Source organism: Anastrepha obliqua, chromosome 3 (assembly GCF_027943255.1).
Source record: "Anastrepha obliqua isolate idAnaObli1 chromosome 3, idAnaObli1_1.0, whole genome shotgun sequence".
NCBI classification, from domain to species: domain Eukaryota; kingdom Metazoa; phylum Arthropoda; class Insecta; order Diptera; family Tephritidae; genus Anastrepha; species Anastrepha obliqua.
In genome coordinates, this window is record NC_072894.1 from 99296266 (window position 1) to 99368354 (window position 72089).

The 72089-nt window shown below is 37.2% G+C and overlaps 4 protein-coding genes across 8 annotated transcripts; 3 read left to right on the forward strand and 1 right to left on the reverse strand.

Moving 5' to 3' along the window:
- The first annotated feature begins 6885 nt into the window (after window positions 1–6885).
- On the forward strand, window positions 6886–13080 carry LOC129242430 (uncharacterized). The gene is made up of 2 exons (XM_054879056.1): window positions 6886–7947; window positions 9661–13080. Exons 1-2 carry the CDS (start codon window positions 7021–7023, stop codon window positions 10270–10272), a joined length of 1539 nt encoding a protein of 512 aa, XP_054735031.1. The 5' UTR covers window positions 6886–7020; the 3' UTR covers window positions 10273–13080.
- A 2928-nt stretch (window positions 13081–16008) lies between these two features.
- On the reverse strand, window positions 16009–32244 carry LOC129242431 (putative uncharacterized protein DDB_G0271606). 4 transcript variants are annotated; one of them, XM_054879060.1, is made up of 11 exons: window positions 32108–32244; window positions 30702–31380; window positions 28382–29353; window positions 24362–26099; window positions 22185–22378; window positions 21838–22116; window positions 20090–20227; window positions 19763–20012; window positions 19345–19628; window positions 19084–19266; window positions 16009–16880 (listed from the first exon to the last, which is right to left on the reverse strand). In XM_054879060.1, exons 2-11 carry the CDS (start codon window positions 31338–31340, stop codon window positions 16800–16802), a joined length of 4758 nt encoding a protein of 1585 aa, XP_054735035.1. In that variant the 5' UTR covers window positions 31341–31380; window positions 32108–32244; the 3' UTR covers window positions 16009–16799. The 4 variants fall into 4 exon arrangements, with proteins under 4 accessions (XP_054735035.1, XP_054735033.1, XP_054735034.1 ...); XM_054879058.1 differs by having other exon boundaries at window positions 31707–32244; XM_054879059.1 differs by having other exon boundaries at window positions 30702–32244.
- Window positions 32245–34020: 1776 nt separating this feature from the next.
- LOC129241170 (deoxycytidylate deaminase) lies at window positions 34021–41939 on the forward strand. Of its 2 annotated transcripts, none has more exons than XM_054877362.1 (2): window positions 34021–34135; window positions 40584–41939. In XM_054877362.1, the coding sequence occupies exon 2, from the start codon at window positions 40599–40601 to the stop codon at window positions 41379–41381; it is 783 nt and encodes a 260-aa protein (XP_054733337.1). In that variant the 5' UTR covers window positions 34021–34135; window positions 40584–40598; the 3' UTR covers window positions 41382–41939. The 2 variants fall into 2 exon arrangements, with proteins under 2 accessions (XP_054733337.1, XP_054733338.1); XM_054877363.1 differs by lacking the exon at window positions 34021–34135 and adding an exon at window positions 37039–37216.
- Window positions 34315–35604, forward strand: LOC129241171 (clathrin light chain). The gene is made up of 2 exons (XM_054877364.1): window positions 34315–34482; window positions 34616–35604. The coding sequence occupies exon 2, from the start codon at window positions 34642–34644 to the stop codon at window positions 35290–35292; it is 651 nt and encodes a 216-aa protein (XP_054733339.1). The 5' UTR covers window positions 34315–34482; window positions 34616–34641; the 3' UTR covers window positions 35293–35604.
- Window positions 41940–72089: the final 30150 nt, after the last annotated feature.

The window sequence follows — 72089 nt, forward strand, 5'->3', positions numbered from 1 at the left end:
TACTTAAAGGTTTGACATTTACGAAATGGGACGCTATACGCTTGAACAAAATTGGGAAATATTGGAAACCTATTTCCAAAGTGGTGAGTCTTCTTCTTCTTCCGCGGGTACAGTAAATGGCGAGCGTTACCGTGACATGCTCAACGAGTTTTTGTTTCCAAAAAATGAAGAGCCTCGGAGCTGTGATTTAAGTCCGTTGGACTATTTTTTATGGGGAGCCGTTAAGGGCAAATGCTATGCGAACCATCCAGAGACGATTAATGCTTTAAAACACGAAATCGAGGTTGCCATTCATGAAATTGGAGCCCAAACAATCGAAATGTGCTTAAAAATTGGGTTGATTGAATGGCCTACTGTAACGGGAGTCGTGGCAGTCATTTGAACGATATTATTTTTCATTCATAAATGACAATGTTCAATCTTCAAAATAAAAAACAAAGTTTGAAAAAATATTAATTAGTTTTTTTTATAGCCGATTCAAAAAGCAAATTTTACATGGCCCACCCTATAAAACTCAAAAGCATAAATTTAATTTTTTTAACATTTTAATTTTATATTTATCAGTTTTTCTAGCCAAACCTCTTGTTGCCCAAATTTTTTTTCTTATTATTATTATTTTATGTTACAAGAGAAGCACGATTTCCAAAAACAAATTTTATTAAACATTAATTAATATTAATAAATAAATAAATTTTTAAACTACTTAGAATTATCTACAGCAACTGTTCTATTTATTTATTGCTAAGGTGGGGATAGCAGAATATTAATATCTTTAACAGAATAACTGAATACCATATTTACTTTAGAATTCACACAAATGTGATTACTCGGCAACCTCTACACTAATATGCAATTTTTATATAAATATGTATGTATGTCTGTGCATACTCATTGCATATCAGCTGTGTTAAATGCATTCATATCCGCATGCATTTGGTTAGCACAACCGCAATTGCATTTGGCGTCGCAGTGAAGTCGGCAAAAACGAAATGCACTGCGAAACACCTCCCCTTCACTCCTTCACTTTGTGATTTACCTTAACATTTATTCAAGTGCAAGCAATTGAATTGATAAAAAGAGCTTTTGCATGGCGTGCATTCACATTTCACAACTACTATTGACTATCTAATAAACTATGAATGTAAGTGTGTACATATGTATATATGTAAATGGCTTAGTTTACCGCGTTTTGCCGCTGTAGCCGCTTGATTTGGCGTTGGCGTTGGCGTTAGACGCGTCCTTCAGCAAGTGCATTGACCGCGAATTCACTATGAATGCCTTGTGTTAAAAACAGACGTAAGAACATACATACATACATGCACACATACATACCAGTCATATGAAATACATGCATACATATGTCGTGTGTATCTAATGGGGATTCTTTTCAGCTCACCACCAATAAGGCGGTCTTCGAAACGTTCTAGTCTGTCTACATGTCATCCCAAAAATGCATGTGCTTTTGTTGTACAAATATTTCCACATGCATATACATATGTACATACACACGAGCGTATAAGCAAATCTATAATGTTTGTTTATAAAAAATGCAATTTTATTTTTCCTTTTGTTGCAGGCACCTTTCCATTTAGTTTTTATTGCATTGGCAAATTGTTTAACTCCGCAATAAATTGCTAACAAATTTAGCAATAAAATTTTTAATATGCAAGCACATGATTCATTTTTTAAATCTCTATATTTTTGGCGGACAAATTTTGTGCGCTGAGGGAAATAGTCGTTTAAAAAAAATTGGGGGGAACTAAGCAAGAGAACTACTTGGCGCAACAGAATCTATACTACATACATATACGGCCTGAAGCTCAAACCTCGAGAGATATTCTAAATTTTCTTATTGTAGAGCTCCTAGGCATTTCATTCGGGTTCTAGGTAATACAGGGCAAGAACATAGAAGGTGTTCTAAAATTTCCCTCTCTTCCAGTTCATTGCAAAATCTACAGTTATCGTTATTTGCGACTTCTATCTTATATGCATTTTTTTCGGGATGACCCCCGTGAAGAGTGAACTCTCATGAGTAGTGCTATACCGACATAGCAGTATACACGACTTGTAGCCTCACAGCTACACCTACGTACTAAACACCTCTCCACTATCTAACACTCTCCCCGCGAAACTGTCCAAAAAGGAATTACCTCACGGAGCTGATTAACTCATAGGCTGGTAGTTATTTCGTCTATGAACCTCCGCGTGTTAGATCATTGTGGATATATTTTGCATGCGCGCAGATTAGCATAAAATCTATAATCTATTTTCTACGTTTAATATACCACAGGTTTCGGGAGCATAGCGTGGGCATTGGAACAAGACGTGATCAGCGATTGAGCAATTTAGGGAACTGTCATGGCTGAATCTATGGAGGTATTTTCGAAATACTCAGTGTCCTGATAGAAATTGGGTTAGGTGCTAGTTTGTTTCCCCATGGTTCCTTTTCAACCACGTCCTAAGAATTAGTATTAGCCCATGCGTCCATCTAACTTTCAGTTATCTGTTCCATCGGTCTTGCCAGTGGGCGATCGAACGACGCCTTTCTTCTTCTTCAATAGTTTCACGACTTGCTCTACCGCCGTGTTCAGTTAGCCTTATATACACTCTCTGCACTTCTTCCGCCAGAATGTCTACGGGGACTAGTCCCACTATAACGAAGGAAGCATCGTCCCAAATTGTACGGAAGCTGCAGATAGTCTGCAAAGCGCTTAGCCGATAGACGGCTGTCTGTTTTTTTGTGAAGCTATTTAAGTTCAGTGCATCAGCCCAGATCGGTGCGGCATACAAAAGAACCGAGCTGACTACCCTGCTCTATAGTATTCTTCTGCTGTGGCTAGGTCCACCATTGTTTGGCATGATTCGCAACAAACAGGACTGTACACTCGATGCCTTCTTCACAGCGTATCCCAGGTGCGTTTTGAAGTTTAAACGGCTGTCAACCATCACTCCTAGGTATTTAGTAGCGGGTTTTGAACTAATGGTTACTGACCCAACATTTACAATTATAGTTTCTACTATCTTCCTGTTGTTTATTAGAACTACACGGTCAGATACTCAGCTAATTCCAGCTTCATAGACCTTAGCCAAATCTTGATCCTGCTTACTAATTCGCTAGCGATCCTCTCGATTTCGTGGATATGTTTTGCTACCATAACCACCGCGATGTCATCCGCGAATCCAATAACTTTAGTAAGAACCCCATCATGCATTAGGTTCCATAGCAGTGGGCCCAGAACTGATACTTGAGGAATCCCTATCTTATATGCACGTGTCGCTAGGAAATTGTGGCCTGTCAGTATGCCTACGATAGTTCTGCTTTCCTTTCTAGGTAGGGCTAGTACGAATCAGGCATATTTATCTGTTTTCTGTGCACACATGATTTCCGCAAAAAATATTCCACAAAAATATTTGCTAAATAAGGACGAAGTGGTATTACTTGAACGGATATAAGTCCAGGTAATTCCGATAATGAAGAACCGACTGTTCGAGTGAACCGGGAGCGATAAGTCCAGCCACGTACCTATATATATCGGCTAGTGCGCATATACATATGTATGTATGGACACCCAGAGCATCAACTAGTTTCTAAAATCTGGATAGAGATGATTTGCGAATTCTCACTGAGAACTACACGAAATATTGTAATCTTCGATACCATCTCAGAAATCTAGATTTAGTAGAAGCGAGTGTCTGCCGCTTTTGCGAACTAGATGATGAAACTCCAGAGTCCATAACTTGCAAATGTGCAGCTCTTGCGAAACGATGATTCGTACACCTAACTGATATTGTTGTAAATCCTTTAGCGATATGGTAAAAATCCAGAAGAGGTAAACAAATTTATCAAAAACCTTCAATTTGATGCTTGCGCTCAGGCATGATAAACCACATCAGAGATGCATCGCAGTGCATTTTGGGCCAATAACAAGGATGATAGGTTTGCTATTTAACTATGGTGAAAACGAAAATTGAGAGGGGAACTTTGACTGCCACTCCATTTCAAATGTATTCCCCACTCGTCCAATCAGTCGTTGTTCAGTCGGCAACGAAATGGCATTGGTTGATTTTTTGTTTTTTTTTTGTATATCACTAACACAACATAAATTTTGTTAAACACATCTCAAGTGGCGTCAGCCCATCAGTTGATTTTGTCAAATTCACTCAGAGCCGAATCACGGTCTCCTAAATAACACACCTCTAAACATCTTTTCATCATGGGTCCAATAATAACTGTATAATGCATCAATTTTGCTGTAATAAAACTAAACTAAACACAACTCAGACCTTATTTCTGGAAATACAAAAATCCAAAATGGGATTGCACTACTCCTTCATTCTCTTTAGATTACAAATAATTTTCCATAAGAATTCCTGTAGAGGAACGCATTCGAAACACATCATGGATCAGGATACAGAGTCCACAACTATTTTACGAACCAATTCACGGAAACATTCCTGGATGAACTGCCGACACTAGCGAACTAGCATTGTGGACGAACTGTCGAAGGAGATAAGCTAGAGCTTCATATCAAAAGATTCCAGGAATTATGGCTTTAAAATTTTTCAACTGACTAAAGTGCTGAAAGCCATAACGGTATGGAATTCTAGCTTTACAAGAGTCAACAATTAGTCTACCCAGATTATAGGCATCGCACTATTTTTTTCCAAGTATCACTTAATTTGTTACATATCAAGGAGGCAAAAAGCAAATGGCCTACGGCGCCTACCTATTAGACAACAGAGCACTGAATCTGAACTAAAATCAAGGAAAAAAGGTATAAATCGCTAATATTATATATCTTGCTTGCCTCCCCATCAGTTTGGCAATTGGTATATTAGGAGGGCACTGCCCATACACGATATGAGGATGGATTTAATTTCCAACGATAGCTGTCGATGCTGAAGAGACGAGGCTTAGGTGGAATATCCAATAGGCGACACCTTGATTCAGTAAGTACATAGTCACAGCTATTTTCGCTTCAAGACGATGGAATTGAAGCGAATACTACGACCAAACTTAATTCAGGATGAAAGATTACACAAATGACCTCTAAAAGTAATAACAAAATATTTAACTCGCAAACCGACAGCATTTGTGAAAAAAATATTGGAACGAGGGAAAAATTTGCTCCGAAGCTGGCACCTCTGTATTCACTGAGGTCCACTGACGGTTACAAAATGAACGCGGGAATCGGAACAGGGCTTTTCTCTAAATCAGCCAATTTACAATATCTATTTCCTTAAAATTGACGAATACTGTTAGTGTTTTTCAGGCAGAAGTCTTTGAGATACATGGAAAATGCTTAGAGAACGTGGTTGCGAGGAAGATATTAAGATTTTTTCCGATAGTGAAGCTGCGATTAACTGGGTGCTCCTTTCTTCAACAGCCTGTGGCAGTGCGCTAACGTAAATTCCGTCAATCTTCTCCATTACAGCAACAGGTCTGGATGGCTCTGTAGATATCAGCCTGTTGAAAGTCTCATAATGGAAGTCCCATCAAAACGGCGCTTTCAAGCTACTTGGGGTGTGCCGGAGAGCTACTTCAATCACTTCATCAAGGTAGATCTATCTATCTACCTACTTGACAATGTCAGAGATGATATAAAAAGGTACCGTCAGATAAAGATAACAAATTATTCACCCCTGACACCTAGACACCACCTTCTAAGACCCTTTATATATATATTTAGCCGTTACACACTTTCTTGAGTATGTTTCCCAGCTCCTCTTCCAATTTGTGGTGTGCGTCTTGATGTTGCTACACAAATTTAGGGACCTCAAATTTTATGGCGCCTCCGAACGACAGATGTTTTTTATGAGGGGCTTTTTTCATGTCAGAAATGCACTCGCAAGTGGCAACCAGTACTACAAAAATTTGATTCTATCATTTGATATCTCATACCCACAGTGAGTTTCGAATCGGTCCCCGCCGAATAGTGGTTATGCGCAAATGCTTTCGGCTACGGCGCTAAGTTTCATTATTTCGAAAAAAAAATTAGTTTAAAAATATTCATGCGTCTTTTATTTATAACTGAATTAAATAAAATTATAGAGGGGCCAATGTGTACATGGCAAGCAATAAATTTCTTCTATGTATTTTTGGCATGTTCTTTTCTATCGAGTTAACGTTTCAAACTGCATTACTGGATTATATTTTTAAATTATCAAATTGTATGTGTCTTATAAGTAAACGTTTAAGAATGCACTATCTTAGTTCCCTATTATTACAAATAGTTACTTACCTCAACCCCCACTAGCAGGTTCTCTACAGCATGCACTTCAGTTCGATGAACTATTCAAACTTACCAATCAACCATTTTACTTATCACCACTTGAACGGCCTTGAACCTATAAAATAGCTAACGAATAATAAACATCACCGCTATAACTATGAGTATCTAAGCAAAAGCTCATTGTTTTTGTTTTATACTTTATTAAGGGTTCAATGACTTGCACACTGATCGTTGGCTTGCATAATTGTTTTGCTGCTGTTTAACGGTTTGCAAATCCCCATCAAATACCTGCTATATTCCCATTAATAATAACACGAACAGCCTGCAAAAAAACGAACTGGCTCGAATGCACTTAAACGAACGCAACAGCTACCCCCAACCACATGGGAGACAACAACAACAATCTAGCAACAATATCAGCAGCAGAATAACCAACGAAAGCATTTCCGCCGCTAACATCGTAGTGTGCGCGCGTCACCGTTATAATGCGCGAGAGCAGCTGAGTGCAGCAGAGAGCGTCGGATACAGCCGGCATCCGAAACGAAAACATCACTGCAGGCGTAGCGTAGAACGTTGAGCGCTCACTCGAGCTGATTGACTATAAAAGCTTGGTAGCGGCTATTTGATGGAATCAGTCAGCCAGTTGGACACATACAAAGCAGAAGAGTAGTAAACGTAAATACGCGGCTAACAAATTTTTCGAGTTTTTTTTAATAAACGAAGCGCAGTAGTGATATAGAAATTCATTTTTGTTTTCTTTAATTTCGGTTGTAAATAAAGTGCAAATATGCTAAAAAGTGAAGCCGCGATCAGTACAAAAAATGCCATCACCGTAAATAGTGCATCCTCTGGTGATTCACTGACACCACAACAACATCAAAACGAACCGCTATCACCACAAATTTTAGACGCTTACCGGGAAATTGCCAAACGCAATGCAATCGATGATTTTGAATTGTCTTTGCAGCCAATCGGTGGCCCAGGTGAAAATTCATACGGTTCTGTGCATAAAGTTCTGCTCACACCCAAGCGCGCACTTCCTACATTAACGACTTTACGTCCGCTTCATACAATACTCAAAATAGCGCCTAAAAGCCCGGCGCGCCGCGCGCACATGCGCGTCAAGGATGTTTACGCGCGCGAAGTGTTTATGTATGCGACTGTATTTAGTGAATTTGCGGCGCTTGACGCGACGCACGATGCTGCTCATTGCGCTCACTTCAGCGTCGCACCGCAAATGTTGTTTGCCTCATTGGAGGATAGTGCCGAGTTTATTATATTCGAAGATTTGTCCAATGCAGGTTTTACGATTAATTCGCGCACTAATTTGCCCACCTACGATTTGGTGGTGTGCGCATTTCGTGCCATTGCGCAGTTACATGCGATGTCGTTCGTGCTGCAAGCGCGCCAGCCGCAACGGTTTGCCGCTTTGGTGGCACAAATGGATGATAATTTGTTTACGTTGGATATGGAAGTGGTGTCATTGGAGTTTGGCAAGAAATATGTGCGACGCACACGACACATGCTCGAGGCAGATTTGAAGGAGAGCGGTGAGCATACGCCGCAGATGGAGGAAGTGTTGCAGGCATTGCAGAAAATCGAGACTAATTTTCATGAGATTTGTTTGGACGCGGTCAATGGTGTAGCGTATGCGCCCTATTCGGTGATTTGTCATGGCGACTTCTGGAACAATAATATTCTCTATGAGTTTGATGTAAGTTTACAGATATGATATGATCCCATCGAGGTTGGTATGGGAGGAGTGAGACAGTTGGACTGGTGTAGAAGTTTTAAGAAGTAGCTTCAAACCATTTCACCGGCTCTTAGCGAATTTGAAGGAAACAGCTGATTTGCTGACGTAACGGGGTATGTGACAACGGTTTGTGTATGGCAAAACTGAGACTGTGTTGGTGATATACGAAAAACTCAATACTTGTTTCATCCTTTGCCATCTGATTGGATGAGCGTAAATAATACACGTGAAATGTGCGTACAAAATTCTGCAGCCGAATCCCCTACGATATGGCAGCCGAAATTACTCTCACGATTTTGTTTCGGATAATCTCACATCATTATTTTTCTTTGGAGCAACTGTCAAGCCCACAATGACAAACAGACATAAATTGGATACTAGTAAGCCATATTCTAAAGCGTACGGCAGTAGAGCAGTTGATTTGATTTTTCTTCTATTTACTTGGTCTCTAAATTGTCAAGCTTTGTTTATAGATTTTGACATTCTAGGAACCAAAGCAAAAACAAAATACATTGCCGTTGTTGTTTTCGCTCTACTGTTACTACCTGTTCAATGTGCCTTGGATCCTGATTTTTTCCAATTTGTTCGATAGAATTCCCACAACTAAAAGAGAAATCATCTCGGGCATCAAGTCCAGTTCTTGCTGAAACCAAGACGAATTCGAATAAGGTCGCATTACTAGAGCTAATTTGTTTTTTTTTTTTCGTTTTGGTGGTTTGAATGTCAAAATCATACCGATACCGATACCGTCTCCACCTTGCCTTAAAGCTTTTGAAAAATTTTCCACTTAAAATCTGAAGTTTTTTTTCCCAGTCTTGGTTGAGCTCTCTATCTTTCCAAACCAAGTATTCTGATGAGCAATATTGCATTCATTACTTTAAAAATCAGTAAGTACCCAGTGGAACATCAAGACGCATATCTGAAATAGGAGGAAGAGTTCGGCCAAACGCCTAACAGAAGTGTACGTGTCAATTATTTATTTATTTTTAAGTTCGTTTGTCAAAGGTACCTCAACACTCTGAACAGCTTCTGGTTAGTTTAACAGTGAGGCTGGAATCTTTTCTTCGATTTATAAAAATAGAAAACCCAAAACATCTTAAACTTTGGGACTCCATCAATCAAACCCTCGAGCAAGCGTTTATTTCCTCATTTCCCGTAATCTCTCCATGTCCTAGAGCTCACTCCAGCTCGCCCTTAAACGACTTTCTTTTACAAAATTTTAAGATGCTCGCACCCGAAACTTTTCATATCGAGATTAGGTGTTTAAATGCTGGAAATACTTAGAAAGTCGAAAGAGTCAGAGAAAATATTTGTGTGAAGATTGGATTTTATACTTGTTGTTGTAACATTATAGAACATTACTCATGGGGTTTTGAGAAATGCTGCTGAAGTGGCAGTCCGTGGCCGAATATACTTATAAATCTGAGTCGATTTGCTAACCTATAACCACCTGTCGTCAGAATCGATCACAATCAAATTTTAGTTCCACTTTATGCCTGCAGCGAGCATTGAATTCGCCGATAGTCTAGTACCAACCTGCATTAAGTAAACAATAATTTTCCAAAATAAATAATAATCCACAGTCTATAGCAAATTATGTCATACCAAAACACAAAATATTGCATAAATTTCGAAACTTAATTAATTCAAATTTTATTCGAACACGATTTACAGTCCACCAACCAACACGTCGCGACTAAGGCCAAACTGATTGACTTTCAAATTTCGCGCTATTCACCGCCAATCTTAGATTTGGTACACTACCTTTACGCCTGCACCGAGAAGCCGCTACGAGATGCGCATTTTCATGAATTCATGCAAATCTACTACGACACAGTGACACAGTTTATACGCGACTACCAATTGGACCCCACAATATTGTATCCTGAAACGATATTCAGACAACAATTGCGTCAATTTGGTGCTTATGGTTTTTGCATGTCGGCTTTCTCAGTGCCATTTTTCGTATCGAACGCCAGTGAATTACCCGATTTGGATAAAGTTTCGGAAGCGGTGCAAGAACTCTCCTCATCATCGGACAGTTCGGATACGGATGAAAGAAACAATGAAGTTGGAGTTGAGCAACAGAGTGGCAGGTCACAACAAAAAAGTAACAAGAATGACAACAACAATGCGATATCACCAAAAAGCCAAAGCGCAGCAGAATTGGTAGATGAATACGACATACTGACGGAACGTACTGTGCCGATATTCAAAAAACGTATGATTGGCAGTGTGTTAGATTTGCAAAAATACGAAATGATTGAAGCCTTATTGAAATATTAGCAGGTGGATGTGGTAGGTGGAAGGTGGGAGATAAATGTGTATATATATGTGTGTGTGTGGAAAAGGATTGGTTGTACTGTTGAAGGTAGTTATTATCATGTGTTATAAATGGGAGAGGGCATGCTTTAAAGCCTCTGCTGTTGTTGCTATTGTTGTTGTAGCCTCGCGTCAGAAATAGTTACAGTGGGTGCAAGTTAGGTTAGGTATTTGTGGCAGTCGGCTTAGAGTAGCCAACTCCCTTAGACTACGTAGGGACGCTGTGGTACCACTGTACAGGAACCTTACTCTTTAGTTTTCATTTAACCAGTTAGACTATTTTATGAAGCGTAGAATAGGTTTTAACCCAACACCGGCTACGGCTGGACAATTACAGAGGAAGTGTTCTACTATATTTTCCTCTTTCTCATCTCTACAATTTCTGCCGTATTCAAGTGAAAATACTTCTAGCCTAGAAGAGTGCTTATCTAACAGTTAACTACCGGTAACACAAGCCGCGATTTTCGAGATGATCTCTCTTGAGAGGTGGAGCAATTCTCTTGATCTTTTCTTATCTATTTGCGGCCAAATTAGCCTGGTTGTAACATAAGTATTTTCCTTTCTCCATGACCTATTAGCCTCCAGGAGAATATTATTTTTTATCCTTAATTTGCAAGTTTTCACAGGAATGCTAATATTGCCTCTGTTTTCAAGCAGTAGAGCATTAGTACTCTTTCTGAGTAGTTCGTCGGCCTTACAATTTCCTTCAATATCTCTATGTCCCGGAGCCCATATAAGGCTGACCTTGAAGACTACACAGTTATTGTAATGGCACAAAAATTATTTGTAATATAAATTCTTGTTGTTACAGTCGGTTCAGAGTTATGGTGGAATCAAACGGATTTGTATCCGTTCTAAGAAAAATTACAGCAACAGCATTCCTCAAAACTGTAGGCTTCTTCTATTCGCCACTTCTTTACGCACCATATCTCAGCTCGGCTCACTTGATGAAAAATTTGCATGCGAAAGCAACAACAAAGTTATCTAGTATAGTTAAACCTCACAAAGGTGGCTTAACTCAGTATTTCACAAATGTAATTTTAGGCAGGTCTACAAGGTGAAGTCCAAAATAAACAAGACTGAGCTAAAATAGAAACGACAGGAGCTTTGTTTTGATAACTTCGAGTTTTTTTTATTCAAAATAGTCCCCTCTGGCCTCGATACACTGTTTTGAGCTTTTCGAAAGAGTGTTTCAGGTCATTGGCCGGAATGTTACTCAGGATGTCGGTGAAAGCCTTTTGGATGGCCTCTACGGACGCAAAACATTTTCCTTTCATGGCCAATGCAATTTTCCGAATAGGTAGAAGTCACAGGGAGCTATATCAGGCGAATACGGTGAGTGATTGATGGTTAAAATGCGATTCCTAGTCAAAAAATCCTTGTGGACAACTCCCTTGGCCAAATAAATGAGCATCGACTTGTTTTTTGACTTCTCCAAACGAGATTTTTTGGGTGGCCTTTCATTCGAAACTTTGACGCTTAGTTTTAGGTTCATATTGGAAACACCACGTTTCATCACCAGTTACAATGTTGTAAAGGAAGTTCTTGTCTTTTCTCGACTCTTTAATGGGGTCTTTCGAATGTTGAATTCTGAGCAGTTTTTGATCCTCGGTTAACTTGTGCAGAATTAAGTTCAAATAATTAGTTAAAATGTGATAAATCGATGTTATGGAGATATTCAACTCCGATTCCATGAATTTCAACGATGATTTAATTTTTCATAAATTTATGGATCATTTCGCTGGAGTTTTCAGTGATTACTGATTTTGGGCGGCCCGTATGTTTATCGACATTTATGTCCTCACAACCATCTCTGAAACGTGTTAACCACTCATGAACTCTGGCACGGACTACACCTTCATTACCATTTAGAATGTTTCGGTACACATTTTACCGCTTTTAAAACAAAATTTGATATTAGCTCCTGGTTCGAAACTCGTTTTTGTACCGATGGCACAAACATACTGACACTTTAGACGCGATAACTTCGCTTCCACTGAACCGAATGTCATCGAACTTCCACTGGAAGTCAGCTAGGGATGTAACTTCCAACGCACTAACTCATTAAAAGGAATGGCGCCATCAAAAACATTTTTATGACGCCAGTCTTGTTTATTTTGGACTTCACCTTGTATTCCAGCGTCGCCAAGATATGCCAGTTGCTTCATCTATTCGCCACTTGCTAAAGCTTCGCGTAAAGCAGAGGCCTTGTATATGCTGTTACAACAACAAAACCAACAACATGCATTTGGCGAACATTTTGTTAGTGGTGATAATTACTGTAATTATTATTAGTCTAATAATTTTTTTTAATAAAACATCATTCACAAATCACAAAGTGATAAGCAGGAGCTTAGGATGACCGACCGATTGGTTAAATATACAAAAAAATTGTAGAAAATATTTACATTAAAAAATAATTAGTTATCAATTTTTGTTGTTACAGATTCATATTTTTTATATTGTCATATAGTTGAATTGTTATATTAAACTTGATAGTTACGATACAGGAATTGCATAGAAGCTAACAAATGTACCTTTCGAAAGAAGAAATAGAATTAAACTATACAAATGTGATTAAAAGGAATTGTACAAAATATAATATTATTCTTCATTATAACAGTATTGAATGTAAAAAACAAAAACAAAAAATTATTGTAACTCAACAAAAGTGTGTTTGTTAAGGTTAGTACATACTAAGTACAATGTGTGGAGGCTAAAAGTTCCATTAAAGTGCTGCTTGTGATTAATATGAGAAAAGTTAGTGCAAGAGGCCGAAAAATGTATAATTATTTTAAAAATACATACATGTATTACTTTATCTATATATAATATATATGATTTTTTTTTAATTTTTGTGTTATATTTATTCATGTAAGCACTTAAAAATATACAAATTATAAACATTAATTCAAATAAAGTAAATTTATTTAATTAAAAACTTGGAAAAATTTGGACCAAAGAGATTTTAAATTTAATTTAAAACAGTCGAGGAATAGCGCCAGCTGGGCCTCGATTTAATGTTACTTCTTCTTTTGATTTCAAATAGCGTCACAAAAACAATTACGTTTTCATACATTAATATATATCTGTATACGTATATTACATGTGTGTGTGTGTGATATTCCTACACTAATGGGGCACAACTTAATGCTAAAGTGATTTCGATTGCAGGTGTGTCCGGATGTGTGTTTCCAGTGCTCCAGTGTAAATATAATTGTGTGTGTATGTATGTATATCAAGGTGTCAAGTGCTTGAGCAGCGAATATAGAATTTGGTTCGTTAGCGGTAAATCGTACTCATTACTATTATTTGTAATTAATTCATAAATATAATTTTTTTAAAATACAATTTCAAAATATGGATTATTTACAATTACGTTTAATGACAATTTTTGTTGTCATACAAATTCTATTGCCCCAAATATTTAAGCCGAAAATCATGTTGCGAAAAATAAATTGCAATTAAATTTTTATTAATATATATGTAGATATATATGCATGTTTTTGGTTTCTTTCACATTTGCCAACAAATCATACATCGAATCGTTGGCTTTCTTACTTACAAGAAGGTTTAAAACTGTCACAACACGCGCAATGCGTTTTTGGTGTCTTACGAAGTTTGTCTTAGAGCAAATGAAAAACATGAACATAAAATATTAGAAAGTAGTTAATACAAAAATATGCATTTTTTGTTGCTATTAAATCATTAATTCATACGGTGCTATACGGTCATATAAAAAAAACGAACCTAACTTAAGTGCATATTTTAATTTTGCCTGTAAGTGAAAACGAAAATAATTGTATTTCAATTATTTATTGAGCTCAAGGTAGGAATTCAATTTTAAACATTTTCTAATTTTTTATGGGTAAAATTTGGCATTCAAAGAGAGAGGAGGGGGCGGCGAAGTACCAAATCGGCATAGTTGCGGCAAAGATACTCAATATGTACTTAACCAAGCCATCAAGCACCAGCAAAAAAGCACCAGGTGAAAAGAATTCAGCAGGTGGGACCAGTATCAGACCGCTAACCGGATCTCAGCGAATTTGGGAGCATCAGCTGATTGGCTGATGTTAATGGGGTGGTTCCCACGACAGTCCGTTCTACGTAACCGGCACTACCCGGACTTATATCCGACCAACGAGTATCGCTTCAGCAGCGCTCTCCATATAACTGGACTGATGACTGATTGAACACGTGTGTGGTGAATACATGTGGAATAATCGTGCAGAATGCGCGTGTCGAATCCTACGGGATGTGGCAGCCGAAGTTGTTCGCATAATTTGGTTTTTCACCATTGTTAATGGCCAAATCTGGTAAGTCTATCATTCTTGCATCCGCCCTTCCGTTATTGTTATAATATTTTGAAATTATGCTGTTGATGTGACAGCCTTTGGCCGGATATAAATCCGTGTTTGCTCCGGTGTCATAGGCCCAACATAGGCTGACAATTTTAATTTTAATTTAATTTAATTAAGCCCGATTTTAGTTATGCTGCTACAACAACTAACTAGTCAGATTTAAACTATTGAAACAACCCAATTGGTAATCGTGCCCGCGACAGTCGGTCCTTCGTAACAGAAATAACTCGAATTTATATCCGGCCAATGAGTGTAACTTCAGCAGCACTCCTAGTATATATATGGAGAATGTGTACGCTGCTACAAGAACCCGGTTTGTGTTGCCAGCGAATTGTTGAAAAAGGAAGTGTTCAAAATAGCTGAAGTTTGCCGAGATAGCTGAAGTTTGCCACGAGAGCTGAAGTTTGCCTAGATAGCTGAAGTGAAAGCGAAATTAACGAAGTTAACGAATTTCGCGGAAAGTGAGAGCAGAAGAAATTCATTGAGCATGGGGCGTAATTCGATCGGTTAGCAACAAGAAAAATAATTCCTAATACCGCAAAAAGGAATTTCTGATAAGCTACTTTCACTCATCAGTGTAGACTTAAACTGCAATTAGTGGAGCCGTAACCATAACCATAGCCGCAACATTACAGCCGTTACAGCATTTGTCCATTAGTCATGCCGCAACCATAAACAGCTGATATTGAAGTAGAATTAATGACCACATTTGCATTTTGTCATAAAAACATGAATAATTTTCCACTAAGTCAATTCATTTTTCGTCGTTCAATGCTAATATTCGTATCAAAACAAATGTAATATTCGATATCAAAACAAATGTAAAGTATTTCGCAGCTGGGTAAGGTTACGGGGAAAAAACCAAAATCCAATAGCTACATACGGATACGGTTATGGTTATGGCCTTATGGTGCAGCAACTATAAACGTTTACAGTGATGTCACTGATTTATGCTGCTACAACATCAGAACAGCCGATTGTTATGGTTATGGTTATGGCTAAGGTACGGCACCACTAATTGCAGCTTAAGACTTTTAGCTGGTTACTTTAGAGGCCACTGTAGCTTGAGATAGCACATATTCCCATGGCAGCCGGTTCTACGTTGCCGGAATTACTCGGATTTTCCCCGACCAAAGGCTACCGCCTCAGTTAACTAGCCCTGTCTAGTGAACTGTTTATCATCATCATAGCACTTAAACAAAATTTCTATCTCTGAGACCATCATTAGGCGATTCTGTGAAATGGACGTCCATTCCTTGCGGATGTCCTGCACTAGGCAGAAAAAGCCTACACCACCTTTTGCTGGTATTGTCGTGCTTCCATATAAATTATGGAACAGTAAACCCGAGAATGTGGTAAAATTTTCAGAAAGTCTTAAAATATAGGGTACCTCAGGAGCCTTTACACAACATATAGTACACCTTTTGGTCGCAATGGTCGCAGTAGCCTAATAATGATAATTTAGTGCTATTAAAAGTGCAGTATTTAATTTTTCCCCAATCAAAAATTAAAAACCAATTCAATTTCTATTACATACATAAGTATCACACCTTAAGCTCGATAAAAAATTTGTGGAAACTACTTTGCTAGGCTACTGTAAACATATACATTTATGTAAAAAAAATCATTTTAAACTATGGGTGGCATTTTGTTAACCAATTTATATATAGCTAGCCATAAGCAGGGTTGCTTAGTCTGCTTTCACTTAAACGAACTTCATATTGTATGCTTATCTGTATATAGTATTTGTGTAGTATATGTATGTATGTACGTACTTAATAACTGCTATTCAATATTTATATATTTTTGTATTTTTGTATTTTGCATAGCGTTTAACATTGTTTCCTTTTTAGAGAACTATTGTATTAGCATGCCTAAAAATGTTGCTAATAACAGTTGATACAAGAATATTTTTATGTTTTTTTTTTTTAGTTTTTTGTTTTCTTTTGCCATAGTTAATTATGTTTTGTTGTTTTGCTTGTGTAGTTAGAATTTTATAAGGAATTTCGTTAGCTTTTTGCTGAGCTGTTTATTGCACGGCATCTTTGTCTGAACTCGTTCAGAACGTGAGCACCAATTCCAAGTCGATGACGCAAGGTTTGTATGCGTGTAAGTAATTGTGAATATATCTTATTGCGAAACTTCACGAAAACGTTTCTGCCGCTCCAAGCTTTCGACCTCGGCCCAGGAGTTACGCATATTTCGAAACAACTGTCAAGGGAGAAAGGTGAAAAAGGCGAGAGAAAGTAAATATAAATTTCTATGCAACTAAGGGGGATTGGGTAGTCAAAATTTTCAAAAAATTGAGTTTTTTGCATTTTCTTAAAGTAAAATATCTTAAAAATATTGTGTGAAACTTTCAAATGAATCCGACAAATACTTTTCGAGTTATTCGAAAATTAACAAAGGGTGCGCAAGCGCTCTAGAGCGTTCGAGAGCAAGTAGCTATGCGTTTTTCTCAAAACTATGTTTCTTGAACTGGCGATCACTGTAACTTAAAAATCGCTTGGTATATTTCAATAAAAATTATACTGCTTTTGAAAAACATAAAAAAACTCGTTCCTGATCGAAGGATTTTTTTTTTCAAAGTTTCGATTTTTTCTAAATACACTTGTCGCAATTGTCGGTTTTTTCTCGAAAATCTGAAATATATTTCCAGAGGCCGCTATATCGTAAATTTTGAAAAAAATGCTTCGATCAGGCACCAGATTATGTATTAATGAAACTTATTTCTCTTGCCCAATTAATTTTAGCTGAATCTCCAAGGACTTGTGATGAACGCCGCAAGGGAATTCTGGAGAAACGGGCTCCACACAAACAGTGATAACTTTTACAATTATTAATGTTTTTTTTTTTTTGAAATTAAGTCAAGTCGAAACGTGATGTATTAATGCTATGTTTTAATTTTTGAAAAATAAGGCAATTGACTAGCAAAAAAAATTAATGAAAATCATAATTTTTTCGGGCCTCTCTGACTACCCTTAACCTCTAAATCGGAAAGAAAAGCTTGCTTAAAACAATATACCTAGTCCTGCCATAAGTTCTGTTACAAGTTAAGCCCGTTATAGATATGAAATTATAATACTTTTTTTAATGAAGCTAGTTTTATTTAATCATGTAAGAATTAAAAAAAATGTTTAAATTTTCATTCGAAAAGGTCACCATTTGCTTTTACGCCACGCTTCAAACGATTAGGAGCAGCGGCTACCGCAGCACGCACGGTTTCCAGTTTCCATGGATATTGACGTCACTGCTCGAACCAATGATTGTTTGAGACTCCCAAAATTTCTGTGAGGCCTTCGACAGGACAGGTTCTCCAATTTTGAACACAAACTATAGTCCAATGGATTCAGAACTGGACTTCCAGACGGCCAATCTTCTGCGGCAATGAACGCAAGAATATTCTTTTTAACCACTTCCGGGTGGTTTTTGCCTTAGGGGCTGGATCGGAATCTCGCTGGAAGATCCAACGCTCTCCATTGAAGAGAGTACTGCGCAATTGCTTCACCACGCTTTCTGAGACATGCTCCTGGTACACTTTTGCCTCGGTCTTAACTCCTTTTTCGCATAAATAAAGAGATGTAACGCCTTTACAAGACACTCCCCACCAAGTCATTACAGAGGCTGGATGGTGGCCACGCTAAACCCTTGGAACAACATTTTTCGCGTCTTTAGAAGTTTTAGCATAGATTTTGTATTATATCCACACATTTTTTGCTTTGAATTGAAAGAAAGTAGCTTTTTTTAATTGGTTACACTTCGAGTGCCGGATCCTGTAGTAAAAACTTCTTCAACAGCGAAAATTGTTTTATCAGTGAAAATAATATTTCAAGGCCGTTGACCGCGTGCTACCGAAGAAGTTGCTTGCATCCGACGATTTTAATTTTTCTCAAGCCCCTTGCGAAAAGATGACCAGTTGAGCGACGTAAGGCGTTCATGTGGAGATCATCTTTAATTAGTCTTGATATGGATCTGGTCGATACATTCATTTCTCTGGACATGAGTTTCTGTTTTCCAAGGGGATTTCTGCGAATTCTTTCTCGTGGCTCTTCATGGCTGCACGGGTTCGAGGTACCGGAAGACGACCTCTTCTTTTTCTCTCTGTCACTTACGACGTTTGGGAAAAACGATTGATTGTGCGGTAAATAAACAACCACGAAATTTACATTTTTTTCATCAATTCGTAAATCTCACTGGCACATTTACCACATTTTTGTAATGCAATCAATCACTGCAATGCGATTTTCGTTAGCCCCCCACTCCAGTGTTAACAAGCGAGATTTGCATAAGAACAAAAGCAAAAATAACGGAACTTTTTTCTACGAATTTGGCAAGACTAAGTACATAAGCTAAACAAACAAATCTCGTCCCCAGGTGAGCGCATTTATTTAGCAAAACACGCATAATCACTTACCTCATCCACCCAGTTGTGTTCGGCGAGTAGATCATTTAAAATTTCCGTAGACGATTTACCCGGATATTCCTGTTGTTGCTCGGCAACACGTCTCGAACAGTGTATATACAAATTATACTTTTCATGCGCAATCTTATGGAAAATGTCAGCACGCGCGGCACAAATGCGACATAAGAGTATGTCCTAGGTAAACAATAAAAAAAAAGAGTTTAAATTTAGTATTTTTTGTTAATGAAAAAAAATTGTCATTTTCCGCCATACCTTCTCACAAGCCAAACGCGTATCAACTGGCACCGGTTGCATGGTGTTGGCATGATAGGGATTGCCAAAGAGCAGGAAACGCACCGATATGCCTGGCTGATGACAACCACCGCAATTCTTTTGTGTCAAGTTATTTTGACCCCACTCAGTGAATACATGGCATTTCGGGTACGTTTCAATTGAAACGATAATACTGCGCGTCCAGGGTGTAATTGAGAGTAGTTTACGTTTACAATTGTCCATAATGCTATCGATGATACGCACGCTACCCAGAAAGTATTCATCTAAGGCAAAATTGTGAAATGGAAATTAACGCCAATATTTTTAAATATACAAAACTTTAATCCTATTTTAAGTTAATTTCAACCAGCATCGTTATTCATAGGCATTTTTAGTGGCACTCAATCGGTGTACTCACCCTTTTCTCTGGTTATTTCCAAGAAAAAACTGGGATCCAGCACTTGCGATATCATTGTTTGTATGTAGATTTCAAAATTATCACGATAACGCAAATAATCCTCCATAATTTTCTCAATGAATTGTTCGGTATCATCGGCTAACAACTCGGAACGCATAAATTCTACTATAGTCTCTTTGTGCGATTGTACTTGTATGCGCACAGGCGCCTTAACATACAGCTTCTTTGAATCAAGATTCCAAGACGAATACTGGGATATACAAAAAACGAAACACGTAAATATGTAGATAAATATTAAAAGTTACGACTTATAAGCCACTAACGCACCATTGACATGTTGCGATAAAACATTTTACCATTCTGACAGAATGGCTCATATTTTTGTAGAATGCATTGAGTGTCCACTTGCCAAATTATGGGCCAATCGTTGACCAAATCCGAACGTAGAACAATAAAATCACCGGTCTGTGAAAGAAGTAGAAATTAAGTACCAAAAAAAATAGAGGTTGAGGAAAAAAACTCCGGGCGAATTTACGTTAACGGCACGAGCCGGTTTATATCAGACCCACAAGAAAGTCATTTCAGCACAATTTGCCAAAATTTATGGAAAATATTTGGTGCTGCTACAACATCACGGCCGTTTAGGGGGTTATATTTGTTTGGGGAAAAAGAAATCCACTATTTTCTCGGTAGATGGCTGTAATGATCGATAACTCGTAAAGTATCGATCAAACAGTTTAAGGCTTACGCTCGTTGTTAAGACGACATTGCACGCTAAACAAATTTCTTTTGCTGTTTTTGGCTTGTTCCATTCACATGGTTCGGCTCTGAGCGAATTTGACAAATATATTCCGACGTCATTCGTTAGGTATGGTGAAAAAAAATTTTTGAGGGGAACTTTGGATTCTACGTCATTCGTTTTTTATTTCACTACGCTAAAGCTAAAATTTGTGAAACACAAAACGAATAACGTAGAATCCAAAGTTCCCTTCAAAATTTTTTTTCAACATAACTAATGAGCAAACCTGGTATCTAGCATCTATGTTCCATTCAGTTGTGAGCTACAGGGTGTTAACAATAGAAGTCAACAAAGAGACAATTTGGTACATTTTACAGTTTTTCTTTGATAAAAGCGAAAATACAAGCCAGGCCGCTGTAATTGTAACTATAACAGCTAATTACGTGCAATTATGGGATGCCGCTCAGGCATTTTCGAGGTTAGGGGTAATGTCGTTAAAAATCACACAAATAATCGAAATTGATGGCATGCTAGTAGTCGTAGCATCGCCCAGCAGCTAAATATCGACCATAAAATTGTTTCAAGTCATTTGCCCCAAAATTTTACGCAAATATAACGGATTTATTTGTTTAATTTTGACTAAAATTTTTAATGTTTACCAAAATTTTTAATTTTAAGTTCCACAAAGAAGGTCTACTTATATACAGTGGCGGTCAAAATTCCAATCGATTTATGAAAACAATTTTTTTTACGGTGTTGCGCATTTTCTTCCATATAAAAAAAAATCGCATATTCGTCTGAATGGAAGAAAATGTTTTACTTCGTCAACAAAAACAAAAAAAAAATATTAAAAATTAACTCGAATTTTCAGCCACTTTTAAACTTGAATACACCCAACTCTCTTTTTACACGATTTTGAAATAACACAGTTCACTAATAATTTTTTTTTTTTGCACAAAGCTTTCGTTCTTGCACGAATCTCAAAGCAAAAAATGTTTTTCTGAAAAAATAGTTCTTAAAAGAATGCCTTACTTCGTAAAAAAATGTTGTGTAAGATTAACTCACCGTTTGGCACCCGGGTCTGAGCGCTTTTCGACTCTGGCCGTGAATTGTACATATTTCTAATTCTATTCTATTTCTCTAACGACTTGAGCTTTCAGGTAGCTTCCTAAAATTTAATTTTCTATCGATTTATGGACATAACCTTTTAAAAATGATGCTCGAATAAGAGCCGGGTCTAGGGTGCCCAACCGAAGGTTTTAAAAAAGATGCCCAACGAAGGCAGTTTCGCCCACCTTGAGTTATTTATAATTATTATTTTATATTATTATTATACCTTAAAATTATCCGCATCGTGCGTAGCATTGGCATACGAAGATGCATTGGCCTTATTCGGCGTATAGCCATCAACATTTTGTTGCTGCTGAGCCTGCTGTTGCTGCTGCTGTGGCTGTTGTTGTTGTTGTTGCTGCTGTTGTTGTTGTTGTACTTGATTAAGTGGCGTTTGTGGCTGCTGCTGCTGTTGCTCTGACGGCTGATTGTAGTTTGACTTGCGTGGTGCGCTCTTATTGCGACGCGATGATTTTCGGCGATAATTTCTGCCGCCTTCATCGCTCTAAAACCACACAAATGAATACAAAAATGTATGAAAGCAAAAAAAACCAAGTGTACCACACAACTTACATCCTCTTCTTGTGGCGTCCACACGGGATCTGTGTCCGAGTCCGCAAATTCATCGGGCTCTTGATCTTCATTATCAGCCAAGCCCGTAGCGCCAGTGCCGCCAGCACTGCCAGAGCTCATGAACATGGCATGCATGCTGGTCTGTTTCGCTTTGCGTAGACCTTGCTCGCGTCGTGGCGGCAATGTGAGTGGATCTAAAAGACGAGGCAAGTCAGGCCGTAATACAATGGCAAGGAGCAAGATGAATTTTTGTGAGTGTGCGTGAGTGAGTGGATGAGTGAGTGAGTGTGTATTATGATGGATGATTATAAATGTATGTGTGTGTGTGAGTGATATGAAGTATGGATAATTGTGATAATTCCGTTATTTCAATGTATGTATGTATGTATGGAAATCGTACGAATCTCAACGAGTTCATTAGTTGGGGAATTTTCCAGGCGAGTGACCTATGTAAAAGACAAATTTAATTAACTAAACTCAAAATGATGCCTACTATGTAAGTTGAGTTTTTAGATATAATCATGGGGGGAGGGAAATGACTGCTCGATCACGCCACAGACACCTTTGCAAATAGAGAATTTTTTAAATGTTTTATTCCACTGCTTTTGGACTGCATAAGGATAACAGCAAAACTAGTATGCCTTGGTGAATGCTCTCCGAAACAGTAGAGGGTAAAAGCGTAAAAAGAATTTCTGACTACTCCAGCGCAACCTGCAAGATTAACATCCAGCTGAGGGCCTATTACTATTACTACCACTACTACTGCATCCGTGGGTGTTGGTATGGCATTTGCGCCCGACGGCATAGTGTACTCTTCTGCGAACAAGAAATCTCCCAGATTTTTGTTATTGCCCGTCGTAGGGTTAACACTTTCGAAAACAAATTCTTTCCAAGTTTCTTAAAATTTATATAAATGTATTCTATCTACGTATAATGTACAAATTGCTAGATCATCACTCTTTATACATTTCATTTCTTTGTTTAATTTTAAGCTTTTTTACCTATGAAATTTTTTTTTAAATTTTATAAACAACATAAATTCTTTCGAATCTAACTTCTATATCCATAGTGAAGTTTTCATAACTCTAAAAGGTATTTGGGTTCTTATAGCTGTGTTAGAAAGAGTAATAGGAGAAAAGTGAGTGTGTGCGTATTTAAAGAAGTGCGAGTTATATTTTAAATGTGAGTAGTTATGTTTTGTGGCTTTGACCATGATGGCGACTGAACACCGAACGCATTATCGTTCGTCTGTGACCCGGACGCTGTCGAAAGTGAAATAAGTGAATAAGAGAATTTCCTCCCCAATCGCTCGTTCGCGCGCACTCTGCTGACCATAGGAAAGGTGTTGTGAAAAATCATTATTTCATTCTGGTTCTTCAATTAACATAACCAATTTTAATTGAAGGCTACAGATTTTTTGTTTGCTGTTTTTTTCAATGCTAGAGCGATTATAGTGAACAATGTAATTTATGAGGTAACATCCCATTTTGCATGCATAGAAATGCTTTATCCATCTTGTTGGGAAATAAAAACACAAAATGTTTTTTTAGTAAGAACTTTTGTTTCTTTGCTGCATCTTTTGTCAAAAATACTTATGTAATTCGATTTTATCAACTGGTATTTTTTTTCTTTTCTTTTCTATTATATATGTATTGTAACAAATCATTATTGCTGCCTTTAATTTTGATTTTAATAATTTTTGAATTTTTTGTTTGCTAACAGAAAATTAGAACGCTTCAAACTGCAACCGGTCGTTCGGTTTTTGGTTGTTCACAATTGTTTTGTTTGCGCGCGAACGAGCATGGGAGCGTTCGCGTTTGAGCAGCTGCGTCTCTTTTCCACTCAAATTGTGGTCGAGAAAGAGAAAAAGATTGTGCGTGTGTGAGCGTGAGCATTTTCGCACCACATCCACGCGCTTGTGTACATTTTGTCTTCACCTTCTCAGCTTCCGACTGCGCATGCGCCACCAGCTAACTAATCAACCAGTCAGCAAATATGCAACACAACAACGCACAGTCGCGCTCATCAGTGCCAAGGCCACAGAAAATTTATTAAAGGATGATGATGACCGGCCGTTACGCCAGCGGCAGCTGCTGCAGCAGCAGCGGCAGCGGTGGGTGCTATCGTATTACTAGTAGTGGTAGTACTGGAGGAATTTTGTTGGTCAGGCAACATACCTTGACTGCTGCCGCCGCCGCCACCGCTGAAGCCCAATTGTGCACAGTATTGCTGCTGCTGCTGCTGCTGTTGTTGTGGATGTTGCTGTGCCTGCTGCGGTTGTGGCTGTGCTTGTGTTGGATGCTGTTGACCGTACGGCCGGAATGATTGCTGCTGCTGTTGCTGATGTTGTTGTATTTGCTGCTGCTGTTCGGGTGGATGTTGAATAACCGATGCAGTGCTTGCCGTTGCTGCTGCTGATGTTTCGGCTGCGGCAGCAGCTGCCGCTGCGGCTGCCATGTGAGCTTGTGGTCGCTTCTTCGGCAATATTTGCGTTTGTGAGAGTATTTTAATGCGATGTGCGTCGTCTCCCGTTAAACCAGCGGTTTGTTCGTCAACAACGGCGCCTTGCTGTGGGTTCGCTGGTTGCTCATTCGTTTGGCCTGTAGCAGCAGCAGCATTTGCTGTATCATCGCTATTCCCATTGCCCGGTTTTGCACGTTTCGCGGTATTGCCACTCGGCGAACGTTGATAGTTCAGCTTGCGGCCGCTTTTCACTACAGCCGGTGGTGGTGAATCGTCACGCTCACCTTGAAGGAACTTCAAATAGCTGTCCATGAATTGGGTTTTCTTCTCGCCGATCGAAGTGCCTACAACCGGCTTACGTTCGCTACCTGGCGTTACCACACTGTTAGCTAAAGATGTACTCGTCGCTACGCCAGCCAAGCCGTTATTTGTAACCACGCTGGCCACGGGTGTGCTACCAGCACTTTGTCCCTCATTTGCCGGATGGCGTATGCCAAAATTGGTGGCACTGCGCCCATTGCTGTTGTTCACGTTTGAAGACGAGTTCGCAAAGCCCTGCTTTGGCGCTATCGCGTCAGTTAGAAAATCCAACTCCTCTTCGATATTGGGCACAATCACTTTATTGCTTGGATCATTCACAACCGCCGTTGCTTCCGCGCTGGGCTGCTGTTGTTGTGGCTGTTGGGGTGCCTGTTGATGATGTTGCGCCGGTGCTTGCTGCGGCGGCGGTTGTGGCTGCGGTTGTTGTTGTTGTTGTTGCTGCTGCGGCTGCTGCTGCTGCTGCGGTGACTGTTGCATGGGCTGCGGCGGCTGCTGTTGCTGCTGCTGATTGAGATTATAAAGCGTATGTTGTATGGCGCCTGCGGTTGCGGCATTCTGTTGCATGCATGCCGAGTACTGTGAAGCAATTTGTTGTGGAAATGTGCTCGAGTAATACGAAGATAAATTCGTTAGATGCGCTTGTGATTGCGCCTGTGATGATTGCATATGCGCCGGTTGTGGTATTTGTTGCTGTTGTTGTGCGGCGACTTGTTGCTGTTGCTGCTGCTGCTGTTGCACTTGCTGTTGCTGCTGTTGTTGCTGTTGCTGGTGCTGCTGCTGCTGTTGTGCGGTGTGTGGATTCACATACGTTGGTATGCTAATGGCGGGCGTCTGCGCTACCGGTGACGGCGTATTATTCTCGATCTTCAGTGGCGTATTCCATTTACTGTTAAAATCATAGTATGTAGCTTGTTGTTGCTGCTGCTGCTGCTGTTGTTGCTGCTGTTGCGTCTGCTGTTGTTGCTGCTGCTGATGGTGCTGCTGTGTTTGCTGTTGTTGGTGCTGCACAACATCCTGCTGAGGGCTGCGTACCGTAGCATAATCATTGGTGACAAGCGTCTTTTTCGGCTGACGCTTGCGCGGCGTTTTGGCTGGCTTTGAAGGCAGCTGTTTTGGCTGTTCCACTTCAACCTGCAAAAGAGAAAAGAAAACAGAACAATTTTATTAACGAACTGGAAGAAAACTCTTATTATAGTAAAATAAATTCTGAATAAAGAAAAAATTTTTTTTTGTTTATTTAATTTTTGGTGTTACATAGAAAGAAATAGCGAAACAAAAATCTCAAAAACGGAAAGTTTGATGAAAATTGCGGGAAAAATAGCGGCGTAAACCCCCAGTGTGCTACTTATTATGAAATGTAGATATTTATATGCTGCCGAAACAGATAAATGACAATTTTAATAAATTTAATAAATGCAAGAGATGCGCAATTACTTTTAAGGGATAAATTTGTTAAAAAAAAAATGAAATAAATCAAGCAAAATGGAGTGTTCAAATATTTTAGAATAAATAGAAATGAGTTTTTGTGAAATTTAGAAAAAAAGCTAACAATTTAGTAATTTAGAGCAAACGTTAACTTATTGGAATTAACTTATGAGAAGTGTTCGGCAACAATTTGAAAACACTAAAGCTATAATCTTATCTAAAAACTCTGGAAGCACACAATCAGTATATAACATGATTTTCAACCATTTTTACACAAATGCTTATTATAGATTTTACAGATTTGCAACTATGATTGTCACTTAATACTACCTTCACTTAAAAGCTCAATTTCTCTACAGACGACACTAAGTCCTTTCCCCGCTTCTCCACAACTCACAAGGATACATATTTAGACATTTTACAGATTTACCGTTAACCGTTCAAGTTCTCAAATCGGTTGGATTACATATATTCCTGTAAACTATAATTAAATACAAAACAGCGCAAATGCAAAGGTAACATAAGGATCGAGTGGAAAATACAAAAAAACCATCAATTGCAGTCTAAGAATATTTGCATCTGGGGCTTTCAATATGGCAAAAAGGCATACAATATGTGTTTTTATAGCAGCATTCTTACGCGTATCTTCCTCAAAAGTTTGGAAATAAACGTCACAGGTTCAAATACATACAATTCGGTTTGTTTAGTTTCACTCCCTTTTGTTAAACAGAAATAAAAATCGGTTACATGTGAGAGAAGGAAGCAACACTAAAGGAATTAAGGAACTGAAATGCAAATATTACAGAAAAATGATAACAGAAATAATAGCAAACTAATGAAGAAGTACGGGTTAGAAAAAAAAAAAACAAAACAATTTTAGTATTAAATGTATGTGCATGTGGGCTGGCGTCACGAAATGTGCACGGGAAATTGTCAAATAAAGAAACAATGATTTTTAATGTGGAAAATAAAAATTAAATCGAGTATTAAAACCTTGCACATTATTTTTTAGATGAATTTGTTTTTGTAGGTAAATTTTAAATAATTGTTGCAAATTTTTAAGCAAAGCGTCTAAATTTATAGAAAATGAGAATAGCTCTTGCTTCGAAAATGTCAAATGTTTATACAAATGTATAAGTATTCTAAATCTATTGTAACTACTACGAATTGCCATTACAGTTTTAGCTTTTTTCTTATTTTCATTTTACATATTTCATGTGAAGTAATGTCTGTATTTGTAAGTGTTAACACTTTTGAGAACATAGTTTTATGACTTTCAATAATTTTCAACATTCAGAGATATGAAGAAATTGCCCACTTTTAAAAACACAAATTGTTGCTATTGTTAATTAACATTATTGTTACTTTTTTCAAAATTAATTTTCAGCGAGCATTTGCATTTTAACTATTCAAAAACGTGATTGTGTAATATTAATATTACAGTTAGTTAAATAATAAACATTCGCATTATGCAGCAAAGAAAAGCTATTTCCCTCATAATACTTGTACAGAAGGGAATGCAATGATGAAGTTCTATGTTAAGTATATGTAGATAACATTTTCGTATTGTTAGTAAACAGCCACAGATGTTTTTATTGTTGCAAATCAGACGCTTTATTTTTTGTTTTGACTTATACAATTTTTCATGTGACATTTATTTCATGATAATTCAAATTCGACTACTCAACTCTTAAACTTTAAACTTCATTGTTGTTGTTCCACTTTTAAAAACTTTCGAATGGTTTAATAAAAATTTATGCATAAATAAAATACGATGAGTGCGTAAAGTATTAGCAACTTTTCAGTGTTAGATGTTAAAAGCAAACGACAAAGAAAGGTCAACTATGCAAATCAAGGATTTGGCAAAAAAAAAAAAAATAATAATAATCAAATAAAATTAAAGCGCGTCAAAGATGCAGAGAATGTAGGGAACAATTTAACAAAAGGCTTCAAGAAAATATACAAATCGAAAATCATAAAATACAAACCTTGGGTATGATTTGAATCTGTGACGATTGGGAAGATTGAGTTTGTGGTTGCTGCTGCTGTTGCGCGACGGCGGTTTGCTGCTGTTGTTGCTGCTGATTATTAGTAGCCGTTGGCGACACCAGCATATTTGCTACCATATGCTGGCGCCGTTGCTTTTCGACTTGTTGTTGTTGTTGCTGTTGCAATTTCTGATTATTATTGTACAAACTTTGTTGTGCAAGCAAGTGTTGTTGCTGCTGCTGTTGTTGTGTATGCTGCAACACTGTTGCATTACCAATGGTAGTACCCGTATTTGGGTTATAAAGCGTTTGTTTAATTTCCAGCCCAGGTGGCAAGTTAAATATCAAACTTTCACCTACTTCGTTGTCAGCTACGTAGCCCAATTGACGATTCTCCTGCTTCACTTGCAGCTGCAACACATTTTTCACATCTTCTGTGCTAGCACCACCATCGTTCGAACCATTGGTATCTTCGATTTTAGTCCAACACGCAGAAACGTGTTGCTGTTGTTGCAGCTGTTGCTGTTGTGGCGGTGTACTTTGTATCACAGACGAATAGGCCACAGTGGCTGCTGATGCGGGTGAGCCTGCACCTGCAACGTTCCGCCGCAAGGCTGGCGATTCTGCACCTCCACCACCCGTCTTATAGACGATTACTTGAGGTGACACTGCATTATCAACTGCAACTGTAAGGGCTGGTGTTGTGCTGCCAGCAGCATATGTATCATTTACATCATTCTGTTGCATTTGTTCAACTTGTATAACTTGTTGTTGTTGCCCTTTGCGTACAATTTTAAAGTTTTTACCATCAATGGTATAGTACATTTCACCATCGTTGTCTAATGCAGCATTTGCTTCTTCTTGCTGCTGCTGCTGTTGCTGTTGCAGCTGTTGTTGCTGTTGCAGTTGTGTCTGATAAATAATTATGTCATTATAAGCCTTTAAATCGGCTGGTTTCTCCTGTTTGATTTGCTGAAAATGTGCAACACACGCGTCGCAAGAATTCAATTCAAATTTTATTTTGCTGTTGTTTAGATGTGTTTGTGATTGTAGAGGATGTTAGAAATTTTTGAGTTTTTGGTGAATATTATATTTATGATAAAATATGTATACTTGTGCGATGCCAAAGATGCATTAAAAGAAGTTTTCAGAGTCTACCAGAAGCTGATTTGATGGCAGATGTGTGGACCACTTGTGGACCTTTCTTACTATGTGTCAAAACAAATTTTGGGTTGCCTATGAAATTCGGTAACAGATTTGAGCACATTTAAAGTTGTTTTAACGGACTTTATTGAACTAACTGATTCCGACCAAACTCTCTTAGTTTACGCTAATCAATTCGGGTCACTTAAATTGCTTGCATTACCTTACCGGAATGATCCGGCCAAGGTCTATCGCGTCAGCTGGATTCCCCAAACATTTATCAGGCATGTTAATGTTGTTGCAACATTGTGAGCGGCTTCAGCTCCCTTCGTACACAAAATATTTCGTACATTATTGTCGAATGTAATAAATATTTTACTAAAAGTTCCATTAGGTTTTGTCCCGTGGTTTAGGCTTTAATGCATTTGATTAATTGCAGTTTCATTAAATCAACAATTTGGTCAGGTAGAACTGAAGCGCCGTTTTGATACATGGATATGTAGTGGCCAGCAATTTTATTTTATTTATATTATTTTTCATTAGTTCAACTCTATTTAAGAGCTGCTTTTATACAGGTTCTCACAGTTCAATCTACAATACTATGTCACCTCTCAAACGTAGTTTTTTTTTGGATACGATGTAAAACACATTAATTAATATTAAATTAAAAACTTCTATCAGGAATTTTTTGCCTATCTTCTTAGACAACCCAAAATATGTTGTTTTCAAAATTTTTAAATTAAAATTTAACTTTAAAATTATTTTTACAAAAATTCACAAATCAAGTGGACACAACCACTTTTTTTTCGATTATTTACCTACATAGCATTTAGTATGTTAAAAACAGAGGCATACAAATTCAAAATTCTAACAGCAAAGCTCCTCCAACATCTTTATGTTTATAAGTCTATAAATTCAAGATGTTCATCCCCACCTTACTATTAAAATTGTGCAAGACTTGTCGTAAAAAAATCATTGTGCACTTTTTCATTTATTATTATGGAAAAGGTTATAGCACATCCCACATTCTACACCTGTATCCCAAATATTTTAGTACATCAAAGAGAGTAAACAAATGTAACCAAAAAGCAAATGCCAAAACTGAGCCCTTAGAAATGGATCGATTATAAAGACTTCTATATGGACTTAAGACAAAACTGTCCAACATACTACTCACCACCTTCTCCGCCACTAAATTCAATTGTTGCTGTTGTGCCTGCTGCTGTTGATGTTGCTGTTGTTGTGTTTGCTGTTGCTGCTGCTGCTGTTGTTGCATTGCCAAGAACGTATTTGATATCATCGGCGCATTCCAACTGAGCGTTGTTGATGTAATTGCGGATGTTGTAGGCGATGGGGAAGCACCGCTTGACGAGGAATTTTCACCATAATAATTAGAAGCAGCATTATTTGCTGCAGCTGCTGCAGCAGATGATACAACAGCAACAGCGGCTTGATTTTGAAAATTCGTCAATTGTTTGTCTAACGTCGATGGGATTTGAATTTGACGAACTGGCGTATTAACCGCACTTGAGGCGTAATGCGCTGGTTTTGGTTGCGCGCTAGCTGCGGCCGCATGATGGTAGATTTGTTGAAATACCGGATTATATCCGCTGATTGGTGAGGGTGACACAAAACTACCGCTACCAGCAGCAGCGGCATTAAAGCTAGCTGCTATGCCTGAATGCGCTGCTTGTAGAAATAGGGATTGTGCAGGCGCCAAGTGTGGATGCTGAAAATCTTCCGCAGAACCAGTACTGGAGGCAGATGGCACAATACGATTATAAGCGTAAGACCAAGGGCTTGAATTGGGATCCATATTGTTTTACAAGACGGTTATATAGTACGTGTTTAAAAGACTACAAAGGAAATTTGTTAGATTGTTAGATTTGCTTAAACATTCATGTTGTTCATATGTTGTTGTGGGGTTGTTGCCTTTAACCAGGCAGTACTAATAAATTTGCATACAAAAACAGTGTCTTAGTACCGCCAAAACTTTAATAAAGCAACGAGTCTCTTTATCACACATTAAAAATCAAACTACAGATTGCCTGTACAAAATTGTGCTACTCTGTCGCATAACCCCTCAAACACTTAGTAATCATGCATACTAATGCTTTATCTACAATTTCAATGCCGATTGGGTTTCAAAGCTTCCCCACAACAATACAACAACCACACGCACTTGCTACGCTTCCGATTGGTGTAATGTACGCGCAGTGCGAAAACTTCTACTTTGGGGATTTTTTTCACTTGTCCCGTACTACTCCGACACCCGCTCTGCATTCGAATCAGTGGAGCACCTCAAATGTGTACTTTGTCTTGCGTTATGTATCTAGCTGGATTACGACTGTTGTGGCTGCACGGCAAAACGGCTCGACCGGTCGTTCTATGCGCCGTTGCCCAACGCTGTCGCCTTGCGTGACTCGTCGCGTTCTCCTGCAACTCGTTATGCTACGTTTCCGTAAAAATCTTTAATTTTCACTCTTTTCGATGTTCAGCGTTTCAAATTCCACTTAACCGATATTAAGAAAGTTCTTATGTAGACTTTTCAACTATATTTTTCACAAAAATATCAATTTTTACTTGTTAGTTTTCAATTTTTCGCGTCATCTATTCTGTCTACTCGTTGTTACACAGTCCGAGCGCCATTTTGAGAAAAACATTCCCACTCCGAATTCGGCCGAGGCTAGCTAGTCCGAAAGTGTGTATTTTCTGCCAGTCAAACCATGACGAAAAACGTCAAATGTGAATGATCGAACATCATTACAAGGTTGCATTTGTAAATTATCCATTTCAATTTCAAAATGCTTATTGTCTATTTCATCAATATTTGGCTGATTTAACTGTGATATTATCCGCAATTCTATTTATGTTATACATATCATTTGATGTAATTAAATACAAGATCGCCTTAATTTATAAATTGATTGTTTACAAATACAAACATGCGATACGTTATTGGGCGATGCATCCACTCCACTTACTCATTCACAATAGTACACTCAGCCAATTATTATAGTAAATAGATAAAAAGGGTATTTACAATAAATTTTCAAATTCGGTATTTAGAAGTTTACATTTTTTGTTAATATAATATTTTAGGGATTTCGTCTAAGCGTTGAAGTTTAAGTATCGAGCTTAAATCAACCCATTAACTAACGCATACAGAGATTTCATATACATTTCGACAGATTGTTTTCGAGGGTATAAAATTACGAAGTATACAAGATGTATGAGGCATTTAAGCGATTAAAAAATTACCGCTATTGCGTTCAATATTTTAATTTAAAAATTTGAAAAATGTTTATTAGTAATATAAATAATTGGCGCTTAAACCCTTTTTGAGTGCTTGGCCAAGCTACCTCTCCTATATGCGGCGTGCGTCTTGTAAGTAATAATAATATAAATAATTGGCTCTTAAACCCTTTTTGAGTGTTTGGCCAAGCTCCTCCTCCTATTTGTGGCGTGAGTCTTGTTACTGTTCCACAAATGGAGGGACCTACAATTTAAGCCGACTCCGAACGCAAGATATGGTTTGCAATTGGCTGTCGAGAAGCGACCGCTAATAGAAAACACTTTTTCTATCATTTTGATGTTTCATGCACGGAGATTCACATCTACGCACTTCCGAATGGTAGTCACGCTCCAATTCATTCGGTTACGGTAGCCGCCGTATATATAATATAAAGTAAAAATTTGGAATAAAAAAAAGCATGATTTTTTTAAATTTTACTCAAAATGTAATATCTTAACATGAAAACATTTTCGTAAACAAATCAAACATATGTACATACCTATACATACAGTGAAAATTTTAAATAAAACATCAATATTCCAAATTTTAGCGGAGGCATACTATTTTTTTTTTAGTTTATGTAAACCAATATTTTAAAATAAATATTGCAAAATTCTTTCCCGACAAATTAATTACGTCCACACTTTCTCTCGCCAAGTCTTTGTATAAGGGTTAGAGAGGGCATGGCGAACTTCTCTTAATACAGGGCTATCCTGTTTTCTACCCCAATTCAATAATAACAACAGAGCAGCGACATTCTTAACAGGCTGTTCTACATTCCCACGACAGTCGGTTCTACATGACCGGAACGACTCGGATTTACAATCGGTCAAGGACTGTCACTTCAGCAGCATTCCTCGCATATGTGTGGGGAATTTATATGGAGCTACAACACATAGGCATTTAAGTCAAGCTTTCCCTCTAACTTAAGTTCTGTGCTTTAGATTGATATACAGTTTCACCAGAATCTTGTTATGCTTTTTTAAATATTTAATTATAATAATAATCTGGCGTATACATTTTTGTAAGAATTTAGTGACGCCACTTATAAATTCACCAAGGGGTGGTTAAATCTTATTGATCTCTAGGATAAAGAATATAAATCGTAAATCTGATATAAGGATAAGTATATAAATTTCCTTAATATGTGTCATCCTGTTATTGCAACATCAGCTGTTAATTGCATTTGCGACCATTTCTGATTGTTTTGCCCGCGCTTTTGTTTCTTGACCAACTTCCCTGCTTTGAGGCGCAGTGTTTGCCTATCTGTATCCCTTTAATATCAATACAAAGTTGGAAGTATTAAGTATTTTGAGGTAAGCCCCACTCTAGTCGCGCAGGGATATTTATTAGAGTAGTCGCGTTAATATTTATTTCGGTGTTGGAAGTTGTATTTTTTTTACTCGGTGAATATAATCGATTATGAGGTTTCTCATTGGTTTATTGTCCGCCATTTTACAGCTTTGTTCGATTTGATTTGACTCCGCGACAAGTGTTGTCTCGTTCATTCGTTTCGTCAAAATTGACGTTTTTAATGTCAATTCTGTGCCAAAGAAAAAGAGCAGTTTTTTGTGATCAGATTGAAGAAATTTATTGCAAGTTTTATTTTTGTGTGAATAGTGCTGACTCAACGAAAGGAAAATAATAAAAAAACTGAAAAAGGGTAAATACCACTAGGACAGAGATATGTACCGCTTTTATGTTGAATAACGAGCACAAAACGGCTTCACATCTGTCTACGTGTTAAATTACTTACAATGAAAATACGCCCCAATTTTGCTTCTTTAATTTTGCAGTAGTTGCTGTTCTTTATCTTTGCACAATGGATTTTGGTGATGATTTTGCCCCTAAAGAGGAGGTTGATCCCGCAGCTGAGTTTTTGGCACGTGAACAATCAGTACTAGGTGATCTCGAATCCGAAATAGTACCTCCTTCGGATGCGGCGGTCAGTGCACCACCCAGCACAGATGGTGGCAATGGACTGCTAGGCAGTGAGGAACTTGCACCTAATGCGGTTAGCGGTGGGCTCGGCTCATCCACCGGTAGTTTTGAAATGATCGGCGGTGAATCAAATGAACCAGTCGGTATTTCGGGGCCCCCACCTTCCCGAATAGAACCGGAGAAAATAAGAAAATGGCGTGAAGAACAAAAACAGCGTCTCGAAGAGAAAGATCGTGAAGAAGAACGTAAGAAGGAAGAGTTGCGCCAGCAAGCAAAACAAGAATTGGACGATTGGTTGCGTCAAACGGAAGAATCTATTGCTAAAACAAAAGCTGCGTCACGTAGCGCTGAAAAGCAGGCGGCAGCACTTGAGAATGGTGGCCCCATGGAGCCAGGTACTGAGTGGGAGCGTATTTCCAAGTTATGCGATTTCAATCCAAAAGTGAACAAATCCGGCAAAGATGTGTCACGTATGCGGTCGATATACCTGCATTTGAAACAAAATCCAATCCCACTGCGTAAGACAGCCTAATCCTCATATATGGAGTGAAACCTAAACTAATACATTCACACATAAACGTATGCGTATTAAACCTAAAATGTATTTCGACTCTGGTTTTATACCACATTTGTGGTTATTCTTTTTCGACTATTTGTTTCTCATTTTTGTTCCACAAACAAATTTACTATATAACCTGTTAAGTAAAACTATTTCAGAAGTATTGATTAAATTATATTGGTTTACACATAAACACAAATATGAGAAGAAATTTCGCCAATATGTAAATTAACATAAAATGAATTTATTGAAGTTATAAGAAATATACAAAAACGAAATACAGTACATTCCAATTTTAATTCAAGTATATAAATCCACGTAATTCGCAAACATAAAAAGGAAGACTCTTGGTTCTACGTAACCGAAATAACCCGAATTTATATTCGGCCAAAGAGTGCGACTCCAGCAGCATTCCCTTTATGGGGAATGTTTATGCTGTTACAAAAACAACAGAAGAAAATATAATTTATTTTAATATAACACACTTTTTTTTTAATATGCTCACTGATTTTTGTAGGTGATGGCAAATTTTGCGTTCTTTACAAGGCACACTTACAAAGTAGTAGCAGTATAGCAACAACAATGGAGTGTATTTTGTTGCTCACTGGGGGCTGTTGTTGTTGTTGTTGTTGTTTTTAACAGCGTAGTTAGCCCTGTCAGTGTAGGTATATCATCTGTCATCTTCGTCTAGCTCATCTAGGGGTAGGCCCAGGAAACATGCTGTTTCGACAGGTTGGGTCCAGAGGGAGAGGGGGGTTAGATGAGTCTGATTGAGGGGGCATGTGAAGAGGTGGTTAGTGTCGTGCGGGGTCCCTTCACATGCCGGACTCAACCATCTCACTGGGGGCTCTCTGAGTACGCTGCTTTTGATAACAGCAGGTATGCATGACAATTTAGAGGACAGATTAAGCGGTAAAAAAAGTTTCATCAATTGATGTAATCATGATAGATTGCAAGATGGCGACCTCCGTCAGAATATTTCTGGCTGTGATGTAACGATTGAATAAATAAGGAAGTAACGCCGTCGTTGGTGTATAACAATAAAATGGACAAGAAAACAACAATAATGTGAATACAAATATTATATTCTCTATTCGTTGGAGAGTTTCGCTACTTGCCAAGCGAAACATTTTGCCATACGAAAGCAACAACAATTTAGCAACGAACCAGCGATTTAGTCTTCGATTCGCTATTTCTCTTCTTACGATAGTTGGGATAATTTAATGAGTTATGTGAAAGCGACAACAAATATGCTAGATTTGCCATTAGCGACTTTGGTTATACCTCATAAAACTGGTATAACTCACTATTTCCCTAAGAAATGTCATTTTAGGCATGTTTATTTATACCAATTGCTTCATCTATTCGCCACTTGCTAATGCTTAGCGAAAATAAGAGGCCTTAATACTCATTGAATGCTTCTAAACAAATACCATTTTGGGCAGCCCTTTTCCAGTATTGCCAAATTGTTTCATCTGTTCACCACTCGTTAACTCATGGCGAATAGAAGAAGGCTTTTGTTTATTTGTTTTGTTTGGGCAAGTGCCTCCAAGTATAAGAGGGATATTTTTCTTATTATATCTTGCAAACTCTAGGCGCAACGTATTCAATAAATTTACATAACACGACATGTCGTGAGGAAAATGAAAATAATGCAGTGTTGCCAAATCTTATGCAACGTTGGATTCAAGGGAAATTGTTTTATGCACAACTCGTTTGGATGGCTGGTGATGACTATTTTTTGTTAACGAATACAACTACCGACGGTCGGTATGACGATTGATTAACTTAGACTTTTTCAGTTGTTTGTTTAAAATCAAGCTAAGCTAACGCGTTTTGTGCACTTTGGAAATCGAGTTGAAGTTACGGCATTAATTGAAAAACATCGTTTCGTTTGGTAAATAAATATTTTTTTTTTTTTTATTTATTCATTTTCATCAATTGAAGTATAACTCAAATATGTAGATTACTAATACTAAAGCTCAAATATAATATGTGGTAAACAATACTGTGAGATACATTAACCACAATTCAAAAAGTGTATCTCTAGAATAAGTTTTGATTTGAAAGTCTCTCATGAGTTACAGAATATATCCAAATGTTTGCATAATTGGTTAGACTGTCTTATACAACGTGCAAGCGGTTCATTTCGACTAAAATTGGTCTTATGATAAGGTAAATGGAATATATTGCTGAGTCTAGGTTGCGAGTGGGACAATTAAAAAGTATTAGCTCCAGCAAGAAGTAACATTTGATATGTTTCGTAACTATGTCCCTTATAAACATTACCGATGAAATTTTTCTCCGCATTTCTAAAGTGGCAATGCTAACAAAAGCCATCTACTTTTATATGCAGGCAAACTGCAAGGCCAACGAAGTGAATGAATAGCAAATCTAGTGAAACGTTTTTGAACCTTCTCAATTCTTAAAGATGGACCCATATAGAATGGATCCCAAATAATGCTGCAATATACGAGGTTTGATCTCACAAGAGAAAAATACAAATTCTTAAGCGTAGAAATATCCTGGATCTCCCTTAATATTATGGTAAGTTACAAAAGTACCGAAGTGTGTGTAACATTCGTTTGAAAGAGCTTTTGTTGTTGTTGTAGCAGTATCTTCGCCCTGTCAGTGTAGTGTAAATTACCGGTCGTCTTCGTCTAGCTCATCTAACGGTAGGCCCAGGAAACTGGCAGTTTCGACGGGTTGGGTCCAGAGGGAGAGAGGTGTTAGATGAGTGGGTTTGATGGGGCATGTGAAGAGGTGGTTAGTGTCGTGCGGGGTACCTTCACATGCTGGACATATGTTTAGTATGTCGGGGTTTTGTCTAGTGATCCGTATCTTTGAAAGAGATTATTTAGGTTTTCTTGTTTCAAAATACTGAAATGTAGTATAGAGTAAACCAACGAAATGTCATCGGGGTAGTTCGGCGTGGAATTTTTTATACTCCGTCTCACTTGGTCTCAAGGATGTTAAAATTGTGTTCACATCGAGCTAGATATCAATATATATTTAGCAAAACAACAACAAAAAAAGTAAAGATTTTATTCAAATTTGGATTATTAATTTTGCGAAACTTTATGTTATGCACTCTTTGCTCAAGATAGGCTGGCATTGAAAACCGACGAAACAAAAAACCTGTACCTCCTTTATAAAATACGACTCAAGTAAAATATTGAAAAATAGGCGGTTGTACGCCCACTTTTAGGTAAATGCGCGTATTTCGAAACCGGCTGAATAAAACTAGACTAAACCTGGTTCTTCGTACACGTAATGCCCCACCTCATTGACACCCAGCATAAATATTATTTAGATTGGATGAAAACTACTTCCACTTTTATATGTTAGCCATTCCACGATACTAGATGAAGAGGTGGTCCGTTAACTATCTGAGTGGTCGATTTTTAGAGACCAATTCTCCAAACAGATGAAGATCAAGCAAGGTGCCCGCAGGGTGGTGTCCTTTCACCCTTGCTGCTCAACTTCTATATATCGAGGAACCAGAGGGATTCTCCCTAGTCTCAGACGCTGACGATTGCGCTATAATGGCGTCGGGCAATGACATTGATGGCCTGTGCGTCAAAGTGAACGTCTACCTCACCGATCTTTCTCACTTTTTCACTGCGAGGAATCTCCAACTTTCCCCCACAAAGTCTACGGCGACCCTTTTACCACTTGGACAAAGGAGGTCAAACTTCAACTTAAGGTGATGACATACCAATTCCGACTGTTAACAATCCCAAAATTCTGGGTGTAACCTTCGACAGTTTGCTCTCCTTCTCTGCGCACACAATCGCAATTGCCACTAAAGTCCAAAATCGCAACAAGGTCCTCAAATCGCTTGCCGGCAGCACTTGGGGCAAAGACAAAGAAATGTTGCTGGCGACATTTAAGGCAATTGACCGGCCGGTTCTAAACTACGCTAAGCCTGTTTGGGCGTCTGAAACTAATGACTCGCAGTGGATAAAGCTCCAGACTTACCAAAACACTGCTATTCGGCCAGCGACGGGTTGCCTCCTGATGTCCCCTCTTCAACACCTTCACAACGAGGCACAGATGCTCCCGGTAAAGGAGTACAAAAAACTACTCAGCAAAGAGTTTCTGTTTGGGTGCTACCGCTGGTTTCACCCATACAGACACCTGCTTGAGCCAGAGCCGCCTCCCAGCCACGTCAGAGGAAACCTCCTCAATTACGCCGACGAGATCCAGGGCAAAACGAACAGACAACTACTGGACCAGCCAGTGTTTAGACAGACAATAAACGACATTCAGGGTTACCCTTACCACCTTTTTAAGCTCCCGACCACCGAATGCCGTAATCGGAGTCCATCCACCACCTACAGCAGATAAAGAGATCCAGCTTCCCCGCGTGGCATTGACACAATTAAGTTCTGGATATTGTAGTAGGTTAAACTCCTACTTATCCAGAATCGACCACGACATACTAAACATAAGCCCTGCATGTGGAGGCACCCCCACGACACTAACCATCTTTTCACATGCCCGACCAAACCCACTCATCCAACACTCCTCTCCCGCTGGACCCAACAACACGACGACGATGATTACGTCACTGCACTGGGCGCGCTTTTGTGAACTACATACAACAAAAACAACAACGTCACAATGCACAAAAATATGCTGGAGTTCTCGGCCCGGGGCTTTAGCCTAACCTTTCAAAATGGTTAGATGGGAAATGCTAAGTAAAAGTAGAATGCGGACAAGCGCGTAAAAAGAGCTGATGACCATCTACAATCTTGTAAAATAATATATGAAAAGAAATGGGGTTTGCTTCCGGATTCTAGTACCTCGGTGTTACTAGGCGGTGATTCGTACTATTGTAGATAAGTAAGTAATTCAGTAAGCATCGAAGCCGTATGGTGCTTACGTTTTTTGTGGGAGTGTGTTTCTTTTGCACATCTAGGATTTAGCAAAAAGCTGAAGTCAATTGAAGAAGTCAACTTAGCTTCACAGACTGTGATGGACCATAGCTTTATCAACAATCCGCCTCTAATTCAGTCTCTATCTTGCCTTATTTCTCCAATTACGAACGTTCATCGCTTTTATGTCTGCTTCTACGTCCTTTCTTGGTCGGCCTCTCTTTCTTCCTCCAATTGGACGCAAAATAAACACCCTTTTTTGAATTCTTCCGTTGGGCATTCTAGTAGTAGCATTATCTAGACATACAATAATTTTACAAGTCCTCTTTATTGAACTCTGTTTTATTGATTTTTATTTTGAAACCATCTTTATTTTCATTGCAGCCATATATACAAACAATGACAAATCACGATCATGACGATTTGCCCCCTACACCGAAATCCAACTCATCAAACAGCAGCAACAACAGCCCTAATAGTGACGGACACAGCCGGCCCAGCGCCGATTTACGTGATGCATCACCTCTAACCGCTTTTCGCTCTCTTTCGCTGTCGCCATGTGAACAGGAAAATAAAGGATTTGTGAATCTGTTAACAGATGAAAATTTTCATAGTGAAATTGTCAAACTCGTTATGAAATATGAAACTAATTTAGACAATCGAAACCAGCATTGCATAACGGTTGATCAAAATCGCATTATAAATGTAGGCGATAATAATCTACTAAGAGATCATGAATTCCTCATGGACATAGCAATACTGGCCTCAACACACAGTGAGGATCCCAAAACGAAAGTGGGTGCTTGTATTGTTGACAAGAAAAATCGCATTATTGGCATTGGCTACAATCATTTTCCACCGAACTACACGAACCAGCCATATCCATGGGGCAAGGACAAAGATAAATTAAAAAATAAGCTCACATATGTCATACATGCCGAATCGGATGCCATTATCGGACCACAGCCAACTGATTTGCACGGCGCTACGATATACTCGACACTAATGCCTTGCAATGAATGCGCCAAACTTATTATACAATCGGGTATACGAAAAGTTTACTATCTTAATTCGAAAATTTTCGAGAAGTGGATATATAAGGCCTCACGCCACATGTTGCAAGCCGCCCAGGTAACATTGCTGAAATTGGAGCAACGCACCACCAAACGTTTGAAGGATTGATTATTATATATTTGAGAATTTGATTTCAATATTGTTAAGCATTTTATATAAGTTTTAGTGGACACAAATTTATTTTTAAAATTTTATTAGTTTAATTATTTGTTGTGATTTATAAAAACAAACTGCTTTCAAAATTTGTTTATATTTACTAGCTTTAAATTTGTAATTATTTTTGAAAAGATATACGGCCTTAGAGTGAGTTTCCTATGAGAAAAATATTATCATACATTATAATGCAAAATAGAAACAAACTGGAATATTTGGGTTTTGACGATGAATCCGATTATCTAACGAAGCTTATATACATATGTACACACTTATACATACACAGATGGATGAACTTTTACACGGCTTCCAAAGATAAGCGAATTAAGAAGTGCAACAAACTTAAATAAATACATACTTATACATACATACATATGTACCTAAATGAAATTTAAATATACATACATATTTGTAGTGGTGAAATTTAAAAGGCTTTCATTATTAATATCATAAATAATATAATTTTCAATTTTAATAAATGCAACAAAAAAAGGTATATGTCATAATAAGAAATTGCTTTTTAAATGAATTTGGTAGTTGCGTAAATAATAAGCGGCTGAGCTATAGGAGGATTGTAGTGCCTGAAAGGGGTAAATTCTATAAACGATATCTCGGCAACAAATAATATATTTCTAGATGTAAAAATTAGTTGAGAGGCTGGAGAGTTGCTTTTTGAGATACTGTTACGACATTAACAAAAAAACAAAACACTGATACTTTGTCTAATAGAAGTGTGACCGACATAACCTAATAAATGGTGATCAGATTGCAGGTACTTTTTCCAATAGCGTTTTTTGACTGCTGTCAAACTAAATATGTACATAATTTTTTCAGTATTCATTGACATTTCATCATGGAAAGACTTACGCCTCAAAAACGTTTACAAATCGTATAGGTTAAGTTGGTATGGTTGCCCAAGGAAAGAAAAAGACCGATGGGATATAGGGAGAGGGCGGGGAGAGGTGGTGTTGGGATGGTTAGGAGCGTGTGGATTACGAACGATGACTATGCTGCGTTTGCGTCAACCGCTTTGTGCTGCTGATGAAATTTATCAGATTTTTAATGTCAGCGCCAGCTATATCAGTAGGCGCAGCAAAAGAAGTAAGAACCAAGATGGCTGGATCTTGGACACGCCAGAGCAGGGCAGCTATGGAGAAGGTGCTGAGATGATTCTACCTCATCCTCCATACATCCAGCGCAAAAAGGACTCGAGGTGATTCCAAATCTCACAGCATGCATTCCTCGTGCAGAGTGACCTGTGAGAAAACCCGCGAGATTCGAGAGCTGATATTTTGTCAACCTTAGAAGCTCGCCCGAGCGCCCCGAGTGCCCCCGGTCCACACGTGGCCAGAAGGATTTCGCAACCTTACACGTTTGTGTACTTGTCCAACGCTCGCTGAGTCGGCGCGATGCCCATCTTCCCAGGAGCAGACCGCAGGTAGTCAGGGTGATCCCAATTCTCTCCCTTCGCGGGGAAATCACCTTACATGTCCGTTGTCTGGCCAGCTCATCTGCCTCACAGTTTCCCGCAATGTCGCTGTGACCAGGTACCCAGATGAGGCTTATGTCAAAGAATTCGGACGCAGTCGAAAGTGAGGTCAAGCATTCCTTGACCAGTTTCAAATGCACCGTCATTGACCCGAGGGCTCTTATTGCCGCTTGGCTGTCGGAGTAAATATTTACTTTCTTGACTGTTAGTACGCATGTGAGCAGCCAATCAGCTGCTTCCTTGATTGCGGCTACCACTGCCTGGAACACACTGCAGTGGTCCGGTAATCTGAATTTGAGTCTGATGGGGAGTTCCTAGCAAAAGTGCCAGAGTGGAGTCGTTCGAAGCGCCCCACTGATTCCACTGAGTGCCAACCTCTGAACTCTCTCCAGCTTCTTCACCAATGTCGTCTTCACAGTTGAGTTCCACCAGACTATGACTCCAATACAAATCGTATAACTGCATTACGAAAATCGACGCTTTGTGAAAAGTGTTCATCGCGCGTTTAAGCCAACTTATGGTGTTCAGAGGCCCATTTTTGGGCGATGCTTTTTTTATTTGATTTTCTTAATGTACATATATTTAAGAATATACACACAAAATTTAATATCGTTCCGCTGAATATTTTCGAAGTTACACGCAAATTTGAAAAAAAAAATCATCCTATGTAAAGTGAGAAACCGCCATTTTAACAAAAAAATGTATTTTGCTTATTCCTTCGATTAATTACTAGATTTAACATTACTTTAACGAAATCTGTTTGGTTTTTTAATTTTTGAGGATCCAGTTCAGAGACGCAAAACGTCTTGTTTTGAGAGGAGCTCCCAGAGATCAGCTGTAGCTCCTTTCCAAATAAATATTTTTACTAATACTAAGTCCTAAAATGCAGTTAAAGGATAACATATTATGTGTACAAATTTTTAGATCAATAAATTTAAAAGTTTTCTCAGAAAAAAATCTGGAAATTTCGCTTTTTTCGGCCTTCTAACTGTATATAACCCCTTAATGGCTACGTCAATATGCAAAATTGTCATATTTGGGCTAAAGAGCAACCCGAAGTCATTCAAGAAACCCCATTATAACCATTGAAAAGCACCGCTTGGCGTGGCCTATGGACTGGAGGAATAATCGGCCCATATTTCTTCAAAGACCAGGCTGGCGCCAATGTAACAATGAATGGCAAACGCGCCATGATCAACGACTTCTTCAAGCCGAAAGTTGAAGCCTGTGATCTCCACGACATTTGGTTCCAACAAGACGGCGCTACTTGCCATACAGCCCGTTTTATTCATCAAAACTGCATTCAAGTTGGCGGGAAACACAAATAAACGGCCAATTCCATTTTCGAAGAAGCAGCCCTAAACATGAACCTTAACAGGGTGCGTAAAAGTTCGTTGAAGTTGTCGACTATCAGCGGTACACAATGACCGACGTATGCAACTATTCGCGCAAAAAGAAGATTCACCCGTGAATATTACGTTTGCATAATTCCGTTCTAAATTTGTCTTGGCCCCATGCAAGTCCGTTTTCAATGAGAGTAGCGGTTTTTTCAATGGTGCTCCGGAATTTGAAGTCTTCTGCACGTAAACGTCATTGAGTCAGGTTTTTGAGTTAGGCTTGTATTCAGTACATCAAAAACCTTCGGAAAAGTTTGGTTCTTCATTTTTAATTTATGCCCATCTGTGTAATCTTTCGAAGATAACCTGCTAAGCACTGTGGTCCCAACTTTCTTAGCTTTCTGTGAGCCGCCATGATGAGTTTCCTAAAACTTCGAATATAAGAAAAGGCGTTGTGGGAAATTACGGAGCTCTAACTGTAATAACGGCAACGTCGCAACTCTTTTTTTCGCACAATGGGCGAGGGATGCTGGTGCAAGATCCAACCGTTCTCGGTGAGTTCGGGCCGCACAAGAAAAATGCATGAACGAAGCCTCTTCAGGATACCAACATAAAACTGTGCAGTCACTGTCTATACGGTAGGAGTGATGTTACAAATATTGAAAATAAAAAAAACGATCAACATTGCCTTGCGTCGCGACTTGAATATCATCTATTTCGTTAAACGCTCTCGTCTCTTTTTCACGCGCTGTTACTTTTTTATGGGTCTGGGGGTAATACTCAAATATCTCTAATCAACTCATCCGATCTGTGCCACAGCTCTGAATGCGGAACAACAAATCCTCGCAGATCGATTGGCACTCATCTCATTTCGGTGACGCCACTAAAAACGTTATTTTCGAAGAATAGGCATAAAAACACAAAACAAACCTGCATCGACTTCGAACTTTCACTTTCACTTGCCGAGTAGGTACGTACATATATACATATATTGTATTAGAATCCGGCATGTTTTGTTTGCTCTTTTAAAAACTTCATCCCACCGCGCTTTACTTTTAAAAGAGCAAACGATTGAGAAAAGAAGTTTTAATAGAGGACATGAAAATGTTGACATTATGTCTAAATCCTGTTTACAAGCTCGTGTTAAACATCCACACACATTTGATTGACACAAATGCTAGGCGCCTTAAAGCGCGCTACGAATTCATGAAATGCAGCATTTTTCTTGTGTAAGAATTGCTCGAATAAAATTCTCTCTACTTTTGTGAATTCTTGTAAGAGTTGTAGTATTATGTTGTTCTCACCATTTCCATCCTTTTTGCATGGCTATGTTAGCATGTTAGGGTGATACAAATTTGACAACATTCGATTTTCAAGAAAGGCAAAAAACAATGGAGCTGTAATTAAAGCAAAATTTATCTGTAAATTTTATTAAAAAGAGGATAGCTATTATTTGAAATCAGTAATATAGGTGTATCTTAAATTCCAGTTGGAACACCTGAGCAATATTCACAGAATTTAAAATATTATATTAGAAAAACGTAATCATTTCTGGGTGTTTCGCCGAGCAAGGAGCTTCTGTTTGTGGTGTGCGTATTGAGGTTCTTCCATATATATGTTACATACGTGTAAAAAAATAAAAATTGTGACAATAAAAAATTTCGCAAAAAATAAATTTTCCCTATTCACGTACATACACAGCAGTAACCCCTTCCACTAACAACAATCGGAAATCATAAATAAAAACATAATGTTACTCACAGCAAAAGCCCATACTTAACATTTATATACGTCAGCGACTGTTAAATTACAGAAACTGTAGAGTATACAGACAAACGAAGTAGCACGTGTTCATTTAAAAGGGCAACCCCAACAGTGCCTTGGAGTAGGCAAAGGATTTCTGTTACTTTTACATACATCTTTCATAGAGCATATATACCAGCTGCTGAGCTCTAACAACAACAGGAATAACATTTTAACATCCTCGTTGCATTGGCCACATTTCTTTCATTTCAAATTATGTACAATACAAAGAAAAGCACGCGTACCGACAGTGCTGGCATCAGTTTTCCATGGCATTTACAGTCGAGCGGACGTGTTTTTCGGTTGGAACAACGCTTAACAGACGTGGAACATAGCATACATTCATATTCATGTGTATGTATATGTGAGCGTCGTTAGTGTATGAACAATATGACTAGTGTGCCGAAGAGTCGTGCCGCCGCGGAAGCTAACGTGAAAGTGTGTGCAACGATTAAATCGTATATGCAATTCGTAAAAAAATAGTGAATCTGTATGTGAGTGTTATTATTGTTGTGCAATGGGCTTGTTTATCAAGTGTCAGTGTCATTTATTAGTGTAGCTGTTGTGCTGTTTAATATGGTTACAAATTTATTAAAAATATATAAATAAGCTCTTGAGCAGCGTAAAGCGAAAAAATTTGGTTGATTGGTATTTGAACGTTTTGGTTTTTGTTAATTTATGCATAAGTAAATGAATATATTTTGTATAAAATATGATGATTAGAAAAATCAAATAGAATAAAATTTAATCAAATGTATGAAGTAAAATAAAATAGAAAAGGGGCGGGGGGGGGGGGGAGGGTTAAATACAAATAAATAAAATAAAAATAAATTTAAATTTAATAATTGAAAATTAAAATAGAATAAAATAAATTAAAATAGAATACCAGAAATATAAAAAAAATAATAATAAAAAAAAAAAATTAATTAACTAAACTGCCTAAAATAAAAGTTCATAGAAAAACAAAACTAAAAATAAATAAACGAACAAAATAAAAAATTTGAATGCAATCAAATTAAAAAATTAAAAAAAAAAATGTTAAATAAAATAAAATATTAAAATAAAATAAAACAAAATAAAATAAAATAGAATAAAATTGAATTCCAGTAATGAAAAATATTAAGAAGCCAAAAAAAATAAAAAAATTACAAACCCAAATTAATGAAAAAATAAAATAAAATACGATAGAAAAATAAAAAATGAAAAAAATAAACAAATTAAAATTTGGTTAAATTACTATGCAACAACAACAAAAAAATGAAAAAGGAATAAAAAAATAAATATGGAAAAAATTTAAAATACAATAAATACGTAAAATAAAAAATATTAAAATACAACAAAATAAATTAAAGTAAAACAAAATCGAATAAGAAAAAATAATTAAAAAAATAATAAAGTAAATAAAATTAAATTAAGTAAAATTTAACAAAATTAAAATACAAAAAAATAAATTTGAATAAAATAGAAACAGAAAAAAGTAAAAAAGGAATAATAATAAAAAAATAATAACATAAAATTATAAAACAAATATTTTAAAATGGAACAAAGCACAATAAATTAAAATAAAACAAAATCGAGTAAGCAAAAATAATTTAAAAATAAATAATATATATGTATATACATAGAACAATAAATATATATATAAATAAATAATAATAAATAATAAAAAAGTAAATGAAATTAAATAAATTAAAATTTAACCAATCTAAAATACAAAAAAATAATTTTAAATAAAATAGAATAAGAACAAAACTACAAAAAGGAATAATAATAAAAAAATAGTAAACAAAATATTTTAAAATGAAACAAAATACAACAAATTAAAATAAAAAGTTTAAGTTAATCAAATTAAAATAAAAAACAATAAAATAAATTAAAATAAAACACAATCGAATAAGCAAACACAATTAAAAAAATGTTAATAATAAATAATAAAAAAGTAAATAAAATTACATAAATTAAAATTTAACCAATCTAAAATACAAAAAAAAATTTAAATAAAATAGAATGAGAACAAAATTAAAAAAGGAATAATAATAAAAAAAGTAGTAAACAAAATATTTTAAAATGAAACAAAAAACAATAAATTAAAAAAAAAAGTTTAAGTTAATGAAATTAAAATAAAAAAAATTAGAACACAATAAAATTAATTACAATAAAACAAAATCGAAGAAGAAGAAAAAAATAAGAAAAAATAATAATAATAATAACCAAAAAATAAAATAGCAAAATTTAAAATTAAATAAAGGAATACTAAAATAAATTAAGTTATAATAAAAATATTATAAATATAAACCTAATTTTCGCGTTTAATCAGCCAAATAGCATAATAAGAATTTATTTTCTTTCGTAAAGCAAATAAATAGAGAAATAAATAAATAAAAATGTTTATCTGAATTAAGTTGAATAAAATAAAATAAAATGATATAAATTGAATTAAAATTTAATTGAAATAAATCTAAAATAAAATCCTATAACACGCCTGCCATGTCTCTTTTCTCTGTTCTGATTGTCACCGGCAAGGCCGGTAATATTTTGCTCACCGCCGCCACCTCACAAGCAAAGCAAGACAACAATTAAAAATATAAATAAACACAAAACAAAAAAAAGAGAACATCAAAAAATATGTCAAAAACACAAACACAGATATGACTATAGACAAACCCAACAGAAGATTCAACGCTACGTACATTTGTGTGGAAAAAATAAAAACACAAAAGGGTAAACAAAAACAAAAATGTTTAGCTGTTTTGAGTGGAAATTAAGTATAAATAGCTGCAAACACCTCTTAACAGCCGCATTGGAAACAAAATGTGAAGACGCAAGAATTATGAAAAATTTGCTTCAAAAATGCTGCATGAGGTGTTTTCCGTTTGCATAGTTTATGGTCGTGCCATATGTGACGAGAATATAAATTTGGTGCAAACAGAATTAAAGCAAAAAAAAAACAAAAAACACAAAAAAATAGAGCAAAATTAAAACGCATGCCAAATGTTGGAGAAAATCACATTTACATATTTATGCATGTGCTTGTGTGAAATTTCATTAAATTCGAAATATTAAATGAACCAAAAACATTCATAAATATTTCGTCAATGTTGTGCGCGTGGGAATTTCGTGCAAGACACAATGTTGCTCACGAAAATATTCGTACTTGAAAATTTTGCACAGGAAATGGTCTGCAAAGCATCTACGTTGGACAACAGTTGGTAAGGTAAATAAAATATGTATATATAGCTATGTATGTATGTATGTATGTGTATCTGAGGTGATTTCTTACGCATGATTGGATACTAAATTTTGCTAAATGATAGATTTCAGACTTAAAAATTGTTATATGTAAATATTTTTTTTTACATGAAATAAATATGAAAATGTACATATGTATGTATGTACTTGGGAAGCATGGAATGTGACAGTGCTAGTCGTAAATTAAAAAAAAAATTTAATATAAATTGCTTTCCTTAAAAAAATTTCAAATAAAGAATGGGCTCAGTGATTGCCAGTATAAGGAATCGGGTAATTATGTTTATTGAGGTTGAATTTTAAATTAAAAAAATTAAATAAACAAAAATCATTAAAAAAATCAAAACTGAACATTGTTTTATAAAACAGGAAAAGCATATGTTAACAATTTTTTCCGCGAATTTGTGCAATTGTTTTGAATATCATAAATAATTTTATTTACTGATCGCCAAAAGAGTCAAGAGCGCCAAAATCGAAAAACCCAAAATGTTGAGAAAAAATTTTCTTGAATTTTTTTTTAATGTACTTCCTTCCCTCCCTGTTAATTGATAACGCCATGCATTTTTACACAGAATAAGAGGAGAGTTTGTGCTCATTTCTGTTTACTTATCTATACTTTTTTTTTCTTTTTTCTTTTGGATTATGGCACTCTCGCGGCAAATGAGCCATATCTAATTTAAGATAATACATATTTTAATATTTGCTACAGTTCGTTTGACAAGCTAAATAAATACTCGCAGAGCGCAAATCAGTTTAAAATGCCCCAAATATAAGGGCTCTCGATAGATTTTAGTCTAATTCGCAATTTCTCATAAATAAATAAAATGTATTAGGTGCGCAACTAAGTTCCCGCTGTTTGTCAAAAGATGCCGCCAGCAGTGTGTGCTAGTCGATTCTAACATAACCTAGACGTCATAAACCAAGCTTAGACATATGGTAAACAAACTGCTTCGACACATTAGTGATTTTGTTTTGGTATCACAACTTTTGGTTTTGAGGAAATGTCTGATTTTGTGCCGAATAATCGTCATTTGCGAGAAGTGTTGATTCTCCTCTTTCATTCGAAAAAAAACGGTGGCTGAAACGCATCGAGAGCTACAAAAAGTTTATGGAGATGATGCTGTAAGTGAAACAATGTTCCTCAATTAGGATCCGTGTGAAACGCAAGAAGAGTTTGCTTAAGTATTAGGAGTTACCAGCCAATCCATTTCCAAGCGATTGCATGCTTTGGGAATGATTAAGAAACATGGGACTTGGGCTCATTATGAGTTAAAACCAAGGGCTGTTGAACGTCGTTTTTTCACCTGTAAACAACTGCTCCAGCGACAAAGAAGGAAGGGTTTTCTTCATCTCATCTTGACGGGTGATGAAAAATGGACTCATTATAGCAATCCAAAGAAAACAAAGTCATGGGGACTGTTTCTAGGTCGTCGCCTCGGTCGAATATTCACGCTGCGAACGTTGTGCTATGTTTTTGGTGGGACCAAGTTGGTGTTATTTATCATGAACTGTTAAAACTAAGCGAAACCATCACTGGGGATCGGTATCGTGTTTCTAAAGCATGACAATGCTCGGCCTCACGTTGCCAAACCCGTTAAAACCTAACTAGAAACATTGAAATGGGAAATCCTACCCCACCCGCCATATTCTCCAGATATTGCGCCGTCCGATTATCACCTGTTTCATGGCATACGTGATAGAAATGAAGACACCATAGAGCGATTCACTTCTCACAAAGCTCCGGCCATTTTTTTAACCCCTCCAAAAATAGCATTTGTCGAACTCTCCAAAATACACCTCTGTCTTGGCAATGGCATCCTCGTTTGAACTAAATTTTCTCGCGAGCCATTTCTTCATGTTCTTCGCACCAAGTGAAGTTCAGTCTCCTCCAGCTGATCCTTTCAAAGTAGAGAGGGCCTACCTCTTCCTCTGCTACCGCCAGCTGGAACCGTATCGAATAATTTCAGAGCTGCGGCGTGTATATCCATTCGGACGACATAACCCAGCCAACGAAGCCGCTGGATCTTTATTCGCTGCGCTATGTCTATATCGTCTATATCCAAGCTTCTGTGCCATACGATAGGGCGGGCATGATGAGAGCCTTATAAAGTGTTAGTTTCGTTCAATTGCCTACTTACTTGTGGCCTAGCTCTTGTTCGCAAGAGAAATTCTCCGTCGGTATTAAACGGTTCGGAGAGGTCTTTCCCTATTCTGACGGCGCTGCAAGTATTGAGCAACGTCGTATTAGTTTTGAGGGGATATCGAATTCAATGTCTTGCGGTATATAGGCAACTTTCGTACTGTGGAACGCAGCTTTGAAGTCGACAAAAAGCTGGTGTGAGTCTATTCTCCTCTCATGGGATTTCGCCAAGATTTGGCGTATTGTGAATATCTGGTCCATGGTGGATTTTCGAGGACTAAAGCCACACTGATGAGTGGGCTTCAGCCTTTTACTATTATGAGCTCACAATTTATTGAGACCACCTCAGCTAAACGAAGCTGGGAGTAGGTATTCTTTTGTGGAACAATCTATCTCGATATTCCTTCGCCCCGTGGGTTATTTTGGCTAAATATTTGAGAAACAAACAATACTATGAATAAAGTGAGCTGAAAGAAATAGAAGCTGGAGATCTTTAATGGAGTGTATTGGGACTCGTTTTATTGTATTTTTTACATGTGATTTTACAGTGAACAAAAAATGCGCTAATGCAACATTTGCCATTGACACAGCAATACTTCCTGTTGGTAAAACAGCAACCGAGGCCGATGCACAACTTCAATGCACTGTGATGATATTCTTGCGTGAACAAGAACATTCCGAATTAAGCTTCACGATTCGAAATCAGTTCATATAATTTTCTCTTATAATAAAATAAGATATCTTCCATTGTTTCTTAATGGCATCCAAATACCGCATCATAACACAGCGAAATACTTAGGTATGACGCTAAATGCTAAGCTTAAGTGGAACGAACAGTTTAAGGAAAAAGGCAAGAGCTTCAAAACAAATATAAAAACCTCTATTGGTTCATGCGCAAAAGGTCCAAGTTATCCACGTTCAACAAAGTCCTGCTGTACCAGCAAATTTTAGAATGGAATACAAGCAATTCTGTATGGACATAGGGAATACAACTTTGGAGTTGCTCAAGTTCCAGCAGTGTAATGCAGAGTCAAAGATTTTAGAATAAAGTATTAAGGTGCGTCGTAAATGCTCTTTCGTATATTCGCTTTAACGACCATGAACGGGATCTTGGCATCGAATCAGTCGGCGCCATAATACAAAAGTATGCTAAGTCACTTATGGATAGTGTTCTACAGCCTATCAATAGCGAAGCTTCGGTACTGTCGACCTAAGCAATTGGAAGACAAAACTCAACGCATTCTGCTCGTTAGTTAAAAAACAAATTTAGAAAGAATATTCCAAAAAATTAGAAGTAAATAAAAAAAAGATCGTTAGTTAAAAAATGTAGAACTAGCTATAATGGCAAAAAACAAAAAAAAATATATATATAAAAAAACTAATAAAACAATATTAGAAAAAAATTCTAAAAAATTGGAAATTACAAAAACAAGTTAGTTAAAAAATGTAGATCTAGTTGCAATGAAAAAAAAAAATAAAAATATATAAAACAAAATTTAAAGAAAAATATTCGAAAAACAATTCCAATTTTTTTGTTTTTAAATTCCAGTTTTTTGGAATTCTTTTCTTATTTTTTTTAATTTCAATTATGTTGGAATTTTTCTTCTATTTTTTTTAAATTCCAAAAAAATTCCAATTTGTTTGTTTTTAAATTCCAATTTTTTAGAATTTTTTTTCTGTTTTTTTTTTAATTTAAATTTTTTGGAATTTTACTTCTATTATTTTTAACTTTTTATATATTTTTATTTATTTAATTTTTTTTCATTGCAACTAACTCCACATTTTTTAACTAACGATAATTTTTTTTTTATTTATAAAATAAACGGAACTTCAACGCAGAATATAGTAGTGAATATACCGTTGAAATTTCAAATCAGTTGGTAAAAATTTGTTCTACCGATTTGCCATTGCCACTATTAGAAAAAACCTTTTCTATCATTTGGCATGAAACAACCGGGGTTTCGAAAATGGGCACCACCGAGTAATCGGCTACGGCGGTTTAAAAAATTTAGTTTCAGGAAAAATTTTTTTAAGGGGCAGCAAACATCAGACTGAGTGGTGCACGCCAAAACTCAAAGTAGTAGAATTTAAATATTTCCGCCACTTTAACCGCTTTATAATGTTCTTTTTAAAAAAAACCAAAAACAAAAATTAATTTTGAAAATTCTAATTTCTGCCTTTCTGAAATAATAAATTCCATGCATATTTTAAGTTTATTCTACATCTTTGCGCAAAAGGTTCGCTTATTCTCGCGAATTAAATGAAAAGCTAAAAAACAATTAAAAAAATGTTTACCTGCGCTACCTACCATTTTTAATTTTTCTAACTGACCATAAAACTTGTAATTGACTACCACATTTTTTGCATTTTTTTTACGAAAACTACACATTTCACTTGTGTTTGCTTACAATTTTATATTTATTTGTTTTTTACTCGTAACTTATTAGCCTGTTGACTGCACACAACTGAGATGTGCAGCGAGCATCTCAGTCACAAGGGATGCCCCACCATCACCAGCAGCAATGACCCTTTTGCCGATTTCGTTTGCTCTAGTGAATTTCAATATTATTTACATTTTGGTTCTTTATTCGCCTATCACTCGTTCGTTGCCTATACCTTTTCGGTGTTCAGTAATAATTTAAGTGTTTAATATGGCCGCAAAGGCTGGCAATGGCCTTGTTTTACTGCTTGCTTTATTTATTTTACTTTTTCTGACCTTTGTGCAAAGTTTTTTGTTTTCTCTTTCGCTTATTCAATGCACATTTTCAGCTTAAGACTGCCTTTTATCGCCCATATTTGGCTTAATGGCACGCTGAACTTTAGTTCCGGTTTTCCGTAGGAATGAGGCAACACTTTCCTTTCATTTATCTGCTAACATTTTTGTGGAAATAGAATAATACGTTTAAGGTGGGATGTGGTGGGCGTTCGTTATATCGAAACGTTTTCCCATTTTTATTGCCATTGTGCTGTTTTCATGGTTTTCTCTTGGCTCTTCTTCATTTTGTAGGATCTGATCTTGCGTTTAAGCAGGCATACCACAAAATTTATATACCGCAGCATATCTTTGTATAGGGAATTTGTGGCAAGCGAAACGCATCTGAGCAGCAAATAAAGCAGTGTTAAAAATAGCAAAAAGTGGCACACGAGTGATAAAGATAGGCGTGACGAATGTGTGTGGTTGGATGAAAATTTTTATTGTTAGTGAGGGCGCATGCCAAATGCTCGCGAAGTTCCATGGTGAAAAATCGTTTTACTATGGAGCGATTCCATGTCAAATGATTCAAGTATTTTGTACATTGTTGTCAGCTCTTCTAAAAATTGGTTTATTTATAGATTGGAATACAATAAGAAATAAAATGAAAATATTTTGGGGGAAAAACGACGGCGAGCTTTGTAAAACTCGGCCAAAATCGCTTAAGCGGCTATCGCGCCAATCAAGAAGAAGAAGAATTTTGTAGTATATTTATTGCTGAAAATTATGGTATAGAGTTTTTTGAAGTGAAATATCTTCGGATCTTTTAAACATCTTTAAAAATTTAATTTGTGAATTTCCTAAGATAAAACAAATCATTTCGTATTTTTATTTTGTGAGTTCAAGGAAAAAATTTTATTTTTTGGTTTGAAACTTTTGGTAATATTTTGTTTTTTGAAATTTTTGAAAAACGCTGTCTCCGAGTTTTTCAAATTTTCTTTAATATAATAATATCTTCGGATCTTTAAATTTTTTTTTGAATAAAACGATTTTTTTTTAATTAATCACTTCGTATTTTTATTTTATGAGCTCAGGACAAAAAAATATTTTTTTTGTTCGAAAAATTTATATTTTTGACATACAAAGCAGGCTCAAGGATATCGAACGCTCCTTAAGAGACGAGAAAGCTAGTTTTCACCCTCATCGAAGCTGTGTTGACTAAGCCAACACACTTCGGATTATAGTAGAACAATCAGTTGAGTGGCGCTCTCAGCTCTACATGCTGTTCGCAGACTTTAAGAAGGCGTTCGACACTATCAAACGAGACCCAATATGGCTGGCACTGAGTGGAAAGGGAGTTCCCGCCAAGATAATCCTCCTCATCAAAACCTTCTATGAGAACTCCGAACTGGCAGTGGTTCACAAAGGCGATATCAGCGATCCATTCACTACCAACGCAAGCGTAAGGCAAGGTTGTCCCCTGTCACCCCTTCTCTTCGCCGTCGTCCTTGATGACGTCATGAGCCAACTGACCCTGCTCGAAAAAGGCATCGTATGGAGTTTCACCAGACATCTTGAGGACCTGGACGTCGCCGATGACATCTGCCTGCTCTCTCACATACTCTCTGGCATGCAAGCGAAGGCGGACAAACTAGTCGCTCTGGCACGCACTGTCGGACTGGAGGTCAACATCCCCAAGGCCACGGCTATGAGAGTTAACCACATTAACGCAAGCCAGATATTGGTTGACGGTATGGGGGAGTTCGCAAATCTCCAGGGGCGCTAAGCTACGAATATTTAGCTCATGCGAGAATTCCCTTTTGTTCGACGGAAGCGAAACATAGCTGGTCTCTAACACCATCCATCATACAGAGGCTACAATCCTTCATCAGCAAATGCCTCCGCATCATCTGCAGAGTGAACTGGTCAAACACCATCAGTAACGACGCACTGTGGAGATTAACAAACGAGGAAACCATCCCAATCAAACGCAGAAAGTGGCGATGGATGATAGGTCACACATTAAGAAAACCGCCAGATAGCGAGAATGGCACTTGACTGGAACCTGCAAAGGAGCAGAGGTCGCGGTCGACCAAAAAACACTTGGAGAAGATCGATGTTGCGCGAACTAGCAGATGCCGACATCTCATGGGGCGGTGCAAAAACAGCACAGCAGCACAAAACCGTGTACGATGGAAGAGTCTTGTCGAGGCCATATGCTTCCGAGAGGAGTGATCAAGGAAAAAAAACTATGCTTAGTAATCCTATCAGGTTTAAAATTTGAGTCCCAAGAGCAAGAGAAAGCGCGGTTGCGCTGTTTGGCATTCTTCAACAGTGTTTTTTCAATACCGCTTGGAACTCAAACTGTTAATAATGGGATTTTCATAACGTTTCAGTTATATTCAAAGTCGAATACATAGTAAATCAGTGAAAAATTCCGCTATAGCGAGGCGAATCAGTGAGTTAGCAACATCGATTACTCAGATGTTTAACAAGTACAGGCTGGTCCATATAGTTTTTTTAATCATATGTTATTTTGACAATGACAACTCTGGAAATATTGAGAGAAAGTCAGTATCATATCTCCGTAGAACGAACTTAATCATTTCACGCACACTTATTTCGAAAGTCAATGTTGTGTACCCCAAAAAGTACGTTTATTGAAAATAAGTCCAAAGCCATCGCTTTTCTGACGAATCACATTTTTATCTCGGCGACTATGCCCGGATTTACACAGGCCAACATTTGGAAGGGAAACATTTTGTTCGGGGGAGTAGGATGGATGACGAGGAGAGAGGGGTTTTTTTTCTCGTACTGGCGACACGCTTTGTGTGTCTTATTCCTATAGTCAAACTTAAAGAAGTAAACGTCAAAAGCAACGAATGTTGCCGAACACAATTTTGCGCGAGTGGCCGCCAATGAAACATCAAAAGAGAGTTTTCAGTGCCTCTCTTCCAGATGTCGCTGTATGTAAATCGGGACAATGTTAACAAGCAAAACTGCCACATCGGGTGATAGTTTTATGTGAATTTTGGAGCTCATTTTTTTTTTGAACATGCTGCTGGAAACGCCAAAACCGTCAACGGTGAGCGCTACTGAGGTAAGATGAATGATTTTTTGTGGCCCGAAATTGAAGTCATGAACTTGGACGACCTTTGACTTCAGCATAATGGGGCGCCATGTATTTTCATGCCATTACTTGAATTATTAATTTAATTATTTGCATTAGTAAAAATCGCTGACGCCATTTTGCTGCTCCAGACAGACGCTAGAGCTTAAGCAAATTGGTTTTGGGCATTATGGTGCATGCATCGATACATTCCTAAATACTCGCACGTATACCTATGACACACACGCACACACACATACATATTTACTTATACCCATATAGTGTTGTGTAAAAAGAAAATAAGACGCGAATCCCTTAATTTTATATGCATTCATTTATTGACTTCATCCTGCAGCCATTCACACACCCACTCACTCACCCACTCACTCGTTCACCCACTCACTTGGTTATTCACTTTTGTATCCACTCATCCATTCATGCATTTCGTTTTGTTGCTGTCAGCTCTCCACCTACGCATCCTTTAGTGCTTGTCATTTCGTCATTGTTATTGTCCAATTTTTTATTGTTTATTTATATGCTCGCAAAATGCTGGATAATGAAATTTTGGCGGTGCCTAGGACTCGAAAAAGGTAAAGGCAACATTGTAAAAGCAAGCGAACGGAAACTTTGGCTTTTATGGGTTTCGATTTTTCTTTACGCCTCTTTTTTGTTACCTTTGATGGAGTACTACGAGTAACTCCTATTTGTTGTCTTTTATTTTATTTCATTTTATTTATCTTCTTTTCTCATTTTTCTGCTTATGACAGATATGTTTTGTTTGTGCTGTTTCATTGCCCACCTGCGTAAAAACGTTTTAGCAAAGTAAATTTACATAAACCCGCGTCGAGTTGAATTATTTTTTTTTCTGCCTCTACAATTTTGCTATTGTCATCGTTATAAAAGGCATTGTTATTGTTGTTATATGTTACATGGTATGGTCCTTGCGCCGAAATAGGTTGAAAAAGAAGCGGTTTGATTTATATCTATGCAGATAGCATGGCGTAAAAGTTATAAAATATTATTTAGAGTCACCCGGTTTTGCGAAATTTTCTATTCTGCAGATATTTTAAGTCTCCATGTGTCTTTTATTATTTAAATTGTAGATAAAATACATTTCCATTCTGCCCTAATAAAACCTAAGGTACCCTCTTTAAATTTCAATAGCTAAGCATTTGTAAGTAGATAAGCAAAAGCAAATTAACTACTATACAAAATGTTACGGAGGCTGCCTAGATGCTTTCTATACATGCGAATGTGATTACTGAAACATCTGGTAAATGAAGAGTTGAAGCTAAGTGGGCGGCTAGGTTGTTTACTCCATGCATTTGGAAATATTTTGAAGTTATTCGGAAGATTCGTTAGGTAGACTTACACAGAAGGCAAGACTACGTGGCTATCCGAAAAATTCGGTAAGCGGTACTGAATTTCTACAGTGCTCGTTTGGAGGAGGAAACAGCAGGAAAGATGCAAATTAGATAAAATTCGTCTGCATTTTTATTTTACTAAAATATTTTATGTAGCTATGAGAATAAAAACCAGTGTTGCTCTAAAAATTCCTGAAGCATTTCTTTTTAAAGGATTAGGGGTTAGTCAGAGGCCCGAAAAAATGATGATTCTCAATCATTTTTTTTTTGCTAGTCAATTGCTGTATTTTACAAAAATAAAAATACATAGCATTAATACATCAACTTTCGACTTAACGTTAGCGAAATTTCAACAAAGAAAATTAATAATTGTAAAAGTTATCGCTCTTTTTGTTATGGAGCCCGTTTCTCCAGAAGTCCCTTGCGGTGATCGTCACAAATCCTTGGAGATTCATCTAAAATCAATCGGACAAGAGAAATTAGTTTTATTAATAGATAATCTCGTGTCTGATTGAAGCTTTTTGTTTTTCAAAATTAACAATATGGCGGCCACCGGAAATATTTCTCAGATTTTCGAGAAAAAAAACCGACAATTAATTGTTAAAAAAAATCTAAATTTTAGAAAAACAAATCCTTCGATGAGGCACGAGTTTTTTATGTTTTCAAAAGCAGTATAAATTTTATTAAAATCTACGAAATGGTTTTTAAGTTACAGTGATCACCAGTTCAAAAAACATAGTTCCGAGAAAACGCATTTAAAGTTTTGCTGCTGCCAGCTACTTGCTCTGGAATCCCCGGAGCGCCCGAGCGCCTTTTGTTAATTGTTGAATAACTCGAAAAGTATTTGGCGGATTCACTTAAATTTTCACACAACGTTTTTAAGATATTATACTTTAAGAAAATGCAAAAAAAATGCAATTTTTTGAAAATTCTGGCTGCCTCTAACTCCTTAATACAAAATTCCAGACGACCACAGCGGGATCAACAACCAACATAACGATGCCCTGTCTAATCTTCTTCTTCTTTCTTCTAACTTCTTTCGAATTTTTGAAGTCCTGTTTAATCTTACTTAATTTAATTTAATTTTGGTTCATTTTATTTTATTTTACTTAATTTTATTTGAATTTTTTCTCTTCCTTTAATTATTTTATTTTATTTTATTTTCTTTTCTTTTAGTTCTCCTTATTTCATTCTAATGTGTTATTTAATTAAATTATTTTTATTTAATTTTTTTGTTGTATTTTATTTGATTTCGTTAAAATAGGTTTTTTTATTTAAATTAAATTAAATTTAAACTTAATTTTATTTAATATACTTTACTTTATACAATTTTATATAATTTTATTTTAATTTTTATTGCCTAATTCGCTTTGTTTTATTGGACTTTAGCTTAATTTAATAATTTAAATTTTATTTTATTTCATATTATTTAATTTTAATTTAATTTTGTTTAATTTATTCTACTTTATTTAATTTGATTTTACCTGGTTTCCCATTATTTAATTTTATTATTCAATAATTTTTCGTTATTTATTTTAACCCCTGAAAGTAGATTTTATTATACAGCGCAAATAAAAGGCTGTATTTCCTGTATTTCGAATAGTGTTTGTTGGCATAGAGTAGAGTTGTTTTAACACTGCACACACATACATACATATGCATTTATTTGCACAGTGCTCAGATTTGCATGAGAATGATATCTCCTCCGAAATGGCAGCTGCTCCACCATTGCAAATCAACTACCTGCCATCGCTGTATATTTTACTTATACATATGCAGAAATATTTTATTATGCTCTGTTGTTATTTTTTTATCACTCTTTGCGATTTAATCAACGCATTGTTAAATGTATGCAAATTTATTTGTGTTATTTGGTGCTCAAAAACAGGCAAACTCGTTTATAATCAACACTACAAAAGACTGAAGTTAGCGACTAATGAAATTTGTGTGTGTATATGACTTATTCTTTTAATCAGCTTTATACTAACATATTTTAATGTTTTTGTTTAAGAAGTCTTCAGCTGCCGTAATTTTTCTGGTAAGCTGCAGTTTCTTACAAATATTTTACTGAGTCTTAGCAAAATATTACTTGCATGTATCAGAAATAGAATTAAAGATCCATGAAGATCCTTAAAGACTTTTTTCAGGTTCACAGTGATGATAAAATAGAAAATAGAGGAATTTGGGGCGTTCCAAATGAAGTAGGAAATGCATACAGTGACCTGTTAGACCACTGCAGTGTCTTGCAAGCCAAACTATAGTCAACAGTAAAACTGTTGGTTGTCTGCGATTCAGATCAGTCAAGCACCTATGTTAGGCTTAATTTGACTACGTTTGCCTCCATTACAAGCATCTCTAAAACTGTCGATAGCCGGCATGAATCACTTGAGGGTTTGGTTGAGGAGGTTGCTTTTCACCTAGGGAAGGCTCGGGTTCACAGTGATTAAGAGGCTTTAGGTGTGTGAGGTATTAGACATGGATATCGTCACATACAGATCAATGAAAAGTAGGCCCACATGTATGGCTGCTAACAGTACTTCTTATAACTTCTTTAGCAAATAAGAGAACAAACGAGTCAGAAACAATTAGGTGCCTGTTCAGTGAATGCTCATTATGTGCTCAATGTTTTTGCATGATGTATGTGTCATAGCGAAAGTTACAGAGACATACATTGTTTATTTGTTTATTGCAACACAGGGCACCCCTAATCATGGACTAGGTGTGCCTGTTAATTTATGTGATTATATGCTCTTATCTGTTAACTATCGGAGGTACTCTGACAGGCCACAATTTGTCAGCGGCACACGCATACAAGATGGGAATTACAAAAAATGATCGCTACAGATTTTACAATGAACTAGAAGAAAGGGAAACTCTTGAACAGCTTCTATGTTCTTACCCTGCACTAGCTAGAACCCGCATGTTTAGGAGCCCTACAAGCTTCAGAGCTTACTTAGATTCGCAAAAGACGCAGGGTTATTACAAGAAGCCTACTACAAGGGTCAAGGTCCATCTATTACCACTAAGGACCAATAGGTCTATGTGATGGCTTTCAGCCAGCCAGGTCAACCTAACCTAACCTATGCTGTTATTGCACAGCGCTCGCATATAACCTTCTAGTGCTTTCAGGAGCAAACTTTGTTCAGATTTTCCCGCTGAAATAATGGATGAGACGTGGACATTGATTGCGTTTCTAGGCTCTTCTGGAATGCCAAGTTTGCAGTTTATGTTGTTCAATCAAACTGTGGATTAGCGGTTACCACACAGGAACTAGACCTAATAATCGGAATCAGTTCTATAGAAATCATGAATTGGATCAGAGATGGTCCAGTCTAGAATGCTGTAGAACTGCAAAGTATTTTGTGACAAGTCCGAACAGAAAACTGCTGAACTTTCTTCTAAAACTTGGTAGAAAAGAGACGTTCGGTTAATGTTCGGTATTATTACGGGACACAATTCATGGGATCAGCATATGACCACCTTTGCAACCATTGATTACCCGATATGAATGTCTTGCATAGAGGAGCTGGATAACACTGATAATTTTCTCTGTGAGTGTCCTGCCGTTGCTAGAGCAAGACTACGAATTTTGGGTTCCGATGTCAGGAGAACAAGTAAAATTCGGAGGAGGATTTTTTCAGATTGGCCAAAGTATCTGAACAATTCTCACAGAACTAGCTATCTCTGTATTTATTCTCCCTGTCGCTTCTCTCCTTTCCTCCTTGATTGTAAACTCTTTTACTTTCCAGACCTTCCAATATAACGGGCTTTTTAGCCTGTGTGTTTCAGGAGTTACCATTCTCTCTGTGCTTCTTGGCTCGCCTTTTTCAAATTTCAATATCATAAAGTTATCAGGTTTTGGCTTCGAAATCCAATTTGTAGGAAAGTATTAAACGGATAGGGACGGGGTTTTTCTTATAACGATGGCTCCGCGACAGACCAACCTCTGAGTGCATATTTGCCATGAAAAGAAGGTTTTATACAAAGCTCAACGACCACTCTTAGGCAGAACAAAGTAGTATGGCCTTCCATTTTAGAGCAACAGCAAGACGTAGTCCACTACTTGGAGGAGCAAATTGGTTTGAAATTCGCGCAAGCAATGATTCGTCACATTAATATATAATATTATACTATCATTTTCACTTGCGTGAAAGATTTTCAGCCGGTATTTCTTTTTGAAGATAACGCATAAAGTATTGAAAAAAAAATATCTTTCTGTTATTTTCTGCATTGCGCTGATGCATTCAATGGAATTCCTTTCGGGACTTGAGCTTCATTTTAGAAGAATTTCATAGCCACCGATATTTTCTGAGTTATTCTGGGTCTGTTTTTAAAAATTTTATAAAATATTGAAACATATATTTGATTGAAGCTATCCCTTCATTAAAATGAATTTTTTGGCTATATTTTAATAGCTCGCCTACATTATTAAGTCGCTCGAGTCTATGGTGAAAACATCTAAGCACAAATCATATAATTTATGTACTGGATAGTGTATCTCTCCAGTTTAGCTGAAACGTTATCCTTCTTAATTAAATTTTACTTGCAGATCTGGGCACCACGTCGCTACACCGCCGTTCGATACACATTTTCTGCTCACAAATTACAATTTAAAAACCATTATCTTCAAAGCTAAGTAAAAAAAAAATAAAGAAAAAAAGCTCTGATCACTAGCGATTTATTATTTGCGCAATTTGTGGGTGGTGATAATGTAACTACTACTTAGAACGCCTAAAAGTGGGCATTTCTGAGGTATTGAGCAAAACTTCCATCTTTTAAAAAATTATACAAACGTACATAAATTAGCTAACAGAAACAGCAAAGCGAATGGTACAGCAAGAAGCACTGCGCAAAACAAAAGATGGCATAGAATGTCGAAAGTGGAAGAAAATGTGGCAGAAACATTGTAGCTTAATATGGCGAGCACATTTTATGTTTTGCCGTGCATGCAGTGTGTTTTGTATGTAGTTATATATGTGTGTAGAGTCGTTTGTATCCATACTATTTGTTGTGCAGTTTAATACAATCCAGAATCATTGAGCGTGGTGAGAATGGCTAGTTGCCGGCGGGTAATATTTGCTGTCATTTCACTGGAAGACTAAATGCGCAGAGACTGCGTGCTGTTAGATGTTTTGAGATATGTTTTGTAGGATCAAATGCGAGCAAAGTGTGTGCACGTAAAGAGTGGTAGGGAAATTAACTATTGTTAAAAGTTTTCAACAACACTGTGCAACACAGAGAAAAAATAAATAAATTAAAATAAAATAAAATAAAATAAAATAAAATAAAATAAATTAAAATAAAATAAAATAAAATAAAATAAAATAAAATAAAATAAAATAAAATAAAATAAAATAAAATAAAATAAAATAAAATAAAATAAAATAAAATAAAATAAAATAAAATAAAATAAAATAAAATAAAATAAAATAAAATAAAATAAAATAAAATAAAATAAAATAAAATAAAATAAAATAAAATAAAATAAAATAAAATAAAATAAAATAAAATAAAATAAATTAAAATAAAATATGCTAATAAAACAAAATAAAAAAATGAAAAAGAAATAAAAAAATAAATAAATAAAAACTAACGATAATTAATTACTTCGTCAGTGAGCAGCAAAGTAACATATTCGTGTATTGTGAATTTGAAAGTTTGGTTGGTTGGTTGGTTTAAGGGTGACCCCGCATCGGAGTACCACATAGACCGCAAGTTGGGTCCGTTGTGTTGCCCTAGAGCTCATTATTTTAAATGATTTCCCCACCTAACCGAGATTTTTTATTGTGGATTTTGATCAAAGATATTAATTCGTTTCGAAAATTTGATGAGAGATTCGATTTTCAGGTCCGAGAGTACTGAAAGATTGTCAATTGTTGGAGAGCCTAGAAGAGCGAGTCGACTTCTGGCTAGACCCGGACAACTGCACAGCAAATGTCTGCTCGATACTTCCTCATCTTCGTCCTCGCAGTATCTGCACAGGTCGTTCTGAGGAACCCCGAGCCGACGTGCGTGAGTGCCCAAAAGGCAGTGGCCGGTGATAAGAGATGTTATATGCCTTAGCTCGTGTTTCGAAAGACTTATAAGGGTTTTTGTCTGTTTCAGATTGTAGGATGGCCAGATTTGTCTGGTCGTAACGCAAGTAGTTTCCACTCGCCACCTCCGATCAGCAATGCTGTGAAATTCTCGATCGATGAGCATTTTACATGTTGCGAGCGGAATGTGGATTGTGGGTAAGTCACTAACATTTGATTGCACAGCCCCAGCTCTTGCGAGCTCATCAGCTTTGCAGTTACCTTCGAATCCACTGTGACCCGGTATCCAGATAACTTGGACAGAATTCTGAACACTTATCTCGTTAAGAGATAAGAGACAGGATCGAACCACATCTGAGTGGGTATAAGAGGAGCTGAGTGCTCGAACGGCCGCTTGACTGTCGGTGAAAAAGCGGATATCCTCTAGTGATATTCTATTTTCTAAGAGAGTTTTCGCAGCATACCAGATAGCGCATACTTCCGCTTGGAACACGCTGCAGTAGTCGGGTAATCTAAATGATAGATTGATGTGAGGGGATTTGGAAAAGATTCCAAATCCCACTTTGCCGTCTTGTTTTGAACCATCTGTATATATAATCAGCGGGCCATTTGAAAGTTTACATCTAAATTTTTTTAGGGACAAAAAAGTCAAAAGCCGAGTCAAAGTTTTCACCCTTTTGAATATTTTTATGATAACTCAGCAGGGGAAACCATGTGATCCTTACATTTTTGATTTAAGATGTGCTCAGCAGTTCTAAGTAAAAAATATTGGGGAGTATTTTTGTGGAATATTTTAACCCTCTAACTCCTAATTAGATTACTATTTTTGGTCTCTTATGCGAAAATAAGAGGTTAAAATAAACTACAAAAAAAATTTTTCGTAAAATTCTACTATAGGTCTCTTAATACACTAAAGCTGAAAAAGCAACTTAAGCGTGAGGAATAAGTCAAAACAGAAAATGTTTACGGGTTAATTTCCTTAACGTAATATAAAATTTCAGCATAAGTCCTGCTCCTCTTTGTGGGTTGCGTCTTGATATTTTTCCGCAAATGGAGGAACTGACAGTTTTAAGCCGATTCCGAGCATAAAAAACGAAGCGCTTTGTCATGGCAGAACTACACTCGAAGGTTTGCCACTACTAGCCTGGTCGCTATTATAAAAACCTTTTCTCTATCATTTGATGTTTTGTGCCCGGGGCTTGGAACCTGTGCAAATGTTCCAAATAGGTAGGTGAGGATAAATGGCTGTCTTTGCGAGGGGCCCACTGTGCGATATTTAAACTCGCATTATCCACAGGTGTAGTGAAAAAGTGAAAACCCAGATGTGTAAATCTTTGCCCGACAAGAGCGGGGCAGCTGAAAAGAACGTGCTGAGATGATTCCACCTCGCCCTCCAGACAACTTTTGCCGAAAGGCTTGAAGCAATCCTAAGTCTCACCACATGGACACCTAACAGACAAGGTCCGGTAAGGATAGCCACCAAATTCGGGAACTATGGCTTTGTTAGAGTCCGAGTGGTAGTCAAGCACCAACCCATTCAGCTACGGTGGCCACTGGGTACTATAAAGAGTTCCTAATTATATGTGTTATTTGTATTTACTACGTAATAAATAACATCCTTAAAATTTAACCCAACATTACAAAAATTAGAGTAAAAAAGAGTTATGACAAGATTTTTGTTTGTTCTTGAAGTTGCAAATGCTCCAATTACTAAAACTAAAACTAAAAACTGAATAAAATTACGTTGTGGCCTTTTGTGACCACTTACGATTGTAGTAATAATAACAACAAAACAAAGAAATGCTATAGTAAGATTTATAAATAATATAATATAATATTCAAAAAAGTTTTTATTCTGCAGTAAAGAAGTTTTAGTTGAAATGTACCCGTCTCAATGAACAGCAAATTCCTCTCGCGCTATTTATCCCACTTGAATGTATATAGGTATGCACAATTAATATACGCGTGTATGTGAGTCTACTTTAAGTTGCCGCATCAAATGATTAACATAATTGCGCGTCTGTTTGTTAAAGTCGTACTCTCACATTTTACGCTCGATTAAGCAAGCGTTTAGGCGCTATTAAGCAGACATTTGCTCTTGGTGTTTATAAGGTCAACTTGTAGAAGTGTGCAAATGGCAATCTTTGTGGTACTGACATATTTAGTAAACATGCATTGGTGCTCTTTAATTTGGGGAAAATTTTAACTCAAAATTTATGTTTAAAAATCCACACCGAAAATGAAAGTAAATTTTTTGTCATATATTATATTTTCGGTTTATGTTCTCACGTCATCTCGGTCATCATAGAACTTTAATACCTATGAATAATACTGAAAACGTCTTTAGTAGCTTTTTCAAGGACACGAGAGTCGCAATGGCATTGCAGATGTTGCTCTCAAGTGAAGTGTGGCGCTAAGGCAATATATTGTTTAACCAACCTTGAATAGAATGTCGGTAGTAGAAATTGGAGAAGTAATTTATCGCACTCATAATCTTAGAGAGCAGGGGGCGAGGCAAGAGGGGAGATTGGGCGGGCATGAGTTGATGACTTTGAGGCGGACATATATTTTTTGGCCCGGAGCCCGTTCTGCCTCTCCTTTCTGCAGCCAACAAAGCCAGGGTTTGCAAACGGGTTACTCTAACCCACAAGCGAACTAGGTTACTTGTCGTGTCCGACTGACTGTCGCAGTTCCTCCTGTCACTAGGCAGAAGGGACTGTAGGAGGCTGGTTGGACTAATGACGGGCCACTTTCTATGGGAAAAGCACATGGAGAAGGCAGACACTGCACTCTGCCCAACATGCGGAGAGGAGGATGAAACGGCGGAACACTTTCTGTGCGTCTTCCCAGCCTTCGCGCGAATCAGGCTTGAGGCCTTGGGCACTGATGTGCTAAGAAGCGACCACCTTGGCTCCTTGACCCCACAAGATCTACTCAGATTTTTTCGGAGGTCGAGTAGATTTAAAGAAATTTAAAAAGGGAATCCGAATGCAGTACAATGGCACTAACTGTGTCTGAGTGCTGTACTTGCTAGTCTGTCCCGACAAAAAAAGTCATCTACCCAGAATATAATGGATTTCTTTTTCCCCCATCCAGCAACATCCAAGAGTTGCGCCTCCACAAAATTAATCCTTCTTGTCAAAAGTTTAACGCAAACGGCGCGTTCAATCCAATAATACTCTTGGTTTACAGCTTGGCAAAGCGCAAGGAATTCAATGATCTGAGAAAACGTTTAACGTAACCGTGATTTTGGAGTGAGTTTGCTCTGATTTTTATGTCTTTCTTCACATTTCATTGCATTCTTTTAAGTCACAAGTCCAGTTGTGATAATTTTAATTCATAATCACTCAATGACTTTTTCCAGTTCTTAACGCGATGCCTTCTTAAAAAAAAGTTAAGTGTTTTTGAAATGAAACAAAATGGAGCACGTCTGGTCTTTCAGAATTGTTTGAACTGATCCACAAGATATAACTTTTTCTTCTTCCTTGCTTTTCTCCCATTTCACTCCAGATTCTTCGATCTTAGCTCGTCTCGGTGTTTAGGTTAGGTTAAATGGCTGCCCTTGCTAGGGCCCCACTTGGACAAATATTCAAAATTCGAAAGGCGAAGGGAAGGAACCAAACAGGTGGAAAAAGGAAGAAGGAGCAATTCCAAGGCCGAAGAGGATGACGACCAACAGCGACTAATTTACGTTCGTATTGACCGCTTCAAGCTACTGATAAATTTCACCGGATGTATGATATTTAAACACGCAAAATATACGCAGGCTTAGCGGAAAACTGTTCGCACGATTTAATTCACCTTCTATTTGCTGCGTCCATGTATGTTGTGGTCGACCTGGCTTCTTCGTCGTCGTGGCGTTGTTTAACACGTTTTTTGTAATATCTGATTCAGGCTTCCTCTGGCCATGCACATACCAGCGATGACGAATTTCTTGTATTTTTTGCTCAATCAGCGCGATTTGAAGACTTCCACGAATGAATCGCTTAAGCACTTTGTCCTGCATGGTGACTGACAGATGGACAGCTCTCAACATTTTCATTTCTACCGTTTGAAGTTTTCTTTCGTGTGTCTTTTTTATAGGACAGCATTCGGTTTCATATGGCAGCCGCCGTAGCCGAGTGCGTTGGTGCGTGACTACCATTCGGCATTCACAGAGAGAACGTAGGTTCGAATCTCGGTGAAACACCAAAATTAAGAAAAACATTCTTCTAAAGCGGTCGCCCCTCTACAGGCAATGGCAAACTTCCGAGTGTCTTTCTGCCACGAAAATGCTCCTCATAAAAAAAATATCTGCCGTTCGGAGTCGGCTTGAGAGTGTAGGTCTCTCAATTTGCGGAACAACATCAAGACGCACGCCACAAATAGGAGGAGGAGCTCGGCCAAACACCCAAAAAGGGTCTACGCGCCATACAACAAAGTGGGACGCATGGCAGTTTTATATATTTTGCCTTTTAGGTGAAGCGGCATTTTTTTGTCACATAGCAGCCCGGCATGAATTGCCCATTTTAACCATGCCGAGTTAACCCTATGCTACACGTCTTCATTAACTTCTCTAGTATTTGTTATAACGTAGCCTAATTATTTGAACATGGGGACCTCATTTAGTGGGCTGCCGTTCAACAAAATTGGTGTTAAGCTTGTTGTTGTTGAGTTGGTGGGAAACCAGCAGAAGCTCGCAGCGCATTCTGCACAAGTTTACTGAGGACCAAAAATTGCTCAGAACTCAACATTCGAAAGACCTCATTAAAGAGGCGAGAAAAGACGAGAATTTTCTTTACCGCTTTGTAACTGGTGATGAAACGTGGTGAAGATGAAACTAAGCGTACAAGTGCCGAATGGAAGGCCTCGGACGAGCCACTACCAAAAAATCGCGTTTGGAGAAGGCAAAAATCAAGTCGATGCTCATTTGTTTTTACGATTCCAAGGAGTTCGTGCCAATGAGCCAAACAGTCAATGCAATTTCTATCTTGGCGTTTTGAAGCACTTGTTGCATCGCAATCGTCGAATTCGCCCTGAAAACCGCTGGCGCTTATTGCATGATAATGCACCACGATCTCTTGTGACTCTTGTGACTGATTTTTTGACTAGGAATGGCATTTTAACCATCAATCACTCACCGTATTCGCTTAATATGGCTCCCTGTGACTTTTACCTATTCGGAAAATTGCATTTGCGCCCGTAGAGGCCATCCAAAAGGCTTGTACCGACATCCTGAAGGACATTCTGGTCAATGACCTGAAACACTCTTTCGAAAAGCTTTTAGATCGCTCAAAACAGTATATCGAGACCAGAGGGGACTACTTTGAATAAATAAACTCGAAGTTATCAGAAAAAAGCTCCTGTCATTTCTCTTTTAACTCAGTCTTGTTTATCTTGGACTTCACCTTGTATAACATTCGTCCCACCTCCGTGAATTCTACCCTCGGACCACAAAAGTATAACATCTGGGTAGAGCTGAGTTTATATCCGACCTGCGTCCAGGTTCCTCCCCTGTAGGTATATGAAAGTGCCCTGTAGGCACTGTGTTTAAGGGAGGTTCTAGAGTAAAACGATCTTATGAAATTAATGGGAATAATGACATGAAAATGTGGCGCAGATACCATTGATGATACTACCAACCTTAAAGTTTTTTAAAACTATAATCGCGAATTTTAATTCCAAAATTTATTTTCTAAAGCGAAAAATGCAGCAGAATTTCTGCAGAATTTTTAAAATCAATTAAAGGCCAAATTTCATCTTCAAATCCAATTTGACATTTGTTAGCTTCAGTGTTGCCTACATTCATTATTGAATGCAAGTTCATTTTCAAAATGCAAACACATGTCTTTATTTATTTACACGCACTGCTACTGTTTGCTTCCATCACCCCCACCTCATTGCTTGCTATCATTTATTGATATTTTATGTTTCTCTTCATCAGTAAAAACATTTGCTTGCACTTTGCCAATAGTAGCAGCTGAGCACTGTTTTTAGCTAAAATATGGCGAACATAAAGAATTTATTGTATTTATATAGTAAGTGTGTATGTATACGTGTATATACTCATACATGAACAAACGAAATTTAAATGTGCTATTGACAGCAGATGGCGTATAAGTGATACTCAATGGCTGCGCCGGCAGTCGAGAGTGCGCCAAGAGTGCAGTAACCTCTATAAATAGAAGAATAAAAACTTAATAGAAAAAAATATGAAAACATGACAATGCAACCTGATCTGTTAGGCGGCTTCGACAGCTGGACACATGCTTAGCTGCTGTTTGATTAGAATTTTTTATTTAACATTTGTTTATTTTTCCATTTATTGGTACATTATTGAAGTCTGAAAATATATTTGTTGGTTTATATGCATACAGGGTGAGTCATATCAGGTAAGTGCAGTGAGTTATGTGGAACTTGCACTTTGTTGCACAAAAATCTGGTTGCGTATAAAACTACATACTCGAAATTTTTATAAAATTCTGATAAAAAATTGGGAAATTTTTATGAAAATTTGTGCATTTTTTATGGAAATTTGTGGATTTTATTTTGCATTTGCTCAAAATTTGAAACTCATACGATTTCTGTTGGATAATGAAATATATTCTGTCAAAAAAGTACCCGAAATTGTTCAATAAAACGCAAAATTATTGTTTAATCATCAAAATGTATTTTGCCGCCTTCAAAATAGGCTCCATTCGAAGCAATACACATATGGCAACGATCAGTTCAGTCATCAAGACACTTTTTAAATGCGTTTCAAGAGATCTTCTTCAGCTCCTTTAGCGAATTCTACTTAATGGCCTCTATCGACTCAAAGCGGCGTCCGCGGAGTGGCAATTAAAGTTTTGGGGAAAGAAAAAAGTTAAAGCTTAATCCGGTGAATTCGGTGGTTGTTCGATAATATTTGTCGAGTTTTTGGTCAAAAAAGTGTTCACAATATGAGCCTTGTGAGACGGTGCGTTATCATGGTGCAAGATTCATAAGTTTTCTTTCCACAAATCGGACTGTTTCCTACGCATAATCTCCCTCAAACGTCGCCTAACTTATCAATAATATTCTTTATTTACCGTAGAACCATTTGGAATGAATTCCGAGTGCACAACCCCATGATAATCAAAGAAAACGAGTAGCATGACTTTCACTTTTGACCGACTTTGACGTGGATTGTTGGGTTTCGGCTCATGTGGATAGCGCTATTCAGCCGTCTGTTGACTGGTTTGCATGTCAAACTCATATACCCACGTCTCATCACCTGTTATCATGCGTTGGATAAACGTTGGCGCCGAATTCACTTGCTCAAGCATGTCTTCAGCCACCTTTTTCCGATGAATTTTTGAAAGAAGTTCAAAAATCTTGGAGCGAATTGATGGAGTAAAATGTTGCGAATTGTTTTGTGAGACGTGCTAAGGTCACGAGTTACCTCCCTCAAACTTAAATGATGGTTTTCCAGCACCATTTTCTTGACT

Bases quoted from the DNA above. Each gene is read 5' to 3' on its own strand.
- LOC129241170 (XM_054877362.1), top strand. From the start codon at position 40,599: ATGACAAATCACGATCATGACGATTTGCCCCCTACACCGAAATCCAAC.
- LOC129241171 (XM_054877364.1), top strand. From the start codon at position 34,642: ATGGATTTTGGTGATGATTTTGCCCCTAAAGAGGAGGTTGATCCCGCA.
- LOC129242430 (XM_054879056.1), top strand. From the start codon at position 7,021: ATGCTAAAAAGTGAAGCCGCGATCAGTACAAAAAATGCCATCACCGTA. The intron at 7,948-9,660 runs GTAAGTTTACAG...CACGATTTACAG, and splicing joins ATATTCTCTATGAGTTTGAT to TCCACCAACCAACACGTCGC.
- LOC129242431 (XM_054879060.1), bottom strand. From the start codon at position 31,340: ATGGATCCCAATTCAAGCCCTTGGTCTTACGCTTATAATCGTATTGTG. The intron at 19,267-19,344 runs GTATGGCGGAAA...TTGTTTACCTAG, and splicing joins CGCGTTTGGCTTGTGAGAAG to GACATACTCTTATGTCGCAT. The intron at 16,881-19,083 runs GTAAGTGATTAT...CTCCCTTGACAG, and splicing joins AACACAACTGGGTGGATGAG to TTGTTTCGAAATATGCGTAA.